This window comes from Arachis hypogaea, chromosome 20 (genome assembly GCF_003086295.3).
Source record: "Arachis hypogaea cultivar Tifrunner chromosome 20, arahy.Tifrunner.gnm2.J5K5, whole genome shotgun sequence".
Lineage (NCBI taxonomy): Eukaryota > Viridiplantae > Streptophyta > Magnoliopsida > Fabales > Fabaceae > Arachis > Arachis hypogaea.
Window position 1 is genome coordinate 106,660,559 of NC_092055.1, and position 72,089 is coordinate 106,732,647.

The following is a 72,089-nucleotide window of genomic DNA, read 5'->3' on the forward strand; positions in this document are numbered from 1 at the left end:
ATGATCCTTTGTTTCTCGGTCACAACCCTCCTTTTGGTGCTTGTTTCTAGTGCCTTCACATCTTTGATCTCAGAACTTGGATATTGTTGGATAGTTGGAGCCTCCTCTTCATCAAGAGCTTCTTGAATAGGTGGTTCAATGAACTCACCCCTTATGCAACTCTCTGGTTCATTGGAGTGTGAACTCCCTTGATTGACTTCCTCCCTTTCTTCTACATGATGTTGCATTGAGTCTTTTGGGAGTGAATTTGCATCTTCCTTTGTCACTCCTAGTAGCCTCTGTGGGTATGGAGCTTTGGGCTTGTATATTCTCATAACCTCCTCCTTCTTCATAGGAATCTCACTTGGTACGAATGCCTCTTTTTCTTGTTCTTTTGATTCCTCCCATGTACCCTCCATTTGGTCCTCATCTTTCTTGCTAAGCTCTCCTTCAAAGTAATTTGTATTCGCTTCCATGTTTTTGGAGGCACTGTCTTGTTCTTTCCTCCTTGCTCTGGACCATTGAATGAATTCCCTTGCTGCTATTTCATTCTCTTCCTTTATCTTTATCATTTCTTCAAGGAGGAGTTCTATCCTAGCAAGTTGATCTAAAGGGGGTTGTGTAGATTGTGATGGTTGGTTGGGGTGGGCTTGTGAATGGAATTGGTTGTTTTGTGGTTGTGTGTTTTGAGAGTAGTATGACTCTTGTGGGTAATAGAATGAATTTTGTGGACTGTGAAATGAATTGTATGAGTTTGGGAAAGAGTTTTGTGCTGAGGCATACTCAAATGATGTAGAATTTGGACATGTGAAACTAGGAGGTGAGGTTGGATAATTAGGAGGTGATGGCTCTTGATGAATGGGGTATGAATGAGTAAAATTACTTTGATTTTGATCTTCCCAGCCAAAACTTGAGTAGTGATCAATTTCACCAAAATATGGATCATTTTGTGGCTCTGGGAAGTACCCCATTTCAGCTTCTTGATTCTCCCACCCACCATGAGCATAATAACATGAATCATTCTGTGGTGGTGGAAAGCTTCCCAGGAAATTCGATTGACCAGAATATGATGGATGCTCCTTTCTTTCTTCCAAGATGCTCTGTCTCAAACAATAATCACCAAAAGACATTAGAATTTCCATAGTGAGGCAATATCACAAACTGCTAGTGGTTATCGTGGTTAGTGTACTGGAAAGTATATGAACAAAGAAAAACAACTTAAAGTGCAGAAAATAGAAGTAACAAAAACTATTAACAAAAGAAAAGAAAAATTGCTCAATCTAGTAATTTTCCAATTTAATCATTGTCAATACAAAACCAATCCCCGGCAACGGCGCCATAAACTTGATTCACAAAAATTTGCCTCTCAACAAATTTCCTACCGGCAAGTACACCGGATTGTCGTCAAGTAAAAACTCACTATAGAGTGAGGTTGAATCCCACAGGGATTGGTAGATCGATTAATGTTAATTGGAGAATTGTGCTAGTTGAGCGAAATCAGAATTGAATTAGGATTGCAGAAAGTAAAATTTGGCTGGAAACTTAAATTGCAAGAATTAAATGACAGAAGTTAAATTGCATGAAATTAAATGACAATCTTAAATTGCAAGAAATTAAATGGGAATGGGAATTTGGCATGAAATTAAAGAAGCAGAATATAAAAGAATGGGTAGATCAGAGATGGGGATTCATTGGGTTTCAAGAGATATTGAATTCTCCAGATCAAATTATTTTCATCTCTTCCTCAATCAATGCATTCATTGACATTTCATGGCAATCTTAGATGATTGGATCCCAATGTCTTGGCTCACCAATCTCTCTAAGCATGAACAATTGCCCAATGTCTTGATTTAATTGCTCATGGGAAGAGTTGAAGTTCGGTCACTGACTATACCACACACATTCATAGATCAAAGTATTGGTAGGATTACATGTCACTATATCCATCCAACCCCCAATCTAATCCAATGTGAGAAAGCAATTCTAGCATGAATTCTTCATCCTTCTCTCAAGGATCCGAAGAATTCCAATTATGAATAGCTTCTTTCTCAAGACAACTATCCAATTGAATTAAGACCGAAAGCTTTCTAGCAAAAATCAAGAGAAAAGAAAGAAGACGAAGATGAAAACTACTATTGATCCATTAAATTACAGTAGAGCTCCCTAACCCAATGAAAGGGGTTAGTTGTTCATAGCTCAATTCAATTTACAGAGAAGAAGAGTGCATGAAAATTAAAGCCTAGCTAGAAAGTAAGAAAAAGAAAGTACAACAACAAAAGGGAAAAGTGCAGAAGAAAAATAAATAGAGTGCTGAACTCCCAGAGCACCCTCAGGGCCTCCCAGAGAGCTCCCTTTCAATCTTCAACAATTCTCTATTTATACCCATCTTCAATTGGATCTAGTACTTGGATGTGGGCCTTGGCCTTGATTGAAGCTATGAGGAATGATTCTTAGTGATGGGCATTGGCAAATAACTTTCATATTCTGTATAGGTGCAATTTAGAATTGAGTGGGCCTTAACGTTGGTGATCACGTTTGAGGGCAAACGTGGAATCAAACGCTGCTTTGAAAATTTAGTTCTACTTGCTGTCATCGACGTTTGACTCAACTTTGGAGTGCCAATGTTTTTGCAGTCACGCGTACGCGTGCGCGTGGTTTGGCTGAAAAAGTATGTCCACGCGTACGCGTCATCGACGCGTGCGCGTCGATGGAAAATTCCCAACTCCCATTTTTGAAATCTTATCGCGGACGTTGGAGGCAGCGTTTGAGGCAACGTTGGACCTCCAACGTTCGCACATCCACGCGTACGCGTGGATGCTAGATTCTCAAATTCCAAATCTGAATGTTGCACATCAAGCCTTGAGACGTTACTTTCTCCTCTTGTCAATGTTGCCAGTTTCATGCCCACTATAGACTATTATATATGGTTGGAAAGATCTGAATGTCAGCTTTCTAACCCAAATAGAATCACCTCAATGGGACATCTGCAACTCAAGTTATGCTCCTTTGAAAGGGACAGGGTCGCTAGCGTCGGTGTGCAACGTTGGAGGCAACGTTGGCACACCAATGTTTACACCAACGTTGAAAACATTGCCAGATTCGGAAGCTCAAACGTGCTGTCCACCCATACTATTATATATTTTTGGAAAGCCCTGAATGTCTACTTTCCAATGCCATTGGAAGCGCATCATTTGGAGCTCCACAGCTTGAGTTATACTCCATCGAAGGTGCAAAGGTCAGTTGACCTTACTACAGGTTGGTACCATATTCGTTTATGCACTTTTTGGGACAGTTTTCTCCCTCAATTTTAGTGTCCACCATGTAGTGCCATATATGCATAGAAAGCTCTGGATTTCTACTTTCCAATGCCTTTGGAATCATCTCATTTAGAGCTCTTTAGCTCAAGTTATATTTGTTTGAAGTATACCTCTTCAAGCTGTGAGGAGCAACATTTCCAGCAACGTTGGAGCACCAACTTTGGCTCCAACGTTGCTTCCCTTTGCTTCCTTTCATGGCTTTCTTGTTGCTTCTTTGCCTTCCCTTTTCTTAGCTTCTTCTTACCTATCATCAACTAAACAAAATGCATCAAAGTATTGCCTTAATCACAAGATAATGCATCATTCATAGCATCAAACAATTCTTTGCATAAATCTCATGAAAATGCACAAAATTAATAATGTTTGATCGAATCAAGACAAGCATGAATTTTTCATCCAAATACTTACTTATTTCCTAAGAAATGCATAAAACTACTCTAAAACAAACTAAAAATGGCTTGTGAAACTAGCCAAGATGCCCTGGCATCAGTGTTACAAATATCCCTCGTCATACTGTAACTGCTAAAAACATTATACTAAATGTATCATTCAATGACTGTTATGTTATTGTTTTATTATCAAATTAAAGCATGTCCTACAAAATAAAATTTAGATATTTACATTTGGCATGTATGACATTCATATATGTCGTATTCTTCTCTACAATTATCAACTTTTAAGGTATATTTTTCTACTTTGAATTCTTTAACTTTTACAATATATATTATTCAATATAAGTTGTGACTTTGTACATATTCATTTTCTCAATTTATCTTATTCATGTTAGACCTTCACTATAAATTGTAAATATTCAATAACTAATTGCTTTGAGCAAAAAATTCATCAATAAGCTGTTGTGGGCCGAAAAAATTTCCAAGACAATTAAAGATTATATTCTCGGATTATACAATCGATTTCGTTAATGGATATCTATTTTTGAATTTTTCAGTTCACATACAATCAAATGCTAAAATTGTTCTTAAGCGAAAAAGTATTTCCCACACAATTATCTTGATTGAATGACTCTTATCACTCAATTATTTTTTGAATAAGTGCCGACATAATAACCCGACTAAGCTTGGGGGCTCACCATATCATTATTCACTTATTTTTTAACCGAGTTATAACTCATTTTATTTCTAAGCTTAGCCTGGATCATATGATCGGCAGACAAAGCTTAGGGTGTAACACCCTAATTACCCTAAGCCTTACCTCTAGCCGTAAGGCAAAGGCTAATCAGAGGTTATGACAGTTCTAAGGCTTATACATATTTTTATATAGAAGGAAATAATATATATTCTAGAAGCCCGATGAAGGATATAGCTCAAAGCAGGATTTCAAAAGCGCAAAACGTACTAACGAAGCTACTAGATTAAGGCACAAGAAATAGATATAGGATAACATAGATAAGTATATAATAATTATAAGAAACTAGCCACTGCTCGTGGAGTTTAAAACGACTAGCCATATACAGACGACCAGAAACTGAAGTTTTAAAAGAACTTATACAAGTTTTGTCCTCTTAAATACATGCCTCTAGGCAAAATAAAATACAAAAGATGAGAGAAGTATAATCAAAAGAGACAAAAAACTCCAAAAAGGTATCCGGATCCTCCGCTTCTGTCACCATCCAAGCAACTCACCGAGGTGAATTACAACCTGCATCTGAAAAATACAATAGAAATATGGTATGAGAATCGGAGGTTCTCAGTATGGTAACAGTGCCCAGTGATGTAGGATATAAGACCCTGGGATGCCAAAGGCAATCCTAGACTTCATACCCATTACAATATTCATCTTAAGGCATACTAAAACAATAAAGCATAATCATATAAAACCTTAACAAAACTTAAGACCTGAGCATATCAAGAGGGTATTCTATCTTAAAGGATTTCTACTCTAACCAAACACTGCTGTCCCATAGCCTTCACCAACCTATCCTCCATGCGATCCCATCGCCACCGCCTTCCGAACCTCCTCAATCCCAGTAGAAAACACAATTATATACAATGCAACTAAATCACAAGTAAAATCATATAAGCAAGTAATACAAGTAGCATCTAGGCATGTTATCCAAATAGACAAACCATTACAAGTCGGCAAAGCATACAAACAGATAGAAGATGCACATGATGAATGCCTGTCCTATTGGCTGTGATATCACATTGTCGGTTCCACTGCCAACCCGACACATCTCCATGGAGACATCGCCCTTCGGAATCATTATATGGGAACCCCCGAGATATAGTGCTCGGATCACTATCCAGGGTTTTGCGCCTGTACGCTCTATTGATCCGAAGAGATGCAAGCGGGATACTATTGCCACCGACCTCGCATCTCAACGCAAGCGGGACGAACCACCGCGCTTACGCCACCGCCGCTACCTCGACAGGCGGGATCCAACCGCCGCCCCTGCCGGGCGCATAGTGTCTTATAATCTCAATATACAATGATATATCAGTGGTTTTCAGAAAACATTTTCAGTAGGCCATGGATCCGCCATCTCATTCTGAGTCCTCGACTCATCTCAACCACTGTCAATCCAACATCTCCATTCCTCTTTCTCACTCCACCAAGCCCATCCTCAGTACACCAGAAACCTAAACCTCCGTTCGCTAAATTTTCATAATAACCATCAACTGAAACCCTTAGCTTATTCCCCAGATTCCCATACTCGAAATTTAGCCCAAAAGCCTTAAAATGGTGTTATAGAAGCTTTCGACCTTGTTGGGAAGGTGAAATAGTTGAAAACAAAGTTTAAATTTGTGAAACCTGGCATGTGCATCCGCACAGGGGTGTGCGTGCGCACGCCCAGGAAGATTTTTAGAGTGTGCATATGCACAGGGGTGTGCGTATGCACAGATACTAAAACTTGTAAGGTCTGTTCACTCGCACAAGACGTGCTAGCACCCCAACAGACGACCCTTCCCGACTTGTGCGTGTGCACAGGGCTGTGCGTACGCACAGGTCGCAATTCTTCATTGATGTGCGTGCACACAAGCTGTGCTAACGTTGCAAGCAGAGAGCCTTTTCCTGCCTGTGCATACGCACAGGTCTGTGCATCTGCGCAGAATGAGATTTTTGCAGCATTGTGCGTGCGCACATATCAGAAATCCTAAAAAATTCTGCAAGTTTGTAGAATTTCAGATTTTTAACACCATCTTTGAATGATCATAACTTCCTCTACAAAATTCCAATTATTTCAAACTTTATATTGTTTTGAAGAGTTTTCAATAAACTTTAATTCTAAACCAATTTCAACCGATTTTTGAAAACTAAGGCAAAAGCTATGATCAGACAAAGTTCACCAAAAATTAACTTTTATCCAAAATCAAACTTTCCACAATTTCTTTGTAAAATATAACCAAAACCAAACTAACCCATTCCAAACTCCATTTTTCCACCCAAATCAACCCTCTATGTCATATTACACCAAGCTTACCACACTTTCCTTCACCTTTCCTCATATACAATCTCAACATCAATATGTCACATTATCATCACACCTCATTACAATTTTCTAACTATATTACCAATTCATCAACATCAACATCACAAATAGTAACATAATTTCCTTCCCAACTTCACCCATCATTCATCCTCAGCATATCATTATCAATCATTATTATCAAACTCAACAATCATCATTTTCATCATAAATCATTACATACCATCAATCAATAACTCAACAACCATTCAAATCTAACCCTATCCTATGGGTCACTAGCCTAAGTGTCCATGAATATTATATACTGCATAGAGAAAACCGAAACCATACCTTGGCCGATCCCTAATATGCATGAAAACCTCAAATTGAGCCCAAGATAGGCTTTTAATCACAATCTAAGCCACCAAGAATCTCCAACAAGCATCAACAAGCTCCAAACTCACCATAATCAAGCTATATATATACATAAATCAACCTAGGGCTCATTATAATTGAAATTTCACAAGAGTTTCAATGCCTCTTACCTTGCCCAACAGTTTTGGAAGCCAAAAACAACATCAATCAAAGGCTAGAATGTACCTAAATACCCAAAAATCACAAAACCTCACTTAGTCAAAACCCTAGATTTTCGAAACTTTGAAGAGAAGAACTAAGAAGATTTCATGGTTACCTCTCCAGTTCCTGAGATGGGTTTTGTAGATCTCTTCACAAGGAACGCGTAGTCACAAACAGTGCGGCGATCGAAGCTCTGTAGCTCAAGATATGAGCTTGGAAAAATTGAAGTGAATAGTAAAAATGGAGGTTCTCTTCTTCTCCTTCTCAGCTATGTGAGTGTGTTTGTTTGTGTGTTATGGGTGTTTGGGTTCATTAATGAACCCTTATATATGTTGGGCTTGGGCCCAACTTGGGCCCGGTCCAACCCGTTAGCGTTTTTAGCCTGTTCGGCCCAACTTTGGGCCAAACCTTTAAAATTAACGCCCGGTTTTCAATTTCTAATGTTTTTCTAAGGTTTTCAACTGTTTTCACTTTTTCTCGTACAGTACTAGGCAGACTTGAACTGGTTCAACTGCCGGTTCGCAGTTTTTTACGGTTTTTCACAGAAAATATTTTCTGACTCGGAAGGACCTACTGAGTCCAAAAATCATATTTAAATCCCCAAATTCTCATCCTAAGTTTTCGGAATTTAATTTGGACATTTAAATGATTTTATTCGTGAAAAATCTGGTTCTTACATAGGGGCTGTAATCCGTCACCTTATAACTCGGTCTTTATTGTGCATTATGAGTTATAACTCGGTGTTAACTATCATTTATTCTTTGCTTGTAACCGACACCTTCATTACCGACTTAATGACCATCATTTCCATCTTAATGACCAAACAGTCATAACACGAATAACATTCATCCACTTTATGCCTACAAAAGGCACAAATTTCTATATCTCAAGACAGGCAATACATGATAAGTTCTATATCATATCTTATATTTTATATTCATAGAATTATTATAATACACAACACATGATATGTTCTATTTCATGTCTTACATTCTATATTTATAGAATTATTATAAGGACACTCACGTGATAAGTTTTATTTCACATTTAACATTCTATATTCATAAAATTATTATATGCCTCTTCAACACTTACTGACTTGAGCGTCGGAGTGTCTTTTGTAGGTACTCACTCCCTGATTCTCTCATTGCCGACGTATATCTCATCTCGGCAGACAAGCTATACACCGACTAACCTCTACAAGAACAAACTCATTACATAATACATATGGTGATAAATATTTAATTTTTTTAGAGGAGTTAAATTGGTAAATTTTGCAAGCAATTAGACATTTTAAGTGAAAATTGAATTTAAATACCCTAAATAATCTATCTAACGCAAAAAGTTTAAGCAATAAAACTTGTCATGATCGAGTTTTTATATTGGGATTGATCCGTTCAAATAAGCCTAGGTAGATAATTTTATAACATTTATATAAAAAATTAGTTACCATTCATCAGTCATTAACCAATTATTTGATTTTGAGAGTAGAGAAAAAAATTCAAAGAGTTGCAACCACTCTTGGAGATGAGAGTGGCTTCATAAGGGGATTTGGGGACTATATCACCACTGCCTCGTGGATTTCCTGGATAGCCTTCCAAGTTGCTTCGGTTTATTTTTTAAGCTTAGTCTGGATCATATGATCGGCAGACAAAGTTTGGGGACTGTGATCCGTCACCTTATAACTCGGTCTTTATTGTGCATTATGAGTTATAACTCGGCGTTAACTATCATTCATTCTTTGCTTGTAATTGACACCTTCATTACCGACTTAATGATCATCATCTCCATCTTAATGACCAAACGGTCATAACATGAATATCATTCATCAATTTTATGCCTATAAAAAGCACCAATTTCTATATGACAACACACAACACATGATAACTTCTATTTTATATCTTACATACTATATTCATAGAATTATTATAAATAAAACACATGATAAATTTTATTTCATGTCTTATATTCTATATTCATAGAATTATTATACATACACATGATAAGTTCTATTTCATGTTTAACATTCTATAATCATAGAATTCTTATACCTCTTAAACATTTACTGATTTGAGCATCGGAGTGTCTTTTGCAGGTACCCACCCCCTTGTTCTCTCATTGCCGACGTATACCTCATCTGGGTAGAGAGCTTACAAGTATTCACCGGCGGATGAGCTATACACCGGCCAACCTCTATGAAAACAATTGGCCATCACCTTATAACTCGATTTTTATTGTGCATTATGAGTTATAACTCGGCGTTAACTATCATTCATTCTTTGCTTGTAACCGACACCTTCATTACTGACTTAATGACTATCATTTTCATCTTAATGACCAAACGGTCATAACATGAATATCATTCATCAATTTTATGCCTATAAAAGGCACCAATTTCTATATCTCGACAAGACAGACAGACAACACATCACATGATAACTTCTATTTCATGTCTTACATTCTATATTCATAGAATTATTATGAGGATACACACGTGATAAGTTCTATTTCACGTCTAACATTCTATATTCATAGAATTATTATATAGCTCTTAAACACTTACTGACTTGAGCATCGGAGTGTCTTTTGCAGGTACCCACCCCCTTGTTTTCTCATTGCCGATGTATACCTCATCTTGACAGAGAGCTTACAAGTATTCACCGGCGGACGAGCTATACACCGGCCAACCTCAGTAAGAATAATTGGCGCCCACAGTGGGGCTGGTAAACTAATTTTCTGCTCCACCGAATAGATTCAAAGAATTTGAATTACATTCAAATACTTGAATCAATTTTCAAATAACATTTACATATTTTAGCAATTTATGTTTTCTAATTTTTTTTCTCAACCTCTATTCAAAACTCACTTTCATAAGGCCAAATAATATTCATTAAGGATTTTACAAACAATTCATTTAGAATAATGAAATGACTATTGACACTAATCTTTAATTTGTTATACTTTCTATCAATAATTCAAATTCTAAAAATATGCACTTCAAACTCCTAAAAATTTAAATAAATCAATGTATGTCACCTACAAATTTTCTTTAATTTCATGCTCTTTAATTACTTGCCATGTTCTATATTTTTTATTGTTGACCAAAAGCGAGAAGAGTACAAAACCTGCTATATAGTCGCTTATAATTTCGCTATATAGTCCCATCTCTTACATTTTCCTTATCTATTTTCATGAGAGTGTTGATAAAACTCCTCTCTATATATCATTGTCATTTTAAATTCAAACGTACCATGATTCATTCTTTGCATTAGCTATTCTTATCCATGTATCACACTTGTCGAACATGTTTTGCTCTCTATACTCCAGTTGAACAAAGACTTCTTTATACTCAAAATATTCCTGAATTATTATTATTATTATTATTTAAGTTTCATTAAGTTTGCTCTCTAAACTCTAAAATCAAGGTCTGCAAATCTATAAAAAAAATTTCAAAAGTCATTCTTAAAGTTTGATAAACTATAACATCAAATAAAAAGCATGAACATTATTTGCTAGTTATTTCTTTAACACTTTTTTAATTTCAATTTATATATGAATTCATTCATCACACATTAATAAATTCTAAACATATCATTATGGCATTATAATTTCCATACCATCATGCTAATTTTTTTCATGAATTATATTTATTTATTTATTTTTATTATCATCTATACAATTAGATGAGTCCAAGTCTCGAATGTAATTGACTTCTATCAAAACTCATAATGAAAATTTTCAATAACACTATATTAATTCAATCTCTATTATTTATTTTATTATCAATACTTCATTCTTTCTTCTTCCTACATTTATAAATTTAAATGTATTCTTACATGAACTTAAATTCAAAATTAAATTGTCCAAAAATAATTATAATAGCTCTTTGTCATATATTCTTAATTTTCTAGCAATATATAACTATTGCACTATTCATTTTATTAAATTTTATGTTATTATTGATTTAGTACAAAAAGTTAAGTAAAAATACGTGCAAACATTCAAAATTTACTATTATCACACAAAGAATATCACTCATCATATTGTAACTGCTAAAAACATTATACTAAATGTATCATTCAATGACTGTTATATTGTTGCTTGGTGAATACTTGTAAGCTCTCCGTCAAGATGAGGTATACGTCGGCAATGAGAGAACAAGGGGGTGGGTACCTGTAAAAGATACTCCGATGCTCAAGTTAGTAAGTATTTAAGAGGTATATAATAATTCTATGAATATAAAATGTTAGACGTGAAATAGAACTTATCACATGTGTATCCTTATAATAATTCTATGAATATAGAATGTAAGACATGAAATATAACTTATCATGTGTTTGTTTATAATATTTCTATGAATATAGAATGTAACACATGAAATAGAACTTATCATATGTTGTGTTTGTTTATAATAATTCTACGAATATAGAATGTAAGACATAAAATAGAACTTATCATATGTTGTGTATTGAAATATAGAAATTAGTGTCTTTTATAGACATAGAGTTGATGAATGATATTCATATTATGACCGTTTGGTCATTAAGATGAAAATGATGGTCATTAAGTCGCTAAAAAAGGTGTCGGTTACAAGCAAAGAATAAATGATAATTAAGGCCGAGTTATAATGTAAAACCCGGTTAATTAATGAATAATTAACCCATAAATTAAAAAATTTATTCTAGAAAATTAAAAATACGAATTTTATAGTTTAATATGATAGAGAAAATTAAAACGAGAATTTTGACACCAATTTTAAAGAATTTGGCCCAAGATTGGGTCGAACCGGGCCCATATTGGGCCCAAGGCCCAACCCAACTCAACCCAATTAAACAAAACAGCACTCTTCTCCCGTCTTGGCACTCATTCCATGTTGAAACACAGCAAGGAAAGGGGGAAGAGTTTTTTCAAAGTTCAAACCATCATTTGTGATTCAAAGTGACATAACTTTTCGCTCCAAGCTCCGATCGTCGCACCATTTATGGCCACGCAACCGCGTTGTCGAGCTCTACAAAGCTCACAACTTTATTTGAGAGGTAAGCCACGAATTTCTCTCTGAATTTCCAGTCCTTGATTTTGAAATTTAGTGGATAAAGTGTTGAGATTTTTGAGTTTTTGATGTTATGAGATCTAATTAGCTTGAAGGAAAAGCTTCTTCATGTCTCTTTGATCCTTGGGCAAGGTAAGAGATCTCAACCCTACTGAAATTTTTGAATTAAGGCATTTGGGTATTGAGTTGTTATGTTTGGATGTGATAATTGTGGTTTAGGTAGTGTGTATGTGTATGTTGAAGCTTATTAATTGAGGTCTTGGAAAGCTTGGAATGGGCCTTTGGTGCTGAGAAATTCGTTTGAAGGGTGTTAGAACCTTGAAATTTGAGGGAAAAGGTGAAATTGGAAGTGTTCTGGGTTGAGCGGGGAATCGGCCAAGGTATAGTTTCGGTTTCCTGTATCTAAAATGTAATGTAATGTGAAAACTTAGGCTAGAGACCCTAGGATAGGCATTGAATTTGAGATGTTGATTGGTTATAATGGATTATGTGGATTATGTGATTATTGATTTTGAAGGTTGGTATTTGATGATGTATATTGTGAATTTTGAACTTGGATTATTGAGTTAAAGTTGATGAAATAGAGAATTGATGTATTGTGAAATGAATATGGAAGTTGAAAATGTGGTTGGGGTTGAAATGGTAAGGTTTTTGTTGGTTTTAAAAGGATTTTGAAGTGTCTATTTTGAAAATTGGAGGTTTGTGGATTTTGTGAAAATAGTGGTTTTTGGCCCAAATTTGAAGGAGCATAACTTGGTCTTCGGACCCCCAATTTGTGTCAAATTTTTTTAGAAATAAAATTGGGTCCGAGATATTTATGCCGTTTAAAGAATGGAGGGAAAATATTTTAAAATGAGGAAGTTATACTCGATAAAAGTTTGGTACGTAAACTGGGTAAAATGGGACTTAGCAGCTTTTCGTATTTCTGCATAACATGCGTACGCATGCATCTCGTGCGCGGGCAAAATCACATGCCCACACGTATGCATCGCCCACGCGTGCACGTGACATGGGGATTTTGTGTACGCGAAACTCTCATGCATGACCAGTCGATTCTGCCTGGTCCGCATGCGTGCGCGAGAGAGAGCAATACGTACGCGTAATGGGCTAAAACTCACGCTCACGCGTACGCGTGGCCCATGCGTACGTGTGGCCCACATGTACTCGTGACGGGAGATTTCTTTGGCGCTCACGCGTATGCGTGACCCTGTTTCCAGTAAATATGATTTTTGTGTTTTTAAAACCGGATTTCAAGCTTCTAAGCCCCATTTTCATCCTTTAAGTCTCAAATCATAATAGAATGCCTAGTGATTAAGAAGAAGCTAGGGAAGGGAGTAACTTATGAATGAAGAAAAAGGTAAATTATGAGGAATTATGACTAATGATGATTATATGAGTTGTTGAGGATGATGGTAGAAGAGTCTTGAATGATATGAGCCGAATAGCTGTATGTGATAATGAGTTATGGCTAGTTATGAATTATGATTATAAGCTGGATGGCTGAGATAAATATCGATTTATGGCTGACTATGGATGCATATATGCGGGTTGATTGATATTGTGTTTGTTGCACTTCCCACTTATCTGAGATACGAGTTTTCCTGGATAAAAGCAGTGGCTAGCCACCATGTGCTCCAGGTTGGGACTCGATACTCTGCTGACCCTATGTTGTAAGTATGGCCAGACACTGTAAAAGTTCTGGATGAGCTCGCCCCCGTGGATAAACACCAGTGAGGGTGTTGTATGTGATTATGATTATGTTTGTGAATAACTCGAGTTGGGGATGAGCGACAGAGGAACAGTCCAATGGTTAGCTACCAGGACTTGTCGGGTTAGCTTTATAACCGACAAATGAGACTCATCAGCCACTAGGATAGGCATGCATCATATGCATTTATATGTTTGTTTGGTATGATTTGTTTGGAATGCCTAATTGACTGCATAAATATTTGCTACTTGTTTAACTGCTATATCTGCTTCTTGTTTGTGATTTCCTTGCTTTATATAATTGTGTTTGCATATAAAATTACCGGAGGCGGTTGGGAGGTTCAGAGGAGTTGGAAAGGGGGTTTTAGTTAGACTGAAGATCCTTAATTAGTTGCCTATTTTTGTTTCTCAAGTTTAATTATGTTTATACACTTTAATTATGAATTTGGGAGTTCTAGGATTTCCTTCGGCTTTCCCATGACATTATATGTTAGATATTTGGGCACTGTTACCATACTGAGAACCTCTAGTTCTCACCCATGCGGATTTTGTGGTTTTCAGATGCAGGACATGAGGCTCCTCGCTGAGGCATGCTAGAGACTTCTATTTTAGCGAAGATCCTTAGCTCTCGGGACTTTATTTTGGTTTTATGTACTGACTTAGATACTTATTATCTCCATTGTATATATATATATATATATACTGTATTGACTCTTCTTAGAGGTTATTTTGGAGAAACAGGTTCTGTAACTTGTCTTTTGGGTTTCTTTTGGGTTCTCCTACTTTATATATGTATGTATACTTATATGCTCAGACCAGTTATCTTCACAAACCGAGTCTTGAGCTTTGATATCTGTATTTTTTGCACTCTTTTGTAGATATACTCGTGTTAACTTATCCTTTACCCCGCTTTGCTTACGTTATCACACTCGTGAGTGTTGCGCTTTTCTGTTTAACGATTTTGATTTACCCCTTTTTCTTTAAAGGCTCCTAGTTATAAACATTTTCACACTACTATATATACTAAATTTTATTTTTAGAGGTCGTAATACCTCGCCACCTCTGTTTTATGGCTTAAGCATAAAAGTCTGTATGGTAGGGTGTTACATAATGGTATCAGAGCAGCTCGTTCCTGTAGAGCCTGAGGGACAGACTGACTATGCTTCTGTGCATTCTTTGTGTATGTGTTTATGTGCTATTAGGATATCTGATTGATATAACTGGTATAAACATTCATGAGCATGCATTTGGGACTTTAAAGCACTAGACTTCTGATATTGAGACTGATCAACTTGATATCGATTGTTTGGTGTGTATAGGAACCTGATGGCACATCGTGGACGCGGTCAAGGCCATGGGAGAGGTCATACTAGTGCTCAAGGACCAGAAACCAACCCGAATAACCCGGTAAACTTTATGGCGGCGTTAGAAAACATGGCTGCTCTTGGGCAACAGATAAATAATGTGGCGGAAATGGAGCTTAGGGCCCGATGACGTTGGCAACCTTCTTAAAGGTTAATCCACCAAAGTTCAAGGAAACCACCAATCCAACTGAAGCCGATACCTGGTTTTAGGCCATGGAGCGAGCACTGCAAGCACAGTTGGTGCCTGAAGAGTAGTGTGTCGAGTTTGCTATGTATCAGCTTACTGGAGAAGCATCACATTGGTGGCAAGGAACCAAACATCTCCTACAGCAGGGTGATGACCCTATTTCATGGGATGCATTCCAGTTGGAGTTTTATAAGAAGTACTTTCCAAATTCTGCCTGGCCGGCAAAGGAACTTGAATTACTGCAGCTGAAGCAGGGTACTATGTCCGTATCCGAGTATACAGACAAATTTGAAGAACTATGCCCCTCTTTTCTCGTATCTGTCAGGAAGCTCCTGAAGGCTTTGAGGAGTGGAAGTGCATTAAGTATGAAGAAGGGCTCCGAAGCGACATCTTCAGTTCAGTAGGGCCAATGGAGATCAGAACTTTCTCTGAGTTGGTGAATAAGAGCAGAGTGGCTGAAGACTGTGTAAAATGGGCAGCTGTAGAGAAAGGAAGCCATAGGGGACCTTTCCCATAGAACCGAGGGAGGAGCTTTGCTTCTAGAGGTTAGCCTTTCAAGCGGGGAGGCTTTGTACCACAGCAGGCTCATGGTCAAAATAACTTCAGAAGGCCTAACAACAACAATTTCTCGGGAAGAAGATTTGGAAAGCAGCCTCTAAATGAGCAAGCTTGTGCTAGATGTGGGAGTCACCATCCTGGTGTTCCGTGTAAAGCCGGTTGAGGCTTATTTTACTCATGTGGTAAGCCGGGGCATAAAGCCACAAACTGTCTAGAGAAGCAGAGACCAGGTATTGGGAGAGCACAACAGCCTGGTCGGGTGTTCACTACCTCAGCTGTGGGTGCCGAAGGGTCTGATACACTTATCCGAGGTAAATATGATATGGCTGGTCAAACTTTAAATGCTTTATTTGATTCGGGAGCAACACATTCATTCATTGCATTTGAAAAGGCTAGTGAGTTAGGATTGAAGATTGTGGTTTTAGGCTATGATCTGAAGCTGTATAATGCCACTCATGAAGTCATGGTGACTAGCTAGGTTAGGACGTCCGCAAGTTTCATTTAGGGTTAAACATCATGATTTTGTCCATGATTTGATTTGCTTGCCGATGACCGGTCTTGATCTTATCTTGGGGTTGGACTGGTTGTCTAAGAATCATGTCTTGCTGGACTGTTTTGAGAAATCGTTACATTTCATGCCAGAAGGATCAGAAGGGCCAGTTGTGGTGAATGGCTATTACTTAAACTATGTGGTAGTAAATTGTTCTAGGCAGGAATATCAAGGCGTAATGCTGTTAGCTGTGAGTATGTCAGGTGAAGAATAAAATTTAGAGCAAATTCCAGTTGTTTGCGAATTTCCTGAGGTGTTTCCAGATGACATTGAGAAATTCCCTCCTAGCCGAGAGATTGAATTTGCAATTGAGTTGGTACCTGGAACGGGGCCAATTTTGATTTCCCCTTACAGAATGCCACCTTTAGAAATGGCCGAACTCAAGGCTCAGTTGGAAGACTTAACGAGTAAACGCTTTATCCTCCCTAGTGTTTCTCTGTGGGGAGTGCCGGTATTACTGGTGAAGAAGAAAGACTGGAGTATATGGCTCTGTATGGATTACAAGCAACTGAATAAGGTCACAATAAAGAATAAGTACCCGCTACTGAGGATTGATGATCTCATGGATCAGTTACAAGGAGCTGGGGTTTTCTCTAAGATTTAGTTTGCGATCCGGTTATCACCAGATAAGGGTGAGAGATGAGGACATCCCTAAGACCACTTTCAGAACTCGTTATGGTCATTACGAGCACACTGTAATGTCTTTTGGGTTGACGAATGCTCCTGCAGTGTTTATGAATTATATGAACAGAATTTTCTGCCCGTTTTTGGATAAGTTCGTTGTCATCTTTATTGACGATATACTAATTTATTCTAAGACTGAAGAAGAACATGCGGAACACTTGAGGATCATGTTGCAGATACTAAAGGAAAGAAAACTCTATGCAAAACTGTCCAAATGTGAATTCTGGAAGGATGAAGTGAAGTTTCTTGGCCATGTAGTGAGCAAACAGGGAATAGCAGTAGATCCTTCTAAGGTGGAAGCAGTGATAGAGTGGGGGCGACCGGCCTCAGTAACTGAGATAAGGAGTTTTCTGGGCTTAGCTGGCTACTATCGAAGATTCATCAAAGGTTTTTCGCAAATAGCTTTGCCATTGACAAGGTTAACCCACAAGGACGCGCAATTTGTTTGGACTTTTGAGTGTGAGGAGAGCTTTCATGCGTTGAAGCAAAAGTTGACCTACCACCACGCCTGTGTTGGTGTTACCTAAGCCAAATGAACCATTTGAGATGTATTGTGATGCCTCACTAAAGGGTCTGGGGTGCATGCTGATGCAGCACCGGAATGTGGTGGCGTATGCCTCATGACAATTGAGGCCTCACGAAGTCAATTACCTGATGCACGACCTAGAACTTGTTGTGGTTGTGTTTACCTTGAAGGTGTGGAGACACTACCTCTATGGGGTTAAGTTTTGAGTTTTCTCTAATCACAAGAGCTTAAAATACCTCTTTGATCAGAAAGAGCTTAATATGCGACAGAGGAGGTGGATGGAGTTACTGAAGGACTACGACTTTGAGTTGAATTACCATCCGGGGAAAGCAAATGTTGTGGCAGATGCGTTAAGTCAGAAGTCGTTGTATGCTACTTGGATGATGCTTCGAGAAGAAGAGTTGCTCAAAGCATTCGAGAGCTTGAAGATCGGTGTTCAAGAAGTGTTTGGAACTCTGTGTTTGAGTCGATTACAAATCGCAAGTGATTTTAAATCCAAACTTCTGAAGGCTCATCAAAACGATGATGTATTACCAAAGGTGTTGCCAACCATTGAGCAAGGAAAACGGTGGAGAGTGTCATGGGATAAAGATGAGTTATGGAGATTCAAGGATAGGATCATTGTGTCGGACGTGGGAACCTTACAGCAGAACATCTTAAAGGAAGCGCATAAAAGCAAATTTTCCATTCACCCTGGAAGCACTAAGATGTACCATGATTTGAAAGCGATGTTTTGGTGGCCTGGTATAAAAAATGATGTGGCAGAACATATTTCAAAGTACTTAACCTGTCAAAAAGTGAAGATTGAATGCCAGAGACCTTCCGGAACGTTGCAACACTTGGAGATTCCACAATGGAAGTGGGAGAGCATTGCGATAGATTTTGTATCGGGATTGCCGAGAACTAGAGCCGGTTTTGATGCTGTCTGGGTGATTATGGACTAACTGATGAAGTCGGCTCACTTTCTACCCATTCGGATGAATTATACTCTTGAGGAGTTAGCACGCTTGTACATAAAGGAGATTGTGAGACTTCATGGTGTGCCTACTACTATAATTTCTGTTAGAGATCCCCGTTTTACTTCAAGGTTCTGGGGTGCATTTCAGAGAGCTTTTGGAACCCGTTTGAGCTTGAGTATAACTTACTATCCTCAAACAGATGGTCAATCTGAGAGGACGATCCAAACCCTAGAAGATATGTTGAGCGCTTATGTTTTGGACCAGCCAGCGAACTGGGATCGGTATATGCCACTAGTGGAGTTTGCATACAATAACAACTACCATGCGAGCATTAGAATGGCTCCATATGAGGCTCTGTATGGGAGGAAGTGTTAATCTCTGCTATGCTGGTATGAAGCTAGGGAGAAAAGTTTATTGGGGCTGGATGATAGCTGAAACTACTGAACAAGTCAAGAAAATTAGAGACAGGATGCTCACTATTCAGAGCCGTCAGAAGAGTTACGCCGATCAGAGGCGGAAGCCCTTAGGCTGCGTTTATTTACAGAGACAGGACACTGAGACAGGGACACAGAGACACAAAATTGTGTTTGGCAGAGGAGACATGGACAGAGACAATGTGTCCAGAGACAGTGAATTAGTGTATTTTGTGTCCATCCTGACAGGAAGGACACGGAGACACTAACAAGGGACACAACTTATTTTTTATTTTTTCTTTCATTATTTTTGTTAATTTTTCATAATTATATTTTTTATTATTATATTTTTCATCTTAAATTTTTTGAATGAAAAAAAATGAGAATAAATTGGATTTTCATAATTTGTTCTAGTTTATCACCAAACAGAATACAAGAATACAATTTTGTGTCTCTGTCCATCAGTGTCTTGTCCTGTCCTGTTCTCAATGTCTTGTCCTATCCTGTTCTCAGAAACAAACACAGCCTTAGATTTTGAGGAAGGAGACCATGCTTTCCTTAAGGTTACTCCAACAACAGGAGTAGGTAGAGCGATTAAGACGAAGAAGCTGAATCCTCGATATATCGGTCCGTTTTAGATTCTCGAGAGGGTTGGACCGGTGGCGTATCGGATGGCTCTACCGCCTCACCTTTCAAACCTGCACGACGTATTTCACGTGTCATAGCTTTGGAAGTATACTCCTGATGCTAGCCATGTGTTAGAACCTGAATCGGTCCAATTAAAGGAAGATTTGACTCTGCCGGTGACTCCGATCAAAATTAATGACACGAGTATTAAACGGTTGCACAAAAAAGAGGTTTCATTAGTCAAAGTGGCATGGAGTCGGGCTGACATTGAGGAGCACACTTAGGAGCTTGAGTTAGAGATGCGAACAGACTACCCGCACCTATTCTCAGGTAACTAAATTCGAATTTTGTGGGCAAAATTCCTATTTAGGTGGGTAGAATGTAAAACTCGGTTAATTAATAACTAATTAACCCATAAATTAAAAAATTTATTCTAGAAAATTGAAAATTTAAATTTTATGGTTTAATATGATAGAGAAAATTAAAACGAAAATTTTGACACCAATTTTAAAGAATTCAGCCCAAGATTGGGCCGAACGGACCGAATCGGGCAAACTGGTCCCATATTGGGCCCAAGGCCCAACCCAACTCAGCCCAATTAAATAAAACAGCACTCTTCTCCCCCTCTTGGCACTCATTCCATGCTAAAACACAGCAAGGAAAGTGGGAAGAGTTTTCGCAAAGTTCAAACCCTCACTTATGATTCAAAGTGACATAACTTTTTACTCTGAGCTCTGATTGTCACACCGTTTGCGGTCAAGCGACCGCAGCGTTGAGCCCTACAAAGCCCATAACTTCATTTAAGAGGTAAGCCACAAATTTCTCTCTGTATTTCCAGCCCTTGATTTCAAAATTTAGTGGGTAAAGTGTTGAGATTTTTGAGTTTTTGATGTTATAAGATCCAATTAGCTTGAAGAAAAAGCTTCTTCTTGCCTCTTTGATCCTTGGGTACGGTAAGAGATCTCAACCCTAGTGAAATTTTTTAATTAAGGCATTTAGGTATTGAGTTGTTATGTTTGGATGTGATAATTATGGTTTAGGTAGTGTGTATGTATATGTTGAAGCTTAATTGAGGTCTTGAAAAGCTTAGAATGGGACTTTGGTACTGAGAAATTTGTTTGAAGGGTGTTGGAACTTGAAAGTTGAGGAAAAAGGTGAAATTAGAAGTGTTCCGGGTTGAGCGAGGAATCAGCCAATGTGTGGTTTCAGTTTTCTATATCTAAAATGTAATGTAATGTGAAAACTTAGGCTAGAGACCCTAGGATAGGTATTGAATTTGAGATGTTGATTGGTTATAACAGATTATGTGGATTATGTGATTATTGATTTTGAAGGTTGGTATTTGATGATGTATATTGTGAATTTTGAACTTGGATTATTGAGTTAAAGTTGATAAAATAGAGAATTGATATATTGTGGAATGAATATGGAAGTTGAAAATGTGGTTGAGGTTGAAATGGTAAGGTTTTGGTTGGTTTTAAAAGGATTTGGAAGTGTATGTTTTGAAAATTGGAGGTTTGTAGATTTTGTGAAAATAGGGTTTTTGGCCCAACTTTGAAGGAGCATAAGTTGGTCTCCAGATCCTCGATTTGTGTCAAATTTGTTTAGAATGAAATTGGGTCCGAGATGTTTATGCCGTTCAAAGAATGGAGGAAAAATGTTTTAAAATGAGGAAGTTATGCTCGATCAAAGTTTGGTGCATAAATTGGATAAAATGGGACTTAGCAGCTTTTCGTATTTCTGCATAACATGCGTACGCATGCATCTCGTGCATGGGCAAAATCGCATTCCCACGCGTACGCGTCGCCCACGCGTGCACGTGACATGGGGGTTTTATGTACGTGAAACTCTCATGCGCGACCAGTCGATTTTGCCTGGTCCGCATGCGTGCGTGAGAGAGAGAGCAATGCGTACGCGTAATGGGCTAAAACACACGCTCACGCGTATGCGTGAGAGTGGATTTCTTTGGCGCTCACGCGTGTGCGTGACCCTATTTCCAGCAAGTATGATTTTTGTGTTTTTAAAATCGGATTTTAAGTTTCTAAGGCCCCATTTTCATCCTTTTAGTCTCAAATCATAATAGAATGCCTAGTGATTAAGAAGAAGCTAGGGAAGGGGTAACTTGTGAATGAAGAAAAGGGTAAATTATGAAGAATTATGACTAATGATGATTATATGAGTTGTTGAGGATGATGGTAGAAGTGTTGTGAATGATATGATCCGAATGGCTGTATGTGATAATGAGTTATGGCTGGTTATGAATTATGATTATAAGCCGAATGGCTGAGATAAATATCAATTTATGGCTGAGTATGAATGCATATATGCTGGTTGATTGATATTGTATTTGTTGCACTTCCACTTATCTGAGATACGAGTTTTCCTGGATAAAAGCAGTGGCTAGCCACCACGTGCTCCAGGTTGAGACTCAATACTCTGCTGACCCTATGTTGTTAGTGTGGCCGGACACTGTGAAAGTTCCGGATGAGCTCGCCCCCGTGGATAAACACCAGTGAGGGTGTTGTATGTGATTATGATTATGTTTGTGAATAACTCGAGTTGGGGATGCGCAACAGAGGGATAGTCCAATGGTTAGCTACTAGGACTTGTTGGGTTGGCTTTATAACTGACAGATAAGACTCACCAGCCACTTGGACAGGCATGCATCATATGCATTTATATGTTTGTTTAGTGTGATTTGTTTGGAATGCCTAATTGACTGCATAAATACTTGCTACTTGTTTAACTGTTGTATCTGCTTCCTGTTTGTGATTTCCTTGCTTGATATAATTGTGTTTGCATATAAAATTATCGGTGGTGGTTGGGAGGTTCGGAGGAGTTGGAAAGGGGAGTTTTAGCTAGACTGAAGATCCTTAGTTAGTTGCCTATTTTTGTTTCTCATGGTTTAGTTATGTTTATACGCTTTAATTATGAATTTGGGAGTTCTAGGATTGCCTTCGGCTTTCCTATGACATTATATGTTAGATATTTGGGCACTGTTACCATACTGAGAACCTATGATTCTCACCCATGCAGATTTTGTGGTTTTCAGATGCAGGACGTAAGACTCCTTGCTGAGGCATGCTGGAGACTTCTATTTTAGCGAAGATCCTTAGCTCTCGGGACTTTATTTTGGTTTTATGTACTGACTTAGATACTTATTATCTCTATTGTATATATATATATATATATAGTATTGACTCCTCTTAGAGGTTATTTTGAAGAAACAGGTTCTGTAACTTGTCTTTTGGGTTTTCCTACTTTATATATGTATGTATACTTCTCTGCTCGGACCGATTATCTTCACAAACCGATTCTTGAGTTTTGATATCTGTATTTTTGGCACTCTTTTGTACATATACTCGTGTTAACTTATCCTTTACCCCGCTTTGCTTACGTTATCACACTTGTGAGTGTTGCGCTTTTCTGTTTAACGATTTTGATTTACCCCTTTTTCTTTAAAGGCTCCTAGTTATAAACATTTTCACATTACTATATATACTAAATTTTATTTTTAGAGGTCGTAATACCTCGCCCCTCTATTTTATGACTTAAGCATAAGACTCTGTGTGGTAGGGTGTTACATATAACTCATAATGCACAATAAAGACTGAATTATAAGGTGACGGATCACAGCCCCCAAGTTTTGTCTGCCGATCATATGATCCAAGCTAAGCTTAAAAAATAAATTAAGTTATAACTCTGTTAAAAGATGAGTGAATAATGATATGGTGAGCCCCAAGCTTAGTCGGTTATTATGTCGGCATTTATTCAAAAAATAATTGAGTGGTAAAAGTTATTCAATCAAGATAGTTAGTGTGGGGGATACTTTTCTGCTCATGAACAATTTTAGCATTTGATTGTATGTGAACTGAAAAATTTAAAAATAGATATCCATTGACGGAATCGATTGTATGATCCGAGGATATAATGGTTAATTGTCTTGGAAATTTTTCTGGCCCACAACAACTTATTGATGAATTTTTCGTTCAAAAAAATTTGTTATTGAATATTTACAATTTATAGTGAAGGTCATATGACGTGAATAAGATAAATTGAGAAAATGAATACTTACAAAGTCGCAACATATATTAAATAATGTATATTATAAAAGTAAAAGAGGTTTTGAATAGAGGTTGAGAAATAAAAAAAATTAGAATACATAAATTGCTAAAATATGTAAATGTTATTTGAAAATTGATTCAAGTATTTGAATATAATTCAAATTCTTTGAATCTATTCGGTAGAGCAGGAAATTAGTTTACCGGCCCCACGGTGGGCGCTAATTGTTCTTGTAGAGGTCAGCCGCTGTATAGCTCGTCCGCCGAGATGAGGTATACGTCGGCAATGAAAGAACAAGGGGGTGTGTATCTGCAAAAGACACTCCGACGCTCAAGTTAGTAAGTGTTTAAGAGGCATATAATAATTCTATGAATATAGAATGTTAGACGTGAAATAGAACTTATCACGTGAGTGTCCTTATAATAATTCTATGAATATAGAATGTAAGATATGAAATAGAACATATCATGTGTTGTGTATTATAATAATTCTATGAATATAGAATGTAAGACATGATATAGAACTTATCATGTATTGCCTGTCTTGAGATATAGAAATTGGTGCCTTTTGTAGGCATAAAGTTGATGAATGATATTCATGTTATGACCGTTTGGTCATTAAGATGGAAATGATGGTCATGAAGTCGGTAATGAAGGTGTCGGTTACAAGAAAAGAATAAATAATAGTTAACGCCGAGTTATAACTCATAATGCACAATAAAGACCGAGTTATAAGGTGACAGATCAGAGTTAAATTTCAATTTAGCCCCTAAATTTTGGCTCGATACTCAATTTAACCCTTAAAATTTCGTTAGCCCCAATTAGAATCCCCAAATTTGCAACAATGGCTCCCGGTTACCCCTGCGGTCATCTCCACTTTACTTGACACTGTGCGGCCTGTTTAGTGCTGAGTGTGCTTGGTAATGATTATATGACTTAGAGAATGTATTAGATAACTTAATCTGGCCCCTACAATTAAAATTAATCCATAGATAAAGTCCCAAGATTCTCAAACTGATCATCCAGGATCGTCTTCCCAGAGCTCTGCTAGGTCACGTTCATATGGAACCAACTATTCCCATCTATTTCACCATAGCAATCACACTCACTACCCCACCTAATTCCTATCCAAACTACCGACTCTCTCCTCTTTCCTAAACTATATATCACCAACAACTCCAAACCCACCATACCCTAAACACATGCAATTCGTGGTGGCTCGTGATAGTAACAACAACAAAAGGGGAGGCAGGAGTGGCCTTCGAAGCTCGCAGTGCCTCACACCTCTCTTTTTTCCAACTTAGTCGAGATCATGAGTCTCACAAGAGTGGCATTCAAATCCTTATTTCTCTGCTCTTCCATCAATGTTTGAAAACCTCCACTCACGATGTCGCCTCGAAATGCCGTCGTTTTGGTCCCCTTTCCTTCAACACAAAGTCCCGCCGCAACAGCAACAACATTAACATTGCTCAAATCCTCAGTGCGTTATGGTACAACAACTTTGTCTCCGCTTTTGCTTTTCTCTCTGTCTGTCTCTCATCTGCCCCTTTTTTTTTTTAAATTCGAATGTTTTTATTGTTGTTGTTGTTGATGATAAAGAGAGTTATAGTGAAACTTGTACATAAAGAGAAAAATAGTGGTGGTTATAATGGTGGGATGGTTAAGAGTCCTTGCTGTAGGTGCGATTTGTAAGGAGAATTTTAACACTATCCATATTTAAAACGACGTCGCTTTCATGGAATTTGAGCGCGAAATTAATACGACATCGTCCTAGATGTGTCATGTGTGTTAAGTAAATGTGTTAGATCAGCATTTCGATTATAGAGATTATTGTAGAGATAATAAAAAACTATTATTATAAATTTGGAGATTTTAATTGAGGTTAACAAAATTATAAAAGGTAAATTGAATATTGAATAAAATTTCAAGGGCTAAAATAAAATTTAACTCGTAATGTATGAAAATATCCCTTAAATGTCCCTGCTTTGCTATACAAACTTCTCATAATAAAAAATAAAAAAAATAAAAAAATGCTTCGGATCAAACAATTGAGTTGTGACGGTGTATGTACACATTGGATGAATGATTTGCTCATGTAGTCACGACTCCCGTGCTCTCTGCAGCGTCTATTCTTCTTTCTTTCTAATTTCTACTGTCTTCCACTAAAACTCCAAAATGAACATCAACATGGCTCTCACCAATCTCCCATTCTGTTCTCCACCACATCTCCACCGCTGCACCTCACTCACTCTCACTCGCTCCACCACAAAACCCACTCTTTCCGTAACCAATTGCCTCTCCCTCCAAGAACCCTTTACTGCTTCAATATCTAAACTCAGCGTCGGTCAAGATTTGCCGCCAAATTACGGCGATTGGCTTCCCAAACCTGACCTCGATAATCGCAGAAGAGCCGGAATTCTTCTACATCCGACCTCGTTTCGGGGACCGTACGGCATCGGCGATCTCGGCCAAGAGGCATTTCGTTTCATTGATTGGCTCCATCAATCTGGTTGCTCCCTTTGGCAGGTTGCCAAAACGTGTTGATTTCTTCTCTTTGTTTGAAAATGATTTCAATCTGAAAATATCTGATTCTTGTTGCAGGTGCTACCACTTGTGCCTCCTGGCAGAAAGGCTAACGAAGAAGGTTCCCCTTACTCCGGCCAGGTTCTATTTTTTTATTTTATTTATTTGTTTTTGTCTCTTTTTGTTTTTGTTTTTAGGTGTAGAGGAGTTGACTGAGATTGAGGGTCAACTCTTACTTATTTATTTTTTTTAAGTAATGCTCTTGTGCTGAAAGCTTACCTGCTTTTCTTTTTTTCTTTTTTTTTTTTAGGATGCAAATTGTGGAAACACCTTGCTCATCTCACTGGAGGATCTTGTTAAGGATGGATTATTGGAAAAGCATGAGCTTCCAGAACCCATGTGAGATTTACTGCTATGTTTTTCACTCCCCTTTCTAGTGTTTCCTGTTTGCTTTTCTTGTTCTTATGGTTATATTCTTAAATGAACGCAGTCATGCTGAGCGGGTGAATTTTTCACTTGTTGCTGACCTTAAGGATCCCTTGTTAACTAAAGTAAGATATTCATCACTGCCATTCTTCCCTTTCATCTAATTAAAAATTGTTACATCATGTCTTTAACTTTGGTATAATGAACGCAGTACTTAATGTTTATTTTTCCTTTTATTTTAACCGGTTTTTATAGGCTGCAGAGAGGCTGATTTCAAGTGAAGGGGAACTCAAAACACAGCTTGAGAGTTTTCACAGGGACCCTAACATATCAAGTAAGAAACCCAGTTAGTTGCACTTCTAATTTTTACATCCCAACATGCCTATATGTTAGCTTGTAAAACATTTACTTTGACTTCAAGATGTTTGTCTGCAAACAAAATCTGATTTGAATAAACATGCTGTAAGATTAGTATCTCTTTGATATCTTGCTTTTCTTTTTTATATTTTATTATTTTTTTTTTGTTGAGATTCTTGATCCTGCTACATTATGCAGTTTCCTCTCTGCTAAGTACATTCTTCAATTCTCAACAAGGATTTTTCTAAAAAATATATAAGTATTAAAATTCTAGACTTGTTCAGTAAGAAGATGTTTAGTTGGGAGGATAGGGGTAATTGGCTTTGGCTTTGGCGTCAACATGTTCCGGAAAAGCACAAATTTTTGGCCTGGCTATGTCTTCGGGAGGCTCTTCCTACTGCTGCATTTCGTTTTAGAAGGGGCATTTCGCACACGGATAGCTGTCCACGATGTTTCTCAAGTCAGGAGTCGGTTTTACATTGTATTCGGGATTGTCCAAAAGCCCAACTTGTTTGGCAAGCTTTAGGGATCTCCGATCAACCAGTGGATTTGATGAGTTGGTTCTTACATAATAGCAAACAGCGCCCCTTTAGATTCTTTTCTGGTCTCTGGTGGATTTGGTGTTCGAGAAACAACGAGATCTTTCATCCTCACGAGCATTGGACCACAGACAAGGTGATTGGTATGGCTTTGTCCTTAGAAAAGGAGCTCCGAAATATTTTTGAGTTGCAACGACTATCTATCCCCTCAACCATTAGTGGCTCTTGGATTCCCCCCTCAGTGGGTACCTTTAAGATTAATTGTGATGCTAGCTATCCTGGCAGTGGTGCTCGAGTTGGTTTTGCTTGTGTTAGCAGAGATTGGAAGGGAAGGTGGCAACGAGGCTGTTTGGGAACAATTGAGAGTCGTAGCATTTTGCAAGGAGAGTTGTTTGCTATTTGGAGAGGCTTTCTTTTAGCATGGGACTCGGGACAAAGAGACATTATATGTGAGACAGACTGTGTGGAGGCTTTTACTATTGTCAATAATTTACAAGATTGCTCTGGGTTTACTGATCCTTTGGTGTTAAAAATCCGAGATATCATGTCTTGGAAATGGCGTGCTGATCTTCGGTTGATCTTGAGAGATGCAAATACAGTAGCAGACATCATGGCAAAGACTGCAATGAGGACTATTTCTCCCCAAGTGGAGCTTCCATTGCCTTGGAAGGAGTTTGAGAGTAGTATTCAGCGGGACTGCCTTTCTTAAGCAGTTTCTTGTTTTTTTCTCTTTCTTAGTTTTTGTTTATTTTCTTTTAAGTCACCAAAAAAAAAAGACTTGTGATGGATTTCTTTTCTCCAAAGCTCATGTAAGGACACTTGTCTTAGATATGCACAGTTGTCACACATATTCTATGATCCATTTTCAAGTCTTAGACATGGAAAACTTCAAAACTTTGTCAACTCTTTACGAAGTAGATCAGTGATGGGTGTTGTTATTGTTTCCAAGGCGAACAATGATTAAATTTTATCATACGTTTTTCTCTTGTAATGATGTGATCTCTTCTCCATGTTGTATAGGCTGGCTTGAAGATGCAGCTTATTTTGCTGCTATTGATGATAGTTTAAATACAATCAGCTGGTACAATTGGCCTGAACCTCTAAGAAACCGCCATCTTGCAGCTCTAGAAGAGATTTATCAACAAAAAAGACACTTCGTAAGATCATAATGAATGCTTTCCAGTACTTGTAGCCAGAAGTTGTTTTGCTGAGTCACTTATGCTTTTGCATGCAGATAAATGTGTTTATTGCTCAACAGTTCTTGTTCCAAAGGCAATGGCAGAAAGTTCGTAACTATGCAGAGAGTAGGGGAATTAGGATAATGGGAGACATGCCCATATATGTTGGTTACCATAGTGCAGATGTTTGGGCAAATAAGAACCAGTTTATACTGGTTAGTTTTCTCTAAAAAATCTGACTCTGAAGTTGTCTGATATACATTTTTTCACTCCATTTTTCACCTTGTGATCATAAAAAATCTCTACTTATCTGGCAGAACAGGAAAGGTTTTCCTCTTTTAGTTAGTGGAGTTCCACCCGATGCATTCAGTGAAACTGGTCAGCTGTGGGGCAGGTTTGATCTTAATCCCAGGATAAATATTTTGCCATAAATTTACTAGTTGAACCTTTTCCATCTTTTTTAATTTTTTCTCACGAACTTTTTGTTGTTATTGAAGTTATGTGGTAATTAACAACCATTCCCCATGATTATGTTATTTTTGTTCCTCTTCTCTTTCCATAACTCTTTAAACACCTATGACAATATCCTGATTGATTATTTTTATAAGCCTTTTTAAGAAAATTTCCCCATCTTCTCCACCGTTATATTGTAATATTGCTAACATGTCACAGTACATTGTAAGGCCTCCTATCTCATTCGGGTCTCTGATTTCTTATTTTTTAAAATTTTCATATTTTAATGAGAAGTCCTTTGTATGATTGGAATGCCATGGAGAAAGAAGGATACTCGTGGTGGATACGCCGCATACGCCGTGCACAGAATTTATATGATGAATTTAGGATCGATCACTTTAGAGGACTTGCTGGATTTTGGGCTGTTTCCTCTGGTGAGTCTACTCTAAGTTTATTTCAACATTTTACCTGGTGTGATGATTTTTTAACATGTGTATGCTCTATAATGTGCAGCAGCAAAGGTAGCTATGGTTGGAAAGTGGAAGGTCAGATCCTATTATTTTTTTCTATCTTTAATATGTTTGGTCAAACTATAATATGCTATGTATCATTTGAATGATAGGTAGGACCTGGGATATCCTTCTTTGATGCCATTTTCAGAGCAGTTGGAAGAATTAATATCACAGCAGAAGACTTGGTATATAATATCATAACAAATTCTTAAATGTTTCTATGTTATTTTATAATTTGTTGTGAGACGGATGTTGCTTGTCAATCATATATCAGTGAAATAAGTATATGAATCTTTCTAAGGCAAGCCCGTGTAACTTTTCTGGAGTTGTTATTTTATGACAGGGAGTTATCACAGAGGATGTAGTTCAACTAAGAAAATCCATTGGAGCACCTGGAATGGCAGTCCTCCAGTTTGGTAATTATTAATTGCTTATTTTGTTTACCATCGTTTCTTGTCCTGCAGTCCTGCTCTAAAGTAGTAATTCTAAGTCTCATTTCCTGAATAATTTTATCATCTATTTATTCTTCAGGGTTTGGAAGTGATGCTGCCAACCCACATTTGCCTCATAATCATGAGTGCAATCAAGTTGTATATACAGGGACTCACGATAATGACACAGTAAGAATTTCTTGTCTTACATTTCTTAACACAGCATGTCTCTCTTCATGGGAAGGAGACCTGGGTATACACTTTGAAATCTGTAAAAGCTTTGTTGAAGCAACTGATAATATAAGATTTGTGATATGGGCACCTATTTTTCTTTAAACTTTATGATAATGATAATGGTGTTTTACCCATTGTGATAGCTACATGATATTGACATATATCTAGTTCCAAATTATTGTATGTCTTCAAATATATTAGCAGTTAACATTAATAAACATTGATAAGAAAGTTCTTTCTGCTACAGATCCAAGGTTGGTGGGAAGCTTTGAAGCAAGGAGAAAAATCAAATGTGGGTGCTAAAGCCTGTGTGTAATAGTGAGATGCGAGTTTTTAATCAAGTCGGATGGGGTTCATCGCCTTTATTTCATGTTTCAGGTGATAAATTATCTCTCACTAAGTGAGCCAGATGACATTTCTTGGGCACTAATCAAGACAGCACTGGCTTCTGTTGCTCAAACAACAATAATACCTATGCAAGATGTTCTTGGACTGGGGAGTTCTGCCAGGATGAACATTCCTGCCACTCAGGTAAAAGTTTATTCCGAGTTTTCAGTTTGTTCCAGCAACTAAACTCTACGAAAAAGAGAACCATTTTAGCCTCAAAAAGATATAATAAAATTTATGAAATTGTTGATCTTATGACCAATGCAGTTTGGAAACTGGGGTTGGAGGATTGAAAGTTCTGTGAGCTTTGATAGCTTGGAGAGAGAAGCAGCTAGACTTAAAGAGATGCTTTCAATGTACGGCCGATGTTGAATGTTGAATCCTTTTCTGATAGTAAAGTAGAAGAGTTTGCTTGGACACTGCAGCATAGCAGTTGAGAAGTGGAAAATGCTAAACCCTTGATGTTTGTTCCTAAGTTGACAAGTACGGATGTGTTGATCAATGCAAGCCAAGTTCCTGATCAAGAAATTTGAGAATGTTGGATGCTTCTATCAAAATTTGTAATGTGATCTAGCAAGTTCCGGGTCCTTGGCTGTATGTTTTGGTTTGGTGATCTGATGCCATACCTTGAACCGTTTTGGGAAACTCAAAGCAGCAGCTACCGCATATCCACAAATGTCTGATGTCATCATGGTGTGGGGCAATTTTCTCAAATTATTGTATGTTTTTATTTTTTATTTTTTTAAATGACAAAGCCAAGCTCTTGCTCTTGCATTGTTTTGTGAATTAAACCATGTTCATAAAAAATAATAAAAAATGACATTTGTTATCAACACGAAGTCCATAGGAAATAACTGGCCTAACATTTTGAGAGTCCTACCTCTTTAATAATGTATAAATAAAACACATACAAGCAGCTATGGCATACCCACAAATTTCTGATGTCATCATGGTTTTATATGTTTTATACGTAATAAAAAAGTGTCTTTAAAATTTAAAGATAAATTCTATCATACTATTATTAGGCTAGTTATGCTTTATGATACAGAGTGTTGGGTAGTCAAAGGAGAACACGAACATAAGTTAAGTGTGACATAGATAAAGATGTTAAGATGGATGAATGGTTATACGCTATTGGATAAGATTATAGAATTGCGTCTCAAGTGATTTGGACATGTGAGAAGAAGACCGATATAGTACTCCAATCAAGAGGGTGGATGAGATGGAAGATGGACAATGAGTGAAAAGTAGAGGAAGATCTAAGAAGTCTATCTATAAGGTTGCGCAACCTATCAAGACATTGTATGCTGAGACAACATCAACCACAATGTAATCAATACTCAGTGTCTTTGATTTTGCACCCTTTTTGAAAAGTGTTATATAAAGAAATGTACTCAAGAGGTCGAATCGGCGTATCCCCCAGTCCGAAAAGGTTATCTGGGTATGCTTTAGATCCTTTTGTTCCAACCCAAGTTTGTCGAAAGCGAGTTTGAACAGAATATCTGTCGAGCTACCTTAGTCTATTTCTATGAAGGTTTGCGTTGGTGAGGATCATTGTTATCACCACGGGATCATCATGTCCAAGTGTTTATCCCTTGAGCGTCCTCTTTAGTAAATGAGATGATGGGCAAGTCGGAGAGTGCTGTCTTCCCTAACTTGGTAAACTTTTTTCAGATGCCTTTTTGTAATGATTTTGATCTTCCTCCTCTCGCAAATTCTCCATTAATCATATGTATGTGCTTTTCAGGAGTTTGAGGTGGATGTTCTTGTCGTCCCCTTTCTTCTTCTCTTTTTCTTTTTCTTGAGTCAGCTGACCTATCAGCAAAGTATCTATTTAGTCGACCTTCCCTAACTAACTTTTCTATGATATTCTTTAAATCGTAGCCGTCGTTAATAGAATGTCCATAAAATTTGTGATGTTCGCAATATTCTATCTAACTTTTTGTCTCCTTGTGTTTAATTGGACGAGGAGGTAGAAACTTTTTGATATGACATATTTCTCTAAAAAATTTTTGTCCTTTAATTTATTTTTTTGTATCTTTCTAAAATTGTTGGTCACTATTTTTTATGACATTAACAACTTATGTATTAGTGTATTATACCAAATTAGTGTAATATTCATGTATTACACTCCTCCCTTTATAATATCCAAAAAATTAGCCTTTCTCAAAAGTCAAAACAGAGACAGTGACTGACACCCACCAAAACGAGAAAATTCAGCCCCAACTCCGTCTAGGCCCTCTCCCCAGTCCCCCTCGCAACGATGTCGTCGTCGTCCTCCTCCTCCTCCTCTTCCGAATCGGAATCAGAACCTCCGACGGGCATATGCCTGATCCCCTCCCTACCTGATGACGTGGCACTGAACTGCCTAGCACGCATCCCTAGGCCCTACCACCCCGTCCTCTCCCTTGTCTCGAAGCCCATCCACTCCCTTTTCTCCTCCCCTCACTTTTACCACGCCCGCTTTCTTCTTAACTCCACCCAACACCACCTCTACCTCACGCTCCGCTCACGCGCCTCTACCCTCCTCTGGTTCACCCTCCATCGAACCCCGTCCCGCATCCTCCTCGTCCCGCTCCCCTCTCAACCCTCCCCCGCCATCGGCTCTGCCTACGCCGTTCTCGGTTCCACCATCTACGTCATCGGCGGCTCCATTAACGACGTTCCCTCCTCTCACATCTGGCTCCTCGACTGCCGCTTCCACCGATGGCGACGTGGACCCTCTATGCGCGTCGGCCGCGAGTTCGCCGCTGCGGGAGTCGTCGACGGAAAGATTTACGTCATTGGAGGCTGCGTCGCTGACAATTGGGCCAGGTCGGCCAACTGGGCGGAGGTTCTTGACCCCGCCTCCGAGAAATGGGAGCGCGTGGCGAGCCCCGCGGAGGTTCGGGAGAAGTGGATGCACGCAAGCGCCGTGGTGGACGGCAAGGTGTACGCCATGGCGGATCGCGGCGGCATCGCGTTAGATCCCAGATGCGGCGCTTGGGAGAGCGTGGGAACGGAGCTGGACCTCGGGTGGCGAGGGAGGGCGTGCGTGGTGGATGATATTCTTTATTGCTACGATTACTTGGGGAAGATTAAAGGGTTCGATGTGAAGAGTGGGGTATGGAAAGAGCTGAAGGGGTTGCATAAGGGGTTGCCTCGGTTTCTGTGTGGTGCTACCATGGCTGATTTGGGTGGGAAGTTGGTTGTGGTGTGGGAGTGTGGTGGTGGGAATGGGAAAGACATGGACATTTGGTGTGCTGAGATTCAAGTTAGCAAGAAGAATGTAGAACTGTGGGGTGAGGTTGATTGGTTCCAGAAGGTTCTTTCTGTTCCAAAAGGCTCTTCTATTGTGCACTGTTCTTCAGTTGCTTTGTGACACTTGATCCAACAAGTTCTTTTCCAGTTTGATCAGGTGGCATTTACAGCTCCATTGTTGTATGAATAAATGGGGTTTGCTCAAAATAGTAATGTGCATTTTACAACTGTATATTGTCTTGTGTATTTTAGCACTTTAATAGTTCAACATTCCCTTTGTTTGCGTTATGGATGCGGATGAGTAACTTGTAGATTGAAGGTTGTGTTTGTGATAAATCCATAGTGTATTCCACTATATATGGTACTTTTCTCCATTCTATTTTGTTCCCTTTACTGTTAGACAGTAATCCAAAGTTCCAAACATTTCTTAGAAAGTAACTGCTAATCCAAATTCTCAAACAATAGGAATTATATATTAACATTACCTAAAAAGTTTTAAAAAGAGTTTTGGTATGGCTAGTATGGATAATGAGTTAAGTATATATAATGTTAATTGAACACCAGTGTATGCCATGTAGAAGAGAATGAAATTAGGGTCACTTTACAACAAGAGCAGACGTATCTGAAGAAAGCGTACACAAAACTGATATAACCATATCATATTACAATGCACATGCTCTACGAGTGTTTATGCACATGCTCTACGAGTGTTTATAATGGAACGAAAAAATCAAAACTGTATATACTGAATACTTGCTGCTTGCAGTTCCTCTCAAATTATGTAACACTAATCGTGCATGAACATTAAATATGTGCCATGTTGGTGCCGCACTACATCAATTCTTTCCAAACACAAAGGAAAAGCATATTCTCCTGCACTAAATGAGGTTTGAAGAGAAATTATAACCAGCTTGAGCTAGCAATATCCATCTTCACTCTTTAGAAAGCCTAGGATTTGTTCCAGAGCCTGAGAAATACACAGCCTCAAGTCAGATAAGTGAAAGCGTTCCAATGGTAATTCTACTAATGTTTTCAATTGTATGTAATCAAGAGCAAACAATTAAGTTTAGGAATCAGAAGGTAATAAGGCAGAAAGTGACATGACCTCAATTGCAATAGCAGTTGGAGTCAAATCTGATACATCTTTTTGGCCCAGTTTTGCTGCTATATCTGCAAAATAACACAATAATCATATACAGATTTTCTAGGAAGCATACCATGAGATAGTTATGTTACTCTAGTGCTATATTCCCACATATTTAAGTAAGGTACTAGAGAAGAAGAAATAATATTATTGAGAACCATACTTTCCAAGGAGACCTTGGCATTGGCATTTGCATATGCTTGGCTTCGTTCTTCAAAAAGAGAAGACAAACGCATGAAAGTCTGCAAATTAAATCCAAAGTGTAAGTCAATATTGATCCCAATTGCTCCACTTTGTGATCAAATTCATATTGATTACTACCTTAGTGTATGCATCTCCTACTTCAGAATGTAGAAGTGGGCGAGAATTAGTTCCTACAGCTGTTATTCTCTGAGCCAATGCTTCTACAGGTACATCCAACCATATGCTAACCCCTTTGTGCATATATTTCCTAGCAATTCCACATACAATTAAGTATGAGTGAAGACTCAATAATCTCCATAAGAGTTCATCGTTAACATGAAGATTAAATTGGTATACCAATTAATAGGCCTCACAACAGCACCTCCGCCCGTGGATATAACATGTCTATGCGTCATTGACAACTTCCGCAACACCTCAGTCTGCAACCGTGAAAATAACCACAGAAAATGAATGGCTATATTGTGATGATAATAATAAAACAGCAAAAGAATCCCAAACATTGATATGATACAATAACAAGAGTCCTTATTATACAAAGGTAAGGAGATTTATATCGCATAAACTGAAGATATTTTTTAACTGACCTCTTTATCACGGAAAAAAGTCTCTCCATAGTGCTTGAATATATCAGCTACTGAAGTTCCATCAACCTCCTCCTCAATCAATGTATCGCTGGTCCCATGAAAAAAGATTGCTACAGAAAATGTTGAGATGGAACTATATACATATATTGTTCCCTTGAAATAATTTCTGATCTTAATTACAGTACCAACCTATCAAAAAACGAATAACAAAGCACTTGTGACAGAATCTTCCCTACAGTTGTCTTTCCAGATCCCATCATTCCTGCAATCTCAAAACCCAGAAATTGAAGAGGACCAGAGTAATTAACAATTATACTTGGCATCTATAGTAATTAATGTATACAACATAAGCACGAGTATTTGAACCAAAAGACTAACCAACAAGATATATACAGCGTCCACTTAAATACGGCTCCACCTCTTTGGATTTACTCTGAAATTTAAATGATTCAATCAAGTAAGATAATAATGGCATATCCATAACCACACCATAAGAAAGATGAAATGTGTCATACTTTTTTACCTTCAGAATCAACTCTTCACTGAGAGGAGTCTTAAAGCTTTCAGATTTCAATGTTGAAGCTACAAATTTGAAAAAATAAAAAAATAAATAATGAACACGAAAGTATGATTGCAATAAAAATTATATTAAAAAAGTCATTAATTAATTATCTTAGCAACCTGGAACTTTGTTATAAGAACATGCAATCTTCAAAGGGAGCTTTCTCTGTTGAATCTTCGTCGAAGGCACTGAAACAAAAACCCGAAGCTTCTTATGTTCCATAAAACCACAAGACACGTTAAGAGAACCACTTGGTACTGTTCTTCCACCCTTATCTGAATACACCATGGCTGGAAACTGTAACCTTTGAACAGCTTTAGATTCCATGGCTTCACTTCTACTGAAATGGTTTCAGTCGATATATCAGTGTTATTTTTTTTGGTAACTTATATCAGCGTTATTTATTATGCCGACAAAAATTAATTATATTTATCGAAGTGATAAATGAAAAAAATAAATACAAATGTAGAATAAAACGACAAAATTGCTAGTCGGGAGTGAGAGAATCCAGAATAAATCAAACAAATACATTTAAAAAAAAAAAACTCCGACACTCGATTCACACTGTTTCTATGATTTTGGCTTGAATTCGGTTCTCAATATGAATGTTGAAAACAAAATATATAGAAAATTAAAAAAAAAAAAACAGAGAGAATTTGAAATCTTAAAACTCTGACCTCGTACTTGTTACGTGGACAAAGGCTTTCACGGTTCGGAGGATTCGGGCGCCGAAAAAGAAGAAGGAAAATATTAATGTAATATGAATGAATTGGTGGAATTGGTGACGAAAAAGAATGTGGAAGAGAGATCAAATCATGGTTGTTTGAAAACAGAATAGTGTCATACATTATTATTATTATTATTATTATTATTATTATTATTATTATTATTGTGGTGGATGATTATTAGTGAGACTGTAGAAGAGGATTTAGAATTGGAATTGTTTCACAATCTTTCTGTCACTGCGAATTTTTTTGTCATTTATATTGTTTTTTTCTTATGAACAGAGATGGCAGTATCAAATGCATGACACACACCACCATACGCACTCATGCAATTATCGCTTCTTCTATTCACCAAAAAGTGAAAAGAAACGGTTGTCTGGTGAAGAATAAAAAGCTGGAGAGGCAAGTAAGGGCCAAAATATGAAAAAGTTGATAAGATTAAACCTTTTTTATTTTTTTGTTATTGAGATAAGATTAAACCTGACATGCGTATGATAGGTTGTTAATTAATAATATTCTTTTAATGATATTCTTAATTTATACATACACTTGGGATAATTATTTAAGCAATTAATTTTTACATACAAGCTTTTTAACTGTCCAAATTTTACAAGTTCTGAAATTCTATTAGCCCTAAAACACGCTTCTTATGGGACGTATCTTTCACGCGCTTTCTTAACAGATTTTTCAATCAATCAACGCGCGAATATTTTACTTCCTTCTTCGAAAGGATTTCATTTCCTTCTTCTGCGTTTTCTTGTCTTTTCTCTTCGATCTCTTTCGTGTGTTTCTCTCTGTATTTTCCGTCACCGTTTACGTAAGTTTCTCTCTGCTCTCTTTCTTCGTTTTTCTCCATTTCTATTGTTTCTGAAATCAAGCTCTAAATTCATTTTGAAGATAATGGATGATTCAACTTTAGATTGTTAGTTGAACCAGAGTGAAGTGGATTTTGAAATTGAATCCAATAAAGTTCCTGAGGTATGGTTTAATTCCAGTTAATAATTGAATCTGAATTTGAATCTAGTTAATAGTTTATGATTGTGTAGCTTAATAATCCGTGAACCTTGTCTGTTAAATTTGTTGTTCATTGTTTCTTGTTTGAATTGAATCTAACATATTAGTTCTGATGAATTTTCTGTATTTTATATCAGACGTTTGGGTATAAATAAGAAATATTTGGGTGTATTTTAAGAAAATTTGGGTGTATTTACAGTTTATAACTTTTCATCTGACTGAGGGTGAATTGTCTTATTCTTTTAGTTGAATTATTTTAGTTTCTGTTTAATAATGATTCATGAATCTGATTGTTGTTATTTTTTATGATGGTTTTATAGTTCTATTTGCATTCTATAGTTTATGCTTGTATTTAATATTGCGTATTTTTTGGGTGTATTTTGTAGCCACAGTGTTGTTGATGAGCAGTTTTTTCCCAAGGTTGAGATGACTTTTAACACCCTTGAAGATGCTGCAAAATTCTACAAGAATTATGCGAAGGCTGCAAGTTTTTCTACAAGAGTTCGCAGCACAAATAAGAAGAGAAACGTAATTAAGAATCAATTGATTACGTGTAGTAGAGAGGGAAAATGGAAGTTGAAAATATCTCCCACCGAGAAGACAAATCCCTCAGCTGGTTTAAATTGTCCTGCAAGAATTTATATACACATATTGAAGGACGATGGTGTTTGGATCATTTCGAAAGTCATGTTGCATCATTCACATTCTTGCTGTCCAAATCAAGCAGAGATGCTCAAACAGCACAGGAAACTAAGCATGTCTGTGCGTCGTACCATAGAGAATAACGAGAAAGCCGGTATCAGACCAAGCAAAACTTACCAATCATTTGTTGCAGCAGCCGGGGGTTACCGTGATTTAAATTTTATCGAAAAAGACGTGAGAAATTACATCACGAGAGAAGTGCGGAATATTTTGGAACTAGACGATGCAAAAGAATTTGGGAAATACTTATTAAGAATGAAAGAGAAGAATCAGAATTTCTTTTTCGAGCTCGAACTCGAGGACGATCAGTCGATTCAGCTTGCTTTTTGGTCGGATGCAAGGAGCAGAGCTGCCTGTGAGTATTTCGGAGATGTTATTTCATTCGACACCACCTATAATACAAACAGGTAATATGCTGTTCTGGTTTATGATGCTGAATTAATGTTGTTTTATGAATCTGCTGCAAAGGTGTATATTGGATATTTTTGGGTGTATATAGTCATTATTTGGGTGTATTTAATGATTTTAATTCTATTTTGTCGTAATCTGTTTCAGATATAATCTGGTTTGTGGTTCTTTTGTCAGGGTGAATCACCACGGTCAGTCAACACTTCTTGGATGCGCTTTGATGAAAAACGAAGATATTCAATCATTCATATGGTTATTTCAATGTTGGCTTCGTTGCATGGGAGGAAAGGCTCCGAAAGGAATTCTCACCGATCAATGCGCATCGATGCAAAGGGCTATCGAGGCTTGTATGCCCACAACAATTCACTGTTGGTGTATCTGGCACATCATGAAAAAGATTCTAGGCAAAATAAACGGCTTTAAGGGACACATAAAAATCGAACAAGAAAGGAGCCATGTTGTTTGAAACTCTCATACCAAAGAATCATTTGATAGGAATTGGAATGATTTTCTGTTGAAGTATGGTCTTGTGGACAACAAGTGGCTTTCAAGTAATGACGTTTAAAATCTTTAGCAGAGGTATAAATTACATTTTTTTTGGGTAGTCTGATTTGGGTGTATTTTGTGGTGCGGAAATTTACAACCACAAACTAACCGGCAAGTGCACCGGGTCGTACCAAGTAATACCTCAGGTGAGTGAGGGTCGATCCCACGAGGATTGATGGACTAAGCAACAATGGTTAAATGATTTACTTAGTTAGGCAAACAGAAAAGAGTGTTTCGGTATTCAAAAGCATTAAACAATAATTCAGAAATTCAGGAGGCAGGCAAGTAAATAAGTTGAAAATAATATATGGAGAAACAGTTAAGGCTTCAGAGATATCTATTTTTCGGATTGACTTTTCTTACTAACTATTTTAATCATGCAAGATTTAATTCATGGCAAACTATATATGACTAAGCCCTAATTCCTTAGACCTTCTTAGTCTACTCTAACTTTCATCAACCACCAATTCCTTGGTCACTTAATTCCAATTAGAGGGTGAAGTTCAATTCTAGTTTATATGCCACAGAAATCCTAATTACCCAAATATAAGAGGATTATATGTCACGTAACCCGTTAAGTCCAGATAATTAGAAATTTAGGAGAAATTATTTTCAAGCTGTTGTTCAAGTAAAGAGATTTTCCAAGTTATACAAGAACTCAATTAGAAAGAGGGTCATACTTCCGTTCCACCCAAATTCATAAAATAAAGAACGAAAATAATTCTTGAAATATAAATCAGTAAATGAATTAAAATAGAAAAATAATAGAATCAGTCCATACAATCGACAGAGCTCCTAACCTTAACAGTGGAGGTTTAGTTGCTCATGGTTCAGAGAAAATAAGGATTCTGATAAAATGTATTTTGGTTAAGGTGGAATAAATAGTTAACTAATTGGAATCCCTCCCTTTTATATCTAATCCTAATTAATTTAAAATCTATCTTCTAAAACTAAAATAATATCTTTTCCTATTTTAAAATAAAAGTTTAAATCAGAATTTAAAATCAGCGTTTTCTGCACTTCGCGCTTGTCACGCGTACGCGTCAGTCACGTGTACGCGTCGATGGTCTTCTTCGCGTGTCACGCGTACGCGTCAGGTATACGCACGCGTCGCTGAGCAACTTCGCTTTTTACACGTACGCGTCAGGTATGCGCACGCGTCGTTCTCGCTGGTCATCTCCTTTAATTCTTGTGCTGATTCCATTTGTGCAAGCTTCCTCTCCATTCTCTAAGCTATTCCTTACTTATATAGCCTTCTTCTCTTTTTCTACGGAAGCTCCATCAAATCCAACCAAATGCTACCTAAAATAAACAGAATTGCACAAGACTCAAAGTAGCATCTATAGTGGCTAAAAGATAATTAATTCTTGATTAAACTCAAAAATTTAATTGCAAATTCACTAGGAAAAGATAGGGAAGATGCTAAAGCATCACAACACCAAACTTGAATTGTTGCTTGTCCTCAAGCAACCAAACTAATATAGGCTTAGAATGTGAATTTGCATGAGAGTGAGAGTTTGATTAAGCTCGTGTCTCTTCTTATAGTGGGGTTTCCAACTGCAATCCTGAATAATTTTGGCATCTCACATCAGAGGGATGTCAGTGTCTTTCGGAATTAGAATCCGGATCATATTATGAGTTCTCTAATTTTTGTACTTCAATTTAATCCTTGAACACAGCAAATTTTCTTTGATTCTCTTTTCTTTTGTGCTTTACACCTTGAGCCTAGCCGTGACTTTAAATGTTTTGTCTCAAGCTTCACTTGACACAGAAACACCACAAGCACTTAACTGGGGAACTCTTTTGAAGTTCTGATTTTTCTTTCAGCTACTCCCAGATAGTGGTGCTCAAAGCCTTTGGCATACTCTGCTAATTGCGATTGATCTCGACTCTAAATGTTTTGTCTCAAGGATTACTTGACACAAGAACACCACAAGCATATGACTAGGGAAACAACTCTTTGAGCTTTTAATCATGTCTGACCTCCCTAGTCATTGATGCTCAGAGCCTTGGACCTTGCTTTTATATCCCTTTTTTTTATATTTTTTCTTTGCTGTTTCTTTTGCTTCAAGGATTAAACTTTTACTTATTGCAGAGACTTCATAATAGTTCTCTAAATTCCTGTTCCTTGTACATCAACATTCTTTGATTCAAATTCAAATATGCACTGTTCATGTCATGCATTCAGAGTCACAGAAAATACCACCACATTTAAGTGAATAAGACTACTCTTCAATATAAACTCAATTTCTCATGCAATACATCACTTATTTTTCTTTTTCTTTTTAGATTCAAGTTCAGTGAGCGGTACATGAGACAAATAACAGAATGAAACAAATTCTAAGAACTGAAAGTACTAAAGATCGTGCAGGCAATCAAAGTAACAGAAAACAGAAAACAACTAAATAAGAACGGAAGAGAAATAGAATGAAAGGAACTCAACCACCTCAGTTATGCTAGTGGCCATCTCATTCCTCCATGAAGAACATTCATCTCCCTTTGGTGCTATTAAAATAAGCAGAAAAGCCATAAGCGTAGCGACAACACCAAACTTAAAGGTTTGCTTGTCCTCAAGCAAAGAAAAACTGAAAACAAAAACAAATAGTATGATGAAAGAAGAATAAAAGGATAAAAGAACAAGAGAGAATTAGTATTGGGGGGTGGATGATTTGAAATCAGGCGCTGATTTGGTTTAATTGGGCGTCGCATGCGACGCGTACGCGTCTGGGACGCGTACGCGTGGGCGGCCAGAATGGGAAAATGACGCGCACGCATGATGGAGCTTGTGTGCCCAGCACAGCTCCAACCCCACACCATCACAACTCTCTGGCCATACACCCATTTACGCCGATTTGCAGCGTCACGCGTACGCATTAGGGACGCGCACGCGTGGGTGGCTAAAAGCGCAAACGACGCGCACGCGTGAGGTATGCGTATGCGTGGGCTTGTTTGTGCGGAAAACATAGTTCTAGCGCCACTCCTGCTCAACTCTTTGTTCGATTTTATTTTTCACGCACACACATCTGACGCGTACGCGTCAGCGACGCTTGCGCGTCGTGTGCCCCCTTTTTTTTCCCGAAGTGTTCGGTTCCTGTTCTAAAATAGCTGCATGATCAGAACATACTTAAAACGAAAGAAAACAGTAAAAACTCAATAAAAATCAAATAAATAAGAAAATTACTACTACGAAAAATAACTTAAGGATACGAAATTATCGGGTTGCCTCCCAACAAGTGCTTCTTTAATGTCACTAGCTTGACACTTGATTGTTAAATTTTCTTCCTCTTCTTCCAGTTGGTTAAAAGAAATGTCTCCAACGGGGGAGAGGTAAAAGTTAGTGCCCCCTGATATAAATTCCTCCGAACAAGCTTTCTTTTATTGTGATTAACTTGATTCACCTTGCTTGTTGGTGTAGAGGTTGGATTATTTTTTTCTGACCTTCTCTTTTTCATGGATATTTTCTTCTGTTTCTTGGTCACAATCCCCTTTTCAGTGCTTTCCTTGGTTTCCTTCACTTCTTTGATTTCAAAATTTGGGTGTTGTGTGATGGTTAGAGTGTACCCTTCATCAAGAACTTCTTGAATTGATGATTCAATAAACTCACTCTCTATGCCAGTCTCTACTTCATTGGAGTGTAGATTCCCATAATTATTTTCATCCCTTACAACCTTCTTTGTTTGTGCATCTTCCTCTTTTGTTTTTGCATCTTCCTCTTCTTCCATGTGTGAGGATGGACAGTTCTCTAATTCATTGGAGTATAAACTTCTTTGATTGATTTCCTCACTTTCTTCTATAGGATCTTGCATCATATCTCTTAGGAAGGAATTTGCTTGTTCCTCTTCCTGGGACTTGATAATCACCTGCACATATTTCTTTACATTTTTGACACTTGTATTTATATCATGTATGAATTCTTTCATGAGAAGCTCAAGATCTGATGGTACTTGAGATGAATAAGGAGATGGTGGCTCTTGATATGAATAAGAAGGAGATGATGATTCTTGATAAGAGTAAAAAGATGATGGTTCTTGGTATGAATAGGGAGATAGTGGCTCTTGATATGGGTAGAAAGATGATGGTTCTTGATATGGATAGAAAGGTGGTGGTTTTTGGTATGAATATGGAGATGGTGGTTCTTGATAGTTGGAACATTGAGTACTGAAGTTTCTTTGGTTTTGACTTTGCCAACCAAAATTTGGATAGTTCTCCCATTCATAATAATATGAATCACTCATTGGGTGTGAGTAGTAACCCATGTGATCTCTCTCCATTATTTTTCTTAGCACAAAACACCAAAAAGAATTAAACGCACCATGTGGTAAACATGAAGGCAAAGAAGAAAGAACATAAAGAAAATTTAAACTCAATAAATAAAATAACTAGGAAGAATAAAACAACTAAGGGGACACTGGTGCACTAATTATGAATCACACTTTTCACAACTAGTACCACTTACCAGCAAGTGCATTGGGTCGTCCAAGTAATACCTTACGTGAGTAAGGGTCGAATCCCACGGAGATTGTTGGTTTGAAGCAATCTATGGTTATCTTATAAATCTTAGTTAGGAAGTCAATTATATTGATCAGTTGAATTGCGAATAAACAAGAGAGCATGGATTAAAGGTTACTTGTTATGCAGTGATGGAGAATATGTTGGAGTTTTGGAGATGCTTTGTCTTCTGAATCTCTGCTTTCCTCTATCTTCTGATTCACGCATGCACGTCCTCCTATGGCAAGCTGTGTGTAGGTGGATCACCGTTGTCAATGGCTACCATCCATCCTTCCAGTGAAAAGGGTCCAGGTGCGTTGTCACCGCACGGCTAATCATCTGCAGGTTCTCAGTCGTACCGGAATAGGATTTACTATCCTTTTGAGTCTGTCACTACGCCCAGCACTCGCGAGTTTGAAGCTCGTCACAGCCATTCGATCATTGAATCCTACTCGGAATACCACAGACAAGGTTTAGACTTTCCGGATTCTCATGAATGCCGCCATCAATCTAGCTTATACCACGGAGATTCTGATTAAGGAATCTAAGAGATATTCATTCAATCTGATGTAGAACGGAAGTGATTGTCAGACACACGTTCATGGATTGAGGAAGGTGATGAGTGTCACTGATCATAACCTTCTCCATAGTTAGGCGCGAATGGATATCTTAGATAGGAACACGCATGTTTGAATGGAAAACAGAAATACTTGCATTATTTCATCGAGACACAGCAGAGCTCCTCACCCCCAACAATGGAGTTTAGAGACTCATGTTGTCAAAGAGTACAAAGTTCATATCTAAAAAATGTCATGAGATACAAAATTAGTCTCTAAAAGTTGTTTAAATACTAAACTAGTAGCCTAGGTTTACAGCAAATGAGTAAACTATAGCAGATGGTATAGAGATCCACTTCTGGGGCCCACTTGGTGTGTACTGGGGCTGAGATTTAAGTAATTCACGTGCATAAGGCCATTTTGGGCGTTCAACGCCAGGTTTGGATCCATTTTTGGCGTTGAACTCCAGCTTTTAATCCTTTTCTGGCGCTGGATGCCAGAATTGGGCAGAGAACTGGCGTTGAACGCCAGTTTACGTCATCTATCCTTGAGCAAAGTATGGACTATTATATATTTCTGGAAAGCCCTGGATGTCTACTCTCCAACGCAATTGGAAGCACGCCATTTCGAGTTCTGTAGCTCCAGAAAATTTACTTTGAGTGCAGGGAGGTCAGAATCCAACAGCATCAGCAGTCCTTTTTCAGCCTGAATCAGATTTTTGCTCAGCTCCTTCAATTTCAGCCAGAAAAATACCTGAAATTACAGAAAAATACCCAACTCATAGTAAAGTCCAGAAATATGAATTTTTCCTAAAAAATAATGAAAATAAACTAAAAACTAACTAAAACATACTAAAAATATATGAAATTAACTCCAAAAAGCGTATAAAATATCCGCTCATCACAACACCAAACTTAAACTGTTGCTTGTCCTCAAGAAACTAAACAAATAAAATAGAAGACTAATAGGTTGAGAAGCAATAATATCTCAGAGTTTTTGAGTGAAGCTCAGATTCTAATTAGATGAGCGGGACTAGCAGCTTTTTGCTTCCGAACAGTTTTGGCATCTCACTTTATCCATTGAAGCTCAGAGTGATTGGCATCTATAAGAACTTAGAATTCAGATAGTGTTATTGATTCTCCTATTTCAGTATGATAATTCTTGAACACAGCTATTTCATGAGTCTTGGCCGTGGCCCTAAGCACTTTGTTTTCCAGTATTACCCCTGGATACATAAATGCCACAGACACATAATTGGGTGAACCCTTTGGATTGTGACTCAGCTTTGCTAAAGTCCCCAATTAGAGGTGTCCAGAGTTCTTAATCACACTCTTCTTTCGGCTTTGGACCTTGACTTTAACCGCTCAGTCTCAAGTTTTCACTTGACACCTTCACACCACAAGCACATGGTTAGGGACAGCTTGGTTTAGCCGCTTAGGCCAGGATTTTATTCCCTTAGGCCCTCCAATCCACTGATGCTCAAAGCCTTGGGATCCTTTTTATTACCCTTGCCTTTTGGTTTTAAGGGCTATTGGCTTTTTCTGCTATTTTTTTTTGCTGCTTTTTCTTGCTTCAAGAATCATTTTTATGATTTTTCAGATTATCAATAACATGTCTCATGTTCATCATTTTTTCAAGAGCCAACATATTTAACAGTCTTAAGCAACAAATTCAAAAGACATATGCACTGTTCAAGCATTCATTCAGAAGACAGAAAGTATTGCCACCACATGTAACTAATTAGAATTTCTCTTATTAAAACTCGAAATTTTATTGCCTCTTATTCAAAAGATCTACTATTTTATTCATGTTTGCTGATGATGAGAAAAATAAACTATAGCTTAATTGGAGATAAGATCAAAATAGATACTAATTATTACTATATGACTCCTAAGGTGAACTTTTCTAATGACACTATCACAGATTTAAAGGAGAAATTGGAATTTAACAACCTTTATTCTGGGGGAACAAGGGTTCCTCTGATCCTTGGGGTGCTCGGTCCTGCAAGAGATAACTTCTGGCGCTTCAAGTCCCTTAAGTCACGCCCTTGCTCCTCTTGTTCTTTAAACATATAGGTAAGAATTTGACTGTGTTTCTTCTGTTCTTTTATTATTTGCTCCATAGCTTCCCGTATCTTGGTGATAGACGTCTCAAGATACTCCCAATATTCAGATTGAGGGATTTCTGGGAGGAATTCCTGCGTTTTCTTCTTGGTGGGATCCTTCTGCGCTTGTTGTTTTTCCATTGATGCCTTGGTGATTGGTTTCTCAACTGAGATGTACTCAGTTATTCCCATCCTTACTCCAGCATCCTTGCAGAGCAGCGATATCACGCTTGGATAAGCCAACCTGGCCTCCTTAGAATTTTTGTTAGCAATTTTGTAGAGTTCAGCTGAGATCAGCTGATGAACTTCCACTTCCTTTCCCATCATGATGCAATGGATCATCACTGCTCTTTTAACTGTGACTTCAGAACGGTTGCTAGTAGGCAACAGAGAATGCCCAATGAAGTCCAGCCATCCTCTGGGGAATGGTTTGAGATCTTCTCTCTTGAGTTGATTTGGGACACCCTTTGTGTTGGTGGTCCACCTGGCTCCAGGGATACATATGTCCTCTAGAATCTTATCCAGACCCTTGTCTGTTCTCATCATTCTCCTGTTGAAGGAATCTGGATTATCTTTCAGCTGAGGTAACTTTAAGATCTCTCTGATCTTGTCAGGGGTGGTATGAACAATCTTTCCTCTGACCATGGTCCGATATTCATAGAAGGCAGTTCCAGATAGTTTTTGCTTGTCAGTCTGCCACATATTAGCATAGAACTCCTGGATCATATTCCTTCCCACCTTCGTTTCAGGATTAGCTAGGACTTCCCAGTGCCTGATTCGAATTTGCTCCTGGATCTCCGGATATTCATCTTCTTTCAGATCGAATCTAACTTCCGGGATCACTGATCTCAGACCCATTATTTTGTTATAATGGTCTGAATGTTCTTTAGATAAGAACTTCCCTTGATTCCAAAGTGGTTTTGGAACGCTCTCTTTCTTGCCTCTTGGAGTGGGTTGTTTTCCTTTGGGGGCCATGATCTTAGTGATCGCGGATAAACACACCAAACTTAGAGGTTTGCTTGTCCTCAAGCAAAAGAAAAGAAAGGAGAGGGATAGAAGGAGAGCTAGGTGCAATTGTTGATGGGAGAGGAGGGAGGCCGAACTCAAATTTATAGGGGGGGAGGGTGGGTTTTCGAAAAAGAAGAGATAAAGATATGATAAAAAGATTTATTTGGAAAAGATAAGATAGAAGATATGATAAGAGAAGATATAGTTTAAAATTGAGAGGATATGAAAGATTTTTGAAAAAGATAGATTTAGATTTTGAAACAGATAAAGTGGAGGTTTTGAAAAAGATATGGATGAGTTGAAAAGATAGATTTGTAAAAAAATTTTGAAAAGAGTTGGATTGAATTTGCAAAGAGGCCTGGTGCTTATGGATTAAAATACATTTGATATTTTTAGGGTAGGGTTTTTAGAAATTATGGAATTTAGAAATCAAGGTTCTTAACATGTTTATGCAAGAAATCATGTATTGAAGTATGAAAATCAAGATTTAGAATGAAAAAATTGAATAAAAATGAGTTTTGTCTCCTCCCTGCCATCCTGGTGTTTGAACGCCCAAACACTGCCTGTTTTGGGCGTTCAGCACCCAATTGCTGCTCTCCTGGGCGTTCAACGCCCAGCTGCTGCCATTACTGGCGTTCAACACCCAGTGGGTTCCCATTTCTGGCGTTGAACGCCCAGATTGCTACCATTACTGGCGTTCAACGCCCAGTGGATGCCCATTTTGGGCGTTGAACGCCCAAAATACACTTTTACTGGCGTTTTCTTGCCAGTGAGCTCTTTTTCTCTGTTTTGTGTGCCGAGGTCTTCTGTAAATGATTCCTCCCCTTAGTGTCAGTGAACTTTATATAAACAAATAAAAATAAAAATAGGACAAAATGCTTAGAGGATTGTTGCCCCATGGCTGGGTTGCCTCCCAGCAAGCGCTTCTTTATTGTCTTTAGCTGGACCTTGCTGAGCTTTTAATCTAGCTTCAGCCTTGAGCATTCTTGCTCAATGTTGCCTTCAAGATAGTGCTTGATTCTCTGTCCATTGACAATGAACTTCTTATCAGAATCAATATCTTGAAGCTCCACATAACCATATGGTGATACACTTGTAATCACGTATGGTCCCCTCCACCGGGATTTCAGTTTCCCGGGGAATAGCCTGAGTCTAGAGTTAAACAACAGAACCTTCTGTCCTGGTTCAAAGATTCTAGATGATAGCTTTCTGTCATGCCATTTTTTTTTATTTCTCTTTATAAAGCTTGGCATTTTCGAAAGCTGTGAATCTGAATTCCTCTAGCTCATTTAGCTGGAGCAATCGTTTTTCTCCTGCTAATTTGGCATCAAAGTTTAGGAATCTGGTTGCCCAGTAGGCCTTATATTCCAGTTCCACGGGCAGGTGACATGCCTTACCATACACGAGTTGGTATGGAGAGGTCCCTATAGGGGTCTTGAATGCTGTTCTGTAAGCCCACAGAGCCTCATCCAAGCTCCGTGCCCAATCCTTTCTACGGGTACTTACTGTCCGTTCTAGGATTCTCTTTAATTCTCTGTTAGAGACTTCAGCTTGCCCATTAGTTTGTGCATGATATGGAGTGGCCACTTTATGGCGAATTCCATACCGAACCATGGCAGAGTAAAGTTGTTTATTGCAGAAGTGAGTGCCCCCATCACTAATTAGTACTCTAGGGATGCCAAACCTGCTAAAGATATGTTTTTGGAGGAACTTCAGCACTGTTTTAGTATCATTGTTGGGTGTGGCAATGGCCTCAACCCATTTTGATACATAGTCAACTGCCACCAAAATATAAGTGTTTGAGTATGATGGCGGAAAGGTCCCATGAAGTCAATTCCCCATACGTCAAACAACTCAATTTCCAAGATTCCTTGTTGAGGCATGGCGTAACCATGAGGCAGATTACCAGCTCTTTGGCAACTGTCACAGTTACGTACAAACTCTCGGGAATCTTTATAGAGCGTGGGCCAATAGAAGCCACATTGGAGGACCTTGGTGGCTGTTCGCTCACCTCCGAAATGGCCTCCATATTGAGATCCATGGCAATGCCACAGGATCCTCTGTGCTTCTTCTCTAGGCACACACCTACGGATTATTCCGTCTGCACATCTCTTAAAGAGATAAGGTTCATCCCACAAGTAGTACTTTGCATCAGTAATTAATTTCTTCTTTTGTATCCTGTTGTACTCCTTGGGTATGAACCTTGCAGCTTTATAGTTTACAATATTGGCAAACCATGGTGTTTCCTGAATGGCAAATAAATGCTCATCCGGAAAAGTCTCAGAGATCTCAAGAGAGGGGAGGGGCGTCCCTTCTAATGGCTCTATCTGGGACAGATGATCAGCTACTTGGTTCTCTGTTCCTTTTCTGTCTCTTATTTCTATATCAAACTCTTGCAGAAGCAACACCCATCTGATGAGCCTGGGTTTTGAATCCTGCTTTGTGAGTAGATATTTAAGAGCAGCATGATCAGTATACACAATCACTTTTGATCCTACTAAGTATGATCTGAACTTGTCAATGGCGTAAACCACTGCAAGTAATTCTTTTTCTGTGGTTGTGTAATTTTTCTGGGCATCATTTAAAATGTGACTAGCATAATAAATGACATGCAGAAGCTTGTCATGTCTCTGTCCCAATACTGCACCAATGGCATGATCACTGGCATCACACATTAGCTCAAATGGTAACGTCCAGTCTGGTGCAGAAATGACTGGTGCTGTGACCAGCTTAGCTTTCAGTTTCAGTGTTTCGAACGCCTGCAGGCACTCTGTGTCAAACACAAATGGCGTGTCCGCAGCTAGCAGATTGCTTAGAGGTTTTCCGATTTTTGAAAAATCCTTTATAAACCTCCTATAGAATCCTGCGTTCCCCAGAAAGCTTCTGATTGCCTTAACATTGGCAGGTGGTGGTAATTTTTCAATTACCTCTATTTTTGCTTGATCCACCTCTATTCCCTTGTTTGAGATTTTATGCCCAAGAACAATCCCTTCAGTCACCATGAAGTGACATTTTTCCCAGTTTAAAACTAGGTTGGTTTCTTGGCATCTTTTCAGAACAAGTTTTAGGTGATCAAGACAGGAGCTGAATGAGTCTCCATATACTGAGAAGTCATCCATGAAGACTTCCAAAAATTTTTCCACCATATCAGAGAAAATAGAGAGCATGCATCTCTGGAAGGTTGCAGGCGCATTACATAGCCCAAATGGCATCCTTCTATAAGCAAACACTCCAGATGGACATGTGAATGCTGTTTTCTCTTGATCCTGAGGATCTACTGCAATTTGGTTATAGCCTGAGTAGCCGTCCAAAAAGCAGTAATAATCATGACCTGCTAGTCTTTCTAGCATCTGGTCTATGAATGGTAAAGGAAAATGATCCTTTCTGGTGGCTGTATTGAGCCTTCTGTAGTCAATACACATGCGCCACCCTGTAACTGTTCTCGTAGGAACCAGTTCATTCTTTTCATTATGAATCACTGTCATGCCTCCCTTTTTTGGGACGACTTGGACAGGGCTCATCCAGGGGCTATCAGAAATAGGATAAATAATCCCAGCCTCTAGTAATTTGGTGACCTCTTTCTGCACCACTTCCTTCATGGCTGGATTTAGCCGCCTCTGTGGTTGAACCACTGGTTTGGAATTATCCTCCAATAGGATTTTGTGCATGCATCTAGCTGGGCTTATGCCCTTAAGGTCACATATGGACCACCCAAGAGCTGTCTTGTGTGTCCTTAGCACTTGAATAAGTACTTCCTCTTCCTGTGAATTTAAAGCAGAGCTTATGATCACTGGAAAAGTATCACCTTCTCCCAAAAATGCATATTTCAAGGATGGTGGTAATGGCTTGAGCTCGGGTTTATGAGGTTTTTCCTCTTCCAGAAGAAATTTCAGAGGCTCTTTCATGTCCTCTGAGTCCTCCAAATCAGGCTGAACATCTTTAAAGATATGTTCCAACTCTGATTCGAGACTCTCAGCCATGTTGATCTCTTCTACCAAAGAGTCAATAAGATCAACTTTCATGCAGTCTGTTGATGTGTCTGGATGCTGCATGGCTTTGACAGCGTTCAACTTGAACTCATCATCATTGACTCTCAGGGTTATTTCCCCCTGTTGGACGTTAATGAGGGATCGTCCAGTTGCTAGGAAGGGTCTTCCTAGAATGAGAGTAGCACTCTTGTGCTCCTCCATTTCCAGCACAACAAAGTCAGTGGGAAAGGCGAATGGCCCAACCCTGACAATCATGTCTTCAATCACGCCTGATGGGTATTTAGTGGAGCCATCAGCAAGTTGGAGACATATCCGGGTCGGTTTAACTTCGTCAGTTAAGCCAAGCTTTCTGATAGTGGATGTAGGTATTAAGTTGATGCTTGCCCCAAGATCGCATAAGGCTGTCTTGGTGCAATTACCTTCTAATATGCATGGTATCAGAAAACTCCCAGGGTCTTTAAGCTTTTCAGGAAAGCTCTTCAGAATGACTGCACTGCATTCTTCAGTGAGGAGAACTCTTTCTGTTTCTCTCCAATCCTTTTTATGACTCAAGATCTCTTTCATGAACTTGGCATAAGAAGGTATTTGCTCGAGTGCTTCTGCAAATGGAATCTTTATTTCAAGAGTCCTGAGATAATCTGCAAAGCGAGCAAATTGCTTATCATGTTCCTCTTTCCGGAGTTTTTGAGGATAAGGTATCTTGGCTTTATATTCCTCAACCGTAGTTGCTGCAGGTTTATTGCCTACAGAAGTGGTTGAAGAAGCCTTTTTAGAGGGGTTGTTATCAGCATTTGTGTGTGTCTGATCCCTCACTGGCAATTGAGTGCCAGAGTTAGAAACTGGAGTGACGTTAGACGCCAACTCCTTGTCTGTTCCTGGCGTCTGAACGCCAGAATTGTGCCCATTTTGGGCGTTCAGCGCCAGATCTTGCCCAGTTTGGGCGTTCAACGCCAGATCCTTGCCCATTTCTGGCGTTGAACGCCAGTTTTGCCTTGTTTCTGGCGTTGAACGCCAGTTTTGGGCATGGTCTGGGCGTTCAGCACCATCCTTCCACCAATTTTCTGGCGTTTTAGTGCCAGAATTATTTTTCCCTGGGCTCTTACTGTCCTCAGGTGAATTTCGGGTGGTTTGCTCATTCCTTAGCTTTTTGCTGCCTTGAGGTGGGGTATTTAATGTTTTCCCACTTCTTAATTGAACTGCTTGGTATTCTTCTGTTATTTGTCTTGACAGCTGCTGCTTTGTTTGCTTAAACTGTTCTTCCATATGTATATTAGCCATCCTTGTCTCTTGTAGTCTATCTTTGAATTCGGCTAATTGCTTTGTTAGGAAGTCCAATTGCTGATTGAATTCAGCAGCTTGTTTCACAGGACTGAGTTCAGCAGTTGCTGTTTTAACCTCTTCTTTCATGGAAGGGTCACTGCTTAGGTACAGATGCTGATTCCTGGAAACTGTATCAATGAGCTCTTGAGCCTCTTCAATTGTCTTTCTCATGTGGATAGATCCACCAGCTGAGTAATCTAGAGACATCTGAGCTCCTTCTGCAAGCCCATAGTAGAAGATGTCTAACTGAACCCACTCTGAAAACATTTCAGAGGGGCATTTTCTTAGCATCTCTCTGTATCTCTCCCAGGCATCATAAAGAGATTCATTATCTCCTTGTTTAAAGCCTTGGATGTCCAGCCTTAGCTGTGTCATCCGTTTTGGGGGAAAGTATTGATTCAGAAATTTTTCTGTCAGCTGTTTCCATGTCCTTATGCTGGCCTTATGTTGGTTATTTAACCACCTCTTAGCTTGATCTTTTACAGCAAATGGAAACAGTAATAGTCTGTAGACATCCTGATCTATTTCTTTATCATGTACTGTGTCAGCAATTTGTAAAAATTGTGCCAGAAACTCTGTAGGTTCTTCCTGTGGAAGACCGGAATACTGGCAACTTTGCTGCACCATGATAATGAGCTGAAGATTCAACTCAAAGCTACTGACTCCAATGGAGGGTATGCAGATACTACTCCCATATGAAGCAGTAGAGGGGTTAGAATATGACCCCAGAGTCCTCCTGGACTGTTCATTTCCGCTTAGGTCCATGATGGAGAAAGGGAGATGATGTAAAATAGAGAAAATATTTTTATTTATTTATTTATTAATTTATTTCGAAAATAAAATAAAAATAAATAAAAGTGGGTGAAGATTTTCGAAAAATTGAGGAGAGAGAAAGTGGTTAGGAAGTTTAAAAAAAATCTGAATTTTAAAAATTGATTTTCGAAAAAGATGCTTTAAAATAGAGAGAAAAGATATTTTTAAATTTTAAGAAGAGAGAGAAAAACAATAAGATAGCACAAGATTTAAAATTTTTAGATCTAATGCTCCTTGTTTTAGAAAATTTTTGGGGGGAAAACACCAAGGAACACCAAACTTAAAAATTTTAAGATCAAGACACAAGGAAAACTCAAGAACACTTTGAAGACTCACAAGAACACAAGAACACAAAGGAAGAACACCAAACTTAAAATTTTTTTAGAAAACCAAAATAAATTTTCGAAATATTTTTTTTTTGAAAAATCAACAAGAAAACACCAAACTTAAAGTTTGGCACAGGATTTAATAGAAAAAAATATTTTTGAAAAAGATTTTAAAAATATGATAGCCAATTACCATGAACATAAACACCACGTTCTAACTAATTGAGCTATAAATTTAAAGTGTTTTAACAAGGGATAAATAATAAAAGACTCTAAACCAAAAAAGAAAAATTTTTCCTAATCTAAGCAACAAAATAAACCGTTAGTTGTCCAAACACGAACAATCCCCGGCAACGGCGCCAAAAACTTGGTGCACTAATTATGAATCACACTTTTCACAACTAGTACCACTTACCAGCAAGTGCACTGGGTCGTCCAAGTAATACCTTACGTGAGTAAGGGTCGAATCCCACGAAGATTGTTGGTTTGAAGCAATCTATGGTTATCTTATAAATCTTAGTTAGGAAGTCAATTATATTGATCAGTTGAATTGCGAATAAACAAGAGAGCATGGATTAAAGGTTACTTGTTATGCAGTAATGGAGAATATGTTGGAGTTTTGGAGATGCTTTGTCTTCTGAATCTCTACTTTCCTCTATCTTCTGATTCACGCATGCACGTCCTCCTATGGCAAGCTGTGTGTAGGTGGATCACCGTTGTCAATGGCTACCATCCATCCTTCCAGTGAAAAGGGTCCAGGTGCGCTGTCACCGCACGGCTAATCATCTGCAGGTTCTCAGTCGTACCGGAATAGGATTTACTATCCTTTTGCGTCTGTCACTACGCCCAGCACTCGCGAGTTTGAAGCTCGTCACAGCCATTCGATCATTGAATCCTACTCGGAATACCACAAACAAGGTTTAGACTTTCCGGATTCTCATGAATGCCGCCATCAATCTAGCTTATACCACGGAGATTCTGATTAAGGAATCTAAGAGATATTCATTCAATCTGATGTAGAACGGAAGTGATTGTCAGACACACGTTCATGGATTGAGGAAGGTGATGAGTGTCACTGATCATAACCTTCTCCATAGTTAGGCGCGAATGGATATCTTAGATAGGAACACGCATGTTTGAATGGAAAACAGAAATACTTGCATTATTTCATTGAGACACAGCAGAGCTCCTCACCCCCAACAATGGAGTTTAGAGACTCATGCCGTCAAAGAGTACAAAGTTCAGATCTAAAAATGTCATGAGATATAAAATTAGTCTCTAAAAATTGTTTAAATACTAAACTAGTAGCCTAGGTTTACAGCAAATGAGTAAACTATAGCAGATGGTATAGAGATCCACTTCTGGGGCCCACTTGGTGTGTGCTGGGGCTGAGATTTAAGTAATTCACGTGCATAAGGCCATTTTGGGCGTTCAACGCCAGGTTTGGATCCATTTCTGGCGTTGAACTCCAGCTTTTAATCCTTTTCTGGCGCCGGACGCCAGAATTGGGCAGAGAACTGGCATTGAACGCCAGTTTACGTCGTCTATCCTTGAGCAAAGTATGGACTATTATATATTGCTGGAAAGCCCTGGATGTCTACTTTCCAACGCAATTGGAAGCACGCCATTTCGAGTTCTGTAGCTCCAGAAAATCCACTTTGAGTTCAGGGAGGTCAGAATCCAACAGCATCAGCAGTCCTTTTTCAGCCTGAATTAGATTTTTGCTCAGCTCCTTCAATTTCAGCCAGAAAAATACCTGAAATTACAGAAAAACACACAACTCATAGTAAAGTCCAGAAATATGAATTTTTCCTAAAAACTATTGAAAATAAACTAAAAACTAACTAAAACATACTAAAAACTATATGAAATTAACTCCAAAAAGCGTATAAAATATCCGCTCATCAGACACCAAACTTAATTTCAGAAATTAAGAGAAAAGAAAAAAATAATGGTTTAATTGAATAAATCTAAATAATTTTTTTTTAAATTTAAAGAAATAAGTTAAATGAAATTAAAGCAAAAACTCCTAATCTAAGAAATCAAACAACCAGTAGTTGTCAATCACAATCAATCTCCGGCAATGGCGCCAAAAACTTGGTGCAAAAATTTACAACCACAAACTAACCGGCAAGTGCATTGGGTCGTACCAAGTAATACCTCAGGTGAGTGAGGGTCGATCCCACGAGGATTGATGGACTAAGCAACAATGGTTAAATGATTTACTTAGTTAGGAAAACAGAAAAGAGTTCTTTGGTATTCAAAAGCATTAAACAATAATTCAGAAATTCAGAAGGCAGGCAAGTAAATAAGTTGAAAATAATATATGGAGAAACAGTTAAGGCTTCAGAGATATCTATTTTCCGGATTGACTTTTCTTACTAACTATTTTAATCATGCAAGATTTAATTCATGGCAAACTATATATGACTAAGTCCTAATTCCTTAGACCTTCTTAGTCTACTCTAACTTTCATCAACCGCCAATTCCTTGGTCACTTAATTCTAATTAGAGGGTGAAGTCCAATTCTAGTTTATATGCCACAGAAATCCTAATTACTCAAATATAAGAGGATTATATGTCACGTATCTCGTTAAGTCCAGATAATTAGAAATTTAGGAGAAATTGTTTTCAAGCTGTTGTTCAAGTAAAGAGCTTTTTTCCAAGTTATACAAGAACTCAATTAGAAAGAGGGTCATACTTCCGTTCCACCCAAATTCATAAAATAAAGAACGAAAATAATTATTGAAATATAAATCAGTACCTGAATTAAAATAGGAAAATAATAGAATCAATCCATACAATCGACAGAGCTCCTAATCTTAACAGTGGAGGTTTAGTTGCTCATGGTTCAGAGAAAATAAGGATTCAGAAAAAATGTATTTTGGTTGAGGTGGAATGAATAGTTAACTAATTGGAATCCCCCCTTTATATATAATCCTAATTAATTTAAAATTTATCTTCTAAAACTAAAATAATATATTTTCCTATTTTAAAATAAAAGTTTAAATCAAAATTTAAAATCAGCGTTTTCTGCACTTCGCACTTGTCACGCGTACGCGTCAGTCACGCGTACGCTTCGATGGTCTTCTTCGCGTGTCACGCGTACGCGTCAGGTATGCGCACGCGTCGCTGAGCAACTTCGCTTTTTACACGTACGCGTCAGGTACGCGCACGCGTCGCCATGGAAAGCTCCAAATCACGCGTACGTGTCAGGTATGCGCACGCGTCGTTCTCGCTGGTCGTCTCCTTTAATTCTTGTGCTGATTCCATTTGTGCAAGCTTCCTCTCCATTCTCTAAGCTATTCCTGACTTATATAGCCTTCTTCTCTTTTTCTGCAGAAGCTCCATCAAATCCAACCAAATTCTACCTAAAATAAACAGAATTGCACAAGACTCAAAGTAGCATCCATAATGGCTAAAAGATAATTAATTCTTGATTAAACTCAAAAATTTAATTGCAAATTCACTAGAAAAAGATAGGAAAGATGCTCACACATCATTTTGCAGATCTATACGAAGACCGTCATATATGGATTCCAATTTATCTGGATCACCACTTCTGGGTTGGGATGAGAAGCACACAAAGGAGCGAGAGCATGCATGCATTTTTCAACAAGTTCATTATCCAGAACAGCTCACTTATCCAATTTCCTCGCAAGCAGGGAACAAAGAGAGAGAGAATCGAATGCTGTATATTTTCACACCGTCATACCGTGTGCAACAAAATCCTCCAAAGAAGCCTAATTTCAACATGTGTATACTCACCAAAAGTTCAGGGAAGTCCAAGCTCAATTCAGAGGGAAGGTGAATTGCATCACAAGATTAACGAACTCTGCTCTAGGCTATTCAATGTATGAAGTTGCTGAATAAGTTTCTAGCTCAACATTCAACAAGTTTGTAGTTACGTACGACTTGATAGCAGCCCAAGTGAAATGCCAGTACTTATTATTCGAGTCAAGAGAGATATTGTGCCGTCACTCCCTAAGCGTGTTGAGCTTTGAACGAGTAACTAAAGTGTCACCGAGATACATATTAGAACGATGGAGCAAGAACATAAAGAGGAGACACACACATCAAGAGCAGCCACGACGAGCCATTGTTGCCACCAAGAAGCAACAGGTTTGATGAATTGGTGTTTCATTTGCAAAATATATGTGAATTTGCATCAGAATCCGAGGAGCTCACCACCATTCTGCACCGTGCCTACGATAACGTCGTGATTGAGATGGAAGAACTAAAAGCCAAAAGGAATGGAACATGTTCATTATCTCACGAAGATGCTAACTTGGAATCCGTTAACGAGCTTCAAAGCCCTCCAAGGGTTCGAACAAGAGGACGTCCAAAAAATAAGTTAGGTTCAAAGTTGGATAAACAGATTGCAAATGCCTCAAAGAAGAAGAAAACAAAAGCTGTAAGCGAGGTAAAAGTGATGTTCTTTAAATAGGTGGTATTTGAGTTTAATTCTTTTGTTAATAGTTTTGGTAATATGACTTTATTTTTTGCAGTTAAACCTTTTTTATGCTGCATCAGTGGTGCAACCAAATTCTAGCAAATATCACGGACACGTTATGAATTATTAGTTCAGGGATCTAGTAGTAGGGGATAGGTTTTTGGGTGTATAGTGACAGTATTTCGGTGTAGTACTCTATTTTTTGGGTGTATTTCTGAATTCTCTTATGTTTGACATTTTCCTTTTTTTTATATTTTTCATATTCTGCTGTTTATGTTAGAGATTAGTGTTTTGTTTATATTTGTTTGTTTTAAATTTACTATATATATATATACATTCAAATCCTAAAGAGGTTAACAATTCAAATTTCTGATTTCCCATACCTCTTTTTTAGTTTTTCAATTGAAATATGTGAGGACTCATTTTGGGTGTATATCGGTTATATTTGGGTGTATTATTAAAGTAATTGGGCGTATCAGTATGTTTGGTGTTGTTATCCTTCATTTTTTTTTGAACTTGTAATTTACAGCTTTTGAATACAGTACAGACAGTTTATTTATGCAAAAAAAATTTATAATAAAACTGGATTAAATATTCACAAAATTTACACGAAGTGTTCAAACTATTCCAAGACTACATAACACTGAAATTAATTACCGTAATATCATATGAATCTATTTGACAATATGGACTCAACAATACTGCAGATGGCTTGGACAATTTCACTGCTTCACTTCCCCTAATGGTTGTATCTCCGTCTTGATTCATTTCATGAAACAGAATCCAGGAAGCAAATTCTACTCTAAAGTGGTCCATCTCCGCCTACAGTTTAAAAGAATATTCTTTTAATTAACTCTGTTAAATTGGTAAACTAATAGAGAATTATATAGTTTTAAATATAATTACCTGAGTCCAATTGTCCCACTCATACTTTCCTCTTTTAATATTTTGAGACTAGATTATTTCAAGTCATTTCATTATATAAACAGCACAATCATAGCTAAAAACCAAAAATAAATTAGCAAAATAAAACAGGACAGCAAGAGAAAATACAATTTTCAGAGTGAAAGATTTATACCTTATTTTTTGGCCTAAAATGTCAATGTATGGCGGTTCAATTTCACGATCATTCTTCTTGAGAGGTGCCCTCGGCATATACCCTCATTCTGGAAATGACATACCCCTAAAAACAAAAAACAAAGGATCACAAAATACACCTTATTTTGAACAGAAATACACCAAATATTAAAATACAAAAAACATAATCAACTTACAACAAATTTATTTAGCTTCATTCTGGGTTCGGAGGGACATGTCTTGTGATATGAGTCAAGGACAAAAAATTTTTTCTTCCTAACATTAGCCACCTATAACCACCAATGCTCCGAATAGCAAACAGGTGTAAATATCTGAAGCATGTCCACATTGAACGGTATTTTAGTTTAATTGGCACATAACCAAAGAATTGTGATAAGAAGTTTTAGAAACAAAAATTTACATATGGATGTGATGCTAATTTTTTCAGGTCCAAAAAGGGTATGAATATTTGGTAGTCTTCAATCATAAATGGCTTTTCTTATTTTGGCTGTAGGAATTTCCCACCTGCACGATTCCCAATAACCATGTTCTACAGAATTTGTGAAACACCATAAGAAATATTTAATACACCCAAAAGATTACACAAATACACCCAAATTTAATTACAATACACCTTACCACAATATTAGGGGGGAGACAGTAAATTTAAATTTCTTCTTCAAATCTTTGAATATTTTGTTGGTTCAGGATTAGGCACATAGCATTAACAAACTAGAAAAATAAAAAATCTGAATTAATTACATCAATCAACATTACAGTCACATGTCATAATAAAATCATTAATCATATTCTAATATTACCTCAGATTCAATATATGAACTAGCTTTTAGAGAGGCAAAGTGGACTTTTGACAATAGAATTGGTTCTAGGGTATTGAGGGTGCACACTGGATCATACTCATTAGTACTTCCATCTGCGTATGTCTTTACACATGTGGCCCACAAGTAGCACTTTTCTCTCATGTCACCTGACATTTCCTTGCTCGTTGCAGGAGTTTCAAAGTTTTCAAAAATTTGGCCCGAAGGCTGCTTTTCAATCAGGGGACTTTTACTCTCTGCAAAATTCATTGCTGCCTTTACCCCATTGTTTGCAATTTTTTCCACCAGCTCCTCTAATTGTTCGATTAGTATTGGTGTTTTAGGACTTTTTCCTTTCTGAGATCCTGGTTGCCCCTCTTGGGTCAATATTTCTTCTTGACTTGAATAAGTGAAGTCAAGGCTGAATGATGGCATTAAAAATTCTTTAGGTACGTAGGATGCTGTGTTGGCCATCATCATCAGTGCAGCAGTGGCTTCAGGGGCTAGATTACTGCGTGTTGACATATAAGATACTATAAGAATAAGAATAGATGAATGATATTTAAAGAGAGTTATATTGTGCTGAACTTACACTTTAGACGGAGCCGGTGGCACTGTGGGTGTGCTTTCATCAAGTTTCTGGGGTTGTGGAGTGCTGCAGCGTTAGAGAAAACGAATCAAATTACAAAAAAAACCAGTAATAGCTCAATTCTGAAGATATACACCTAAATAAGAAAACAATACACCTAAATAATAACTAAATACACCCGAATGTTATTCCTCACCTTTTAGTTCCTTCTTCACTAATTTTCTTGCTCGGGGACTTTGGGGGGTTGGTTCAATTTGTGGCACAGGGCTTGGTGTTGTTGTCTGGGACAGAGGCATGTGTACTTGAATTGGAACTCTAAACAAGACAAAAATAAAAAGTTAAGAAACTCTCTTAAAATAGATGATTAGAAGGTTGAAAATTAGTTGTAAAACTCACATATCAAGCGGTTCAGATTCCGAATGTGTCTCCATCCGAACAACAATCATCTTCTGTTGAGCTGGGTCACTGACCGATTCTTCTTCCAGACTCAACCTGAAATCCACCCAAATAATGTCAAAATACAGCTGAAGAATTGAAAAGACACACAGGCTCTGTTTTTTGAGAACTTATTTAGTTGCAGATTTTTCTTTTTTTCCTGTCTTTTTTTCTTGAATAAAACATTAAAGGACTTTTTTTTCTAAAAAAAATATATACAGAATTAGAAGCAAATGGTAAAAAAAGAATTAAGCAACCGGTATCAGAAACAGAAATTACATGCTATCCGCGGGTTTGTTTACGCTGCTTTGATCTGTTTGTCCTTGAAACAAAGGATCACTCTCACTTCCTAAGTTCACATCCGGCATTCTAAGCATAGAATAAACATCATTCAGTAAAAATACTATTTAGTTAAACCAGGATATCAACATTCTATCAAATAAAGGATCTTACATTTCTGTTGAGTCATAGTGGCTTTTCGTTGATGGGATCGCAGCTTTCTTCATCTGGGAAGGCAAGAACAATTATCAGCAACCAAAACACCTTAAAAAGGGTAATATACACCCAAATTCAACATACCCTTGTGCAGCAGCCTTTTCATTGGTTTTCTTCTTTTTTATTCTCTTAAGAATTCTTGTATTACTTCAGTTCTAATATCAGTTCTGACAGTACATTCAAAAGAACATGTTAACAAAATATAATTTTGATTATAAAGGGTAAGATAGCTTTACAAAGTATCTTACACATCATATGATTGAATTTGTTCTTCAGAAGACGAATCCTCAACTATCTGCTTTCTTTTTTTGGATTGCGTCCTAAAAATAAAAAAATTATGAATCAGACAAACACAACAAAATTGATGATAAAATACTCTCAGAAGCAGTGCATACTTTTTGGCGGGAGTCTGAAATTTTTTCTTTGATTTTGTTTTCTAATTGGTGACGATTCTTTACTTCTGAAATTAAAAGAAACACTCTATTAATACATCAAATTTTGATAATAAACAGAAAAGAAAGCGATGATAATTTCAAAATCTTACTCATCATTGGATTCACTTTCACTTTCTGAAGTGGAATCCTCCAAAATCTGCTTCCTTTTCTGGATTCAATTCTAGAAGGCAAACAATCATTAGCAAAAAACACCCTAAAAATGACAAAATACACCCAAAAATATTATTACTTTTTGGCTGTCCTGGTGAGTTGTTTCCTTCTTAGTTCCTTTGAGTCTTCTTCAGACTCAGACTCAGAGGAATAATCAAGTTCACTCTTCGATGGATCACTCTCGGATGAACTTGCCTTCTTCTTTTTTGTTTTTTTGTTTTTTTCTTTCTTTTCTTTTTCTTTCATTTCCTTCAATTTCTTTTTTGTTTCCGCCTTCTTGACAATGCCCTGAAATAGTAGAAACGTTAGTTTACACTGTCTAAATAAATAAAATACACCCAAATTAGAGAAGATATTTCTGTTCAGTTACCATATGACCATCTATCTTCGCTCTCATTCTTGCAACCAGCAGCTCTCTATTCCAGTTGCTAACTCATGGTAGTCCAGGGATTGCTTCTCCCTTTTTGTCTGCGTGTTTTGTTAGATGGAAATACACTATCATCAAGGCATAGAGGCAGCCATCAATCAATTTTTTCTTTTTCAGACGGTACTTGGTTATGCCTTTGATGATGAAATTGAGCACATGGGCACCCCAGTTGCCCTCCATTATTTTGTCCATCTGAAAAATTGGAGCTAGGTGCACAGGAGATACTTGTTTATCGTAGTTGGCAACAAGAACACCATCTGAATATAGAGGATAAAAATCCTCTTGAACATCAGGCGATCGTGGTCATTGTCAACACCGATATTCATCATCTCATCAGTCAGATTCTTTAATGTCTTTCTCTGGGACCTTCTAAAAATCAGTTTGTTCTCCTCAGAAAGTTCCTTATAACTCACTTTATCGGGAAATAGATCTCCTATAAAAAAATAATTTAAACTCTAAATCACTTGAAATACACCCAAATATCACTCATATACACCTAAATTTTTTACTTGATTACATGATATCAGAATAAGATATTACAAAGAATATATTACAGAGAATGCAAGTATAGAGGTTTTCTGTAATCAGTTACCTGATGCATTGAGGCCAAGGGCAGCCCCTATTATTTTGGGTTTAACTTTAAACGAACCATAGCCTGTGTCAAGTTTGTTTTTGTCCAAATTAAAGGAGTTAGCCAACTCCTTTAACAGTTTGTGTGGTATATTCATTGGTGGGATGTGCATGAGGCCACCAAATCCTAATTCGCGAACGATGGCTTTCTTTGGCTCGCTCATCTTTTCAAATTTTTTACTCAATAGTCTCGTGGCACATTTCAAGTCTTTGGTTTGCTGTAAACAAAGCAAAATGAGGGTTACTTAAATAACATATATTTACATTAGGAATAATTGAATTATTCTAAGATATGTGCTTACATTGTATTTTTTTTCACCTTGGCTCTTGGTTGTCATTTTTACTGTAAAGAATAAGAAATACTGTCAATAGATAAAAATACCAGGCAAGTAATAGACATATACATCCAAATACCAGCCACATACACCCAAATTCAAGCCTCATACACCCAAATCCAGTCCTATACACATTTATTATTTTTTTCGATTACACAAAATTAAATGAGTTCAAAATAATATTCAACTCAACCAAACATGCATACAATAACACTACAAGGTCAAGCACAAGTACAACAGCACCAGTTACACTTCAATACTCTTAATATATCCACATGTCACAGGCAGGATCCTCGTGTGGGTTATGCTATTTTGAATCTTGAATTGTTTAGTGATTATGATTTGGTTATGTAAGACTTATATATTTAACTATATACTCTAGTTATCAACTTGATATATATATATATCAGTCTCATACACCTCTAGTTTTTTGGATTACATGACATTATATGAGTTCAGAATGCTGTTTAAGTTCAAAATGCCACTAGAAGCACCAGTCACATTCAAATTCCGACATATACACCAAAAAATTGGCCATATACACCCAAAAATGATTTAACTTGAAATAAAATACAGAGTTTATATGTATACAAACTCACTTCAAAAACATGCAAACATGCACAAAAACAGATGAAAAGACACGTTAAACCATTCACTAGAAGTACGTAAAATAGCGTAAACGACTTGAACAATTTCATTAGAACAGTAATATCAAATATAAACCAAGAATAATGGAACAGAGAGAGAAATACGATGATATAATGCTTCGCATTTGAAATCTGAAACTGAAATATAAAAAACCTAATAGAATAGTGAAACAGTACCTTGAATAATGTTTCTTCTTTCATTTTAGTATTTGTTAATTTAAGAAATTAACTAAATTAATTAGTGATGACAAATATTATTTTATTGGAAAAAATAAATAATTAAATGTTGATTATTTATAATTATACTTTACTGATCATTTAGAATTAAATGTTGCAGGCCAAAAACTTATTATAACAATAGCCCAAGTGGATGGAAGACAAGAAACAAGACTGATGGGCTAAAATGCAAATAAAGCCAAAAAGAAACAAAGAATAAAAACAGGCTGAACTTGAGTAGAACCAACCCAAGCCCGATTTGATACTCAGCAAGCAATTCTCTCTCATTTACTTTCACAAAATCAATGTACACTTTTCCTGCCTTGGTCAGAACTCAAAGAAAGAGAGAGAGTGCTTCTTTCCTAAGCTATTCATAGAAGAAGAAAGCAAGAGAAGGTTAAGCAAGAAAGGTTGAGGTCTAATCAACCATATCAAACCAAATCAAGCTAAGGCAAAGGTTAAAGGTAACCCATTTCCTAATGCATGCATACTGATTTCTTCTCTTCTTTCCAACTCTCTGCTCAGTCCGAAATGGGATACAAGGGAAAGTTGATTTCTGTTACAATCTGCTGTACATCTATGGTCATGAATAAGTCTTGGGGACCAAGTAGCTTTTCAATGGTTCAGATCTGATTTACCATTGAAAGATCTTTTTGTGTTTGTTGTCCTGAGGCTTTCGGTCAACAAAAGGGAATTTAGAACCAAAGTTTCTAGTTTGGGGATTAACTGGAAAAGTGAGATGGTGGGTTAGTAAAGCATAGTGCTCAAGAAGTTAACTTAGGAAGAAGAACCCAGCAACATGCAAGGAGATAAAAGAAGACTTTCTGTTCATTCAGAAGCAAGGAGAGATAACCCAGTGTTTTGAGGTTTTGTTCTGTGAAGAAGTTCTCTAAAAAAGTTCCTCTACTTGGACAGTGCTTTCTTTCAAAGAAGCATTCTGCCAAAGATAAAGAACTGAATCAGAGACATGCAAATCTGGTTTATCACATAGCAAAGAGGTTGTTGATGAAGTCAATCTCCTTCATGTTATTGCATATTATATTTTTTCTTTTCAATGTTTATCTTTCTGTAATTTCTTGAGTGAAAAGGCATATTGAGTGAGTTCAAGTAAAAGCCAATGATTGAATGAGAATGAGTGATACACTTGAGAGATAAGCCTAGAGTTATTTTCAGATTTCTTTAGGTAAGTCCATGTCTTGTATCTTGTACCTGTGATGTATCCCTTTCTTAGTTGGGTTAGCACTAAGAGTGAAGAGTTAGGTATTAGCATAGCCAATGTCAAGTTAGGTTAGAACTTGAGTGTGAAAGGATTGTGTTAATCCTGTGGAATTAGTGTATGTAATACTTTTAACTATAGTGGAAATTCCTCCATTGTTATGGAGGAGACTGGACGTAGGTTGCATAGCACAAGGCAACCGAACTAGGATACATGATGGTGTTAGCTATTCTCTTCTCTTCTCTATCTTATTTTCTGAAATTCATGAGACAAAATAAAATTGTCTCATAAATTTTCACTGCTTAGTTCAAACAGTTTCAGACAGTAAGTTTGTTTTAAAAGGGTTAACTCATTAAGTTAAAAGAAGGTCATAGATTTAACCCCCCTTCTCTAAGCCTTCTACAACCTTCAATTGGTATCAAGAGCTAAGGTCTCAAGAATCAAGCTTCACCACTTGGAGCAAAGATCCAATGGCGAACAACTTGGGCACAACCACAGTTGCCTACACCCTCACTGAAGGCCAGTCAAACAACCGACCTCATTTCTTCAACGGAAAGAACTATGCCTACTGGAAAGAAAGGATGAGGATCTTCATCCAATCCATTAACTACAACATTTGGAAGATTGTTGTAAGCGGTCCCAATCCCAAGATCCCAACAAAAACAAGTGCTGATGGAGTGGTGACTCTAAAAGAAGAAGCTTAGTGGAATGAAGACGATAAGAAGAAGATGGAGCTGAATGCTAAATCCATCAACCTTCTTCACTGTGTTATCAGCTTTGAAGAGTACCGAAAGGTGTCTAGATGCAAGACAGCCAAAGAAATCTGGGAGAAACTCCAGGTTACACACGAAGGCACTAAACAGGTCAAAGAAACGAGGATTGATATGCTACGAAAAGAGTTCGAGATGTTCAACATGAAGGATGGAGAAAGCATTGATGAAGTGTTTGAGAGATTCTTAATCATAATCAACAACCTTGATGCTATGGAAACAAACTACTCAGAACAAACCCTAGTGAGAAAACTCCTTAGAAGCCTCACAAAAGAATGGGAAACCACTGCCACTGTCCTAACCGAGAGCAATAACCTAAGTCTTATAACCTATGTGGTACACGGAATCGTGATCTCAACACTTCTTCACAACTCCGCGTAACTGACCAGCAAGTGCACTGAGTCGTCCAAGTAATACCTTACGTGAGTAAGGGTCGATCCCACGGAGATTGTCGGCTTGAAGCAAGCTATGGTCATCTTGTAAATCTCAGTCAGGTGGATTCAAATGGTTATGAGGTTTTGATAATTAAAATATAAATAAAACATAAAATAAAATAAAGTTACTTATGTAATTCATTGGTGGGAATTTCAGATAAGCGTCTGGAGATGCTTTGTTGCTTCTGAACCTCTGCTTTCCTAATGCCTTCTTCCAACCATGCATTACTTCCTTCCATGGCAAGCTATAGGATCCTCTCAGTGAAAATGGTCCTCTACGGTTTCTGCACGGCTAATCAACTGTCAAATTTCTCGTCTCAGATGAAAAATACCAGGTACAGCTACCGCATGGAAAATCATCTGTCGGTTCCCCCTAGCGTCGGAATAAAATCCACTAATCCTTTTGCACATTGTCACTGCGCCCAACATTCGTAGGTTTGAAGCTCGTCACAGTCATCCCTTCCCAGATCCTACTCGGAATACCACAGACAAGGTTTAGACTTTCCGGATCTCAGGAATGGCTGCCAATAATTCTAGCCTATACCACGAAGATACTAATCTCATGGACTCGGTCTGTGTATTAGATATCCAAGAGAATATACTCTAGCTGTCATCCAATGACTACGTTGAACATGCATCATGTAGACCGCTTGTGGTTGTCAGGCACGCGGATCTTGGCTAAGCGAGTAACGAAGATTGGGTGATTGTCACGGGTCACCCCTTCATTCTGACTTAACTGAATTAAGTACGAGAGTATATCTTGGAGAAGAAGTAGGCGTGAATTGAAAGAAAAACAATAGTACTTGCATTAATTCATGAAGAACAGCAGAGCTCCACACCTTAATCTATGGGGTGTAGAAACTCCACCGTTGAAAATACATAAGTGAAAAAGGTCTAGGCATGGCCGTGAAGCCAGCCTCCAAACGTGAATAAAGGTCTATAATAGCATAAAACTGATCAAAGATGTAAAATAAATCTCTAAAAGTAGTTTTTATACTAAACTAGTAGCCTAGGTTTACAGAAAATGAGTAACTAAGTGCAAATAGTACAGAAATCCACTTTCGGGGCCCACTTGGTGTGTGCTTGGGCTGAGCATTGAAGCTTTTTCATGCATAGGCTGTTTCTGGAGTTAAACGCCAGCTTTGGTGCCAGTTTGGGCATTTAACTCCAATTCTGGTGCCAGTTTGGGCGTTTTACGCAAAGATGTTTTATGCTGTCTTTGAACGCCAGTTTGGGCCATCAAATATCGAGCAAAGTATGAACTATTATATATTGCTGGAAAGCCCAGGATGTCTACTTTCTAAAGCAATTGAGAGCGCGCCAATTGGGCTTCTGTAGCTCCAGAAAATCCACTTCGAGTGCAGGAGAGTCAGAATCCAACAGCATCTGAATCAGATTTTTGCTCAGGTCTCTCAATTTCAGCCAGAAAATACCTGAAATTACAGAAAAACACATAAACTCATAGTAAAGTTCAGAAATATGATTTTTAAATAAAAAATAATAAAAATATAATAAAAAGTAGCTAAATCATACTAAAAACTATGTAAAAACAATGCCAAAAAGGGTATAAATTATTCGCTCATCACAACACCAAACTTAAATTGTTGCTTGTCCCCAAGCAATTGAAAACAAAATAGGATAAAAAGAAGAGAATATACAATGAATTCCAAACTTATCAATGAAGATTAGCTTCAATTAGATGAGCGGGACTTGTAGCCTTTTTGCTTCTGAATAGTTTTGGCATCTCACTTTATCCTTTGAGGTTCAGAATGATTGGCATCTATATGAACTCAGAATTCAAGTAGTATTATTGATTCTCCTAGTTCAGTATGTTGATTCTTAAATACAGCTACTTTATGAGTCTTGACCATGACCCTAAGCATTTTGTTTTCCATTATTACCACCGGATACATAAATGCCACAGACACATAACGGGGTGAACCTTTTCAGATTGTGACTTAGCTTTGCTAGAGTCCCCAGTTAGAGGTGCCCAGAGCTCTCAAGCACACTCTTTTTGCTTTGGACCACGACTTTAACCGCTCAGTCTCAAGCTTTTCACTTGACACCTTCACGCCACAAGAACATGGTTAGGGACAGCTTGGTTTAGCCGCTTAGGCCAAGATATTATTCCTTTGGCCCTCCTATCCATTAATGCTCAAAGCCTTGGATCCTTTTTACCCTTGCCTTTTGGTTTAAAGGGTTACTGGCTTTTTCTGCTTGCTTTTTCTTTTTCTTTCTTTCTTATTTTTTCGCCAGATTTTTTTTCACAAGCTTTGTCTATTCACTGTTTTTTCTTACTTCAAGAATCAATTTTATGATTTTTCAGATTATCAATAACATTTCTCTTTTTTCATTATTCTTTCAAGAGCCAACAATTTTAACATTCATAAACAACAAATTCAAAAATATGCACTGTTCAAGCATTCATTCAGAAAACAATAAATATTGCCACCACATCAAAATAATTAAGCTAATTTCAAGATAAAATTCGAAATCTATGTACTTCTTGTTCTTTTGAAATTAAAAAAATTTTCATTTAAGAAAGGTGATGGATTCATAGGACATTCATAGCTTTAAGACATAGACACTAGACACTAATGATCATGTAATAAAGACACAAACATAGACAAAACATAAAGCATAATTTTCGAAAAACAGAAAAATAAAAACAAGGAAATTAAAGAACGGGTCCACCTTAGTGATGGCGGCTAGTTCTTCCTCTTGAAGATCTTATGGAGTGCTTGAGCTCCTCTATGTCTCTTCCTTGCCTTTGTTGCTCCTCCCTCATGGCTCTTTGTTCTTCTCTAATTTCATGGAGGAGGATGGAATGCTCTTGGTGCTCCATCCTTAGTTGTTCCATGTTGAAACTCAGTTCTCCTAAGGAAGTGTTAATTTGCTCCCAATAGTTTTGTGGAGGAAGGTGCATCCCTTGAGGCATCTCAGGGATTTCTTGATGAGGAATTTCCTCATGCTCTTGTTGAGGTCTATGAGTGGGCTCTCTTGTTTGCTCTATCCTTTTCTTAGTGATGGGCTTTTGAGATGAATCTCTCCATCTCCCATGACTCGGAGGTGGAAGCAATTGCCTTTCCTTTCCTCTTTCTAGAGGTTTCTCCGGCCTTAGGTGCCATTGATGGTTATGGAAAAACAAAAAGCAAGGCTTTTTCCACACCAAACTTAAAAGGTTTGCTCACCCTCGAGCAAAAGAAGGAAGAAAAGAGTAGAAGAAGAAGAAATGGAGGAGATGGAGAGAGGTGAGTGGTTCGGCCAAGGGGGGAAGAAGTGTTTGTGATGTGTGAAAATGAAGGTAGTGAGGTAGGTGGGGTTTATGATGGATGGATATGAGTGGTGAAGAGAATATAGGGAAGAGGGTAGGATTTGATAGGTGAAGGGTATTTGGAGAAGAGTGATATGGAAAGGTGTGAAGAGGAGAGAAGAAAATGTGGGATAGGTGGGAATCCTGTGGGGTCCACAGATCCTGAGGTGTCAAGGAATTCTGCTCTCTGCACCAATCTGGTGTTCAAACGCCCCCTGTGTGCCATTCCTGGCATTAAACTCCATCTCTGCTACCTTTCCTGGTGTTAAACGCCAGTCTGCTGTCCATTTCTAGCGTTTAACGCCAGCTAGACGCCAGACAGCCCTTTCTGGCATTAAATGCCCAGAGTGCTACCCATTCTGGCGTTTAACGCCCAAAATGCTGCCAGGCTGGGCGTTAAACGCCCATTCTGCTATCCTTACTAGCGTTTAAACGCCAGTAAGCCTGTTCTCCAGGGTGTTCTATTTTTGATGCTGCTTTTCATTTTGCTTTAATTTTGCAGTTGTTTTTATGACTTCACATGATCATCAACCTAAAGAAAACATAGAATAACAATGGAATATAAATAAATATAATTAAATAACATTGGATTGCCTCCCAACAAGCACTTCTTTAATGTCAATAGCTTAACAGTGAGCTCTTAGAGAGCTTCACAGAGACTCAGAGCTTGATGTTGGCCTCCCAACACCAAACTTAAAAGTTGAGTGTGGGGGCTCTGTTTGACTCTGTACTGAGAGAAGCTTTTCATGCTTCCTCTCCATGGTTACAGAAGAAGATCATTGAGCCTTAAACACAAGGTAGTCCTCATTCAATTGAAGGACTAACTCTCCTCTATCCACATCAATCACAGCTCTTGCTGTGGCTAGGAAG

General features: G+C 37.8%; 3 protein-coding genes across 5 annotated transcripts; 2 read left to right on the forward strand and 1 right to left on the reverse strand.

Moving 5' to 3' along the window:
- Positions 1-25,827: 25,827 nt before the first annotated feature.
- Positions 25,828-31,858, forward strand: LOC112783383 (4-alpha-glucanotransferase, chloroplastic/amyloplastic). 2 transcript variants are annotated; one of them, XM_025826318.3, is made up of 16 exons: positions 25,828-26,511; positions 26,587-26,649; positions 26,819-26,907; positions 26,999-27,059; positions 27,190-27,268; positions 28,851-28,987; positions 29,065-29,223; positions 29,326-29,402; positions 29,756-29,895; positions 29,975-30,006; positions 30,084-30,158; positions 30,317-30,389; positions 30,505-30,593; positions 30,886-30,930; positions 31,017-31,169; positions 31,293-31,858. In XM_025826318.3, exons 1-16 carry the CDS (start codon positions 26,161-26,163, stop codon positions 31,395-31,397), a joined length of 1,728 nt encoding a protein of 575 aa, XP_025682103.1. In that variant the 5' UTR covers positions 25,828-26,160; the 3' UTR covers positions 31,398-31,858. The 2 variants fall into 2 exon arrangements, with proteins under 2 accessions (XP_025682103.1, XP_025682104.1); XM_025826319.3 differs by having other exon boundaries at positions 29,978-30,006.
- Positions 31,859-33,047: 1,189 nt separating this feature from the next.
- On the forward strand, positions 33,048-34,642 carry LOC112782988 (F-box/kelch-repeat protein SKIP6). Its single transcript, XM_025825696.3, has one exon. It carries the CDS (start codon positions 33,289-33,291, stop codon positions 34,384-34,386), a length of 1,098 nt encoding a protein of 365 aa, XP_025681481.1. The 5' UTR covers positions 33,048-33,288; the 3' UTR covers positions 34,387-34,642.
- Positions 34,643-34,814: 172 nt separating this feature from the next.
- Positions 34,815-37,844, reverse strand: LOC112782990 (shikimate kinase 1, chloroplastic). 2 transcript variants are annotated; one of them, XM_025825699.3, is made up of 11 exons: positions 37,437-37,844; positions 36,879-37,096; positions 36,721-36,779; positions 36,576-36,630; positions 36,387-36,459; positions 36,198-36,285; positions 35,950-36,032; positions 35,731-35,860; positions 35,573-35,651; positions 35,371-35,435; positions 34,815-35,232 (listed from the first exon to the last, which is right to left on the reverse strand). In XM_025825699.3, exons 2-11 carry the CDS (start codon positions 37,084-37,086, stop codon positions 35,182-35,184), a joined length of 891 nt encoding a protein of 296 aa, XP_025681484.1. In that variant the 5' UTR covers positions 37,087-37,096; positions 37,437-37,844; the 3' UTR covers positions 34,815-35,181. The 2 variants fall into 2 exon arrangements, with proteins under 2 accessions (XP_025681484.1, XP_025681483.1); XM_025825698.3 differs by having other exon boundaries at positions 36,879-37,099.
- Between the last annotated feature and the right edge of the window lie 34,245 nt (positions 37,845-72,089).

Excerpts from the sequence above, each read along its gene's own strand:
- LOC112782988 (XM_025825696.3), top strand. The coding sequence starts at position 33,289 with ATGTCGTCGTCGTCCTCCTCCTCCTCCTCTTCCGAATCGGAATCAGAA.
- LOC112783383 (XM_025826318.3), top strand. The coding sequence starts at position 26,161 with ATGAACATCAACATGGCTCTCACCAATCTCCCATTCTGTTCTCCACCA. Across the intron at positions 26,650-26,818 it reads GTTCCCCTTACTCCGGCCAG|GATGCAAATTGTGGAAACAC; the intron begins GTTCTATTTTTT and ends TTTTTTTTTTAG. Across the intron at positions 29,403-29,755 it reads ACTGGTCAGCTGTGGGGCAG|TCCTTTGTATGATTGGAATG; the intron begins GTTTGATCTTAA and ends TTTAATGAGAAG.
- LOC112782990 (XM_025825699.3), bottom strand. The coding sequence starts at position 37,086 with ATGGAATCTAAAGCTGTTCAAAGGTTACAGTTTCCAGCCATGGTGTAT. Across the intron at positions 36,460-36,575 it reads ACGCTGTATATATCTTGTTG|GAATGATGGGATCTGGAAAG; the intron begins GTTAGTCTTTTG and ends TTGAGATTGCAG. Across the intron at positions 35,233-35,370 it reads CAACTGCTATTGCAATTGAG|GCTCTGGAACAAATCCTAGG; the intron begins GTCATGTCACTT and ends TGTATTTCTCAG.